Raw genomic sequence first — 62,789 nt, forward strand, 5'->3', positions numbered from 1 at the left:
GATTAGAGGAGGAGAGATTGGTTTATTCAGTTGGGTATGGAGTAACCATTATTTCTTTTGAATTGGCAAGTGTAGATTGGATGAGACTAGAGGAGGAGAGATTGAGTTTTTGGCTAGGTATATTGAAAACATTGGTTTTTTTTGGGATTACCAAGTGTAGATTGTAGAGATTAGAGGAGGAGAGATTGGTTAATTGAGGTGGCTATACAAGAAACATGGTTTTTTGAATGAGTGAGTCTAGATTATAAAGGATTAGAGGAGAAAAGATTGTTTTTTTTTTGTGAGGTGGGTGTAGAGATGGGAAACTCCCTAAGATGTTGCATTGCATGTATGCTTCCTTGTGGTGCTCTTGATGTTGTTAGAGTTGTTCATGTGAATGGGCATGTGGAGGAATTTAGCAAGACTACAAGTTTCAATATGTGCATTTATCTCTCCAACTAATAATGAAGATTGCTTTTGGTTTCAATGGTTTCATTATATATATTTACAGGTTTAAAGCTAACTAATTTTTAATTAAAGTGAGTTTTTGTTTTGCAATTACCTTCGTAGATGTAGGCAGTATAGCTCTTAATCTTGAATACAACAAGTTCAAATTCCTCTCTCATCTTCCTTTCAGGATAATCTGGCTGAGAATCCTTTTGTATAGTGAGAGTTTTATTTTTTTGTTTGGTGAGCATTGAATTTTGGATTAAGTTAACACTCTATGCGTATTGCTTGTCCATCTTCCTATATAACAGCATTCACAATTGGATAATTACATATAATATTTTACTTGAATAGTCATTCATTCTAATCAGCCTCTATCCCATAAGGCACGAAGATTTTGTATTGCTGTGTTAAATGTTCTTAGAACATATCACAGTTTATGTACTCATTTAGAATCTTAGATGATTGTTCTCACTAATATTTAGCTCAAAAATAAATGGTTTTTTTGTTTGACTATCTTGGTTTCTTCTTCTATGCACTCCAAGTTGAATGTGTTATAATTCAGCATTCATAAGGACTCCCCCAATGGTTTCCTCTGCTTCTCAAATGCTTTACTTGGATCACCAATAATTATTGGATAAATAGCCTAAATTTGGAGTGGGGTTATGCAGATTATACAGAGCAATTGTATATAAACTAATATATCCTTCTAATTGAATGTTTCATTTTATTTGTATTTGTTCATATTTTATACAAGCTTGATGGATTTAAATTTGCTAGTGTGTGAGTGTGGCGCTGGCATAATAGTGAAGACCTCACACACTAAGGATAATTCAAAATGTAAATTTTATTCTTGTCCAAATGCAAGAAAGGTTATTACTAATTTTTGTTGTATGAACTTGCATTTTTGTACCAACTAATTGTTCTGGAAACTACTAATTTAGAATTCGTATTGCAGGGGGATGGTGGTTGTAATTTCTTCCCGTGGGTCGATTAGGTCCCCCCAACATTTGTCGTAGCTAAATCCGTAGCACATGAAAGTACTTAGTGCAAGTTGTACAGGATCTGAGAGAGTGAAAACATGTTTCTTCAAGGCATGTTTGGACGCATGTTGGGAATTATAATTGTTTCAATTGTCCTAGTCTTTTGGGACCATATCCGTAAATGCAGTTAAAAGCCAAAGCAACTATTGTAATTTATTTTATAATTTTGAATAGAAATGGTGGACATATTTAATAACAATTTGACTATTTTATTGTTTGGAACTTGTTTCTAATCATATCGTGGTGACTAATTCTATTAAAATGATGAATAAATTATACTAATTTCATTACTATTTCAATTGTTTGACTAATTTAAAAAAATCCATATTTTAACTTGTTTTTTCATGTTTCCTTATTTTGGAGACTTTAGTTTTGATTAAGAATTTGTTACATTGGAAATAATGATTTTTAATTTAAAAGAATTTAATGGAGTATTTTATTTTTCATATGGAAGAAATAGGTTTCACGTTGAATTTAATGGAAAAATGGTGTTTTTAAAAATATTTTATTAATAGAAGAATTTGGCTAAGGATTTTATTGTTTTAATATAATTACTTACTATAATGTGTTAATGAAGTTTGAATCTTACTTACAAAAATTATGATGACTAATGATCTTTCAAAAAATCATTTCAACAATTTATTTATTAGCTTAATAATATTTATTATATTATAGGTTGTGCACAAATGATAGGCAACATCTATGCAGCCAACCAAATCTACCATTTGTTATTATTTAAAATTACAATAGAAGTTTTCTAGTAATTTTTAAATAATTTAAAAATGACATTAACCAACCATTCCATTGGCTAGATAGTCATTTCGCAAATGATAAGGCCATAAGTTTTTCATGTTGGAAAGTATATGTGATCTAAATTGAAAAACATTTTTTAAAAAAAAATCTTAAAAGTAATCTAACTCATTCAAATGTATAATGAAAAAAATATTAAATAACAATAAAAAATAACCTTATTCCAATTCCACTTTTGCACAACCAAACATAGCTTATATATATTTCCTATCAAATTTTGGGTGAACCAAACAGAGAATAGGAATACATATTCTATTTTTGTATTCCCAGAATAACAAACCCAGAATAGGTATTCCTATTCTGCTTGCCAAACGGGCCCTTAAGGTTCTCAATTTTTACTGTTGTAAGAGATGCTTACTGGATTTAAACCTATTCCCATGTTGGTATAATTTCTTTTCTATCGAATATTGTTGTTAATTTTGACCCTGACTTAAATTTTGAATCAAATATTGCTCCTATTTCCATATCGGTATATTGGTTGTTAATAATTTCTTTTCTATCAAATATTGTTGTTAATTTTGACCTTGACTTAAATTTTGATAAGCTTATTATTTTCTATTTGAAATTAGGATATGGAGATCTTATATATTAAAGATATATATGTTTTGTTGTATTTTGTGAGTTTGTCGATAAATTGATATTTTTTGAGACACAAATCGTCTCTTTTAAATGAACATATTTGGTGTTGTTTTGGATGTTAAGGTCAAAATATAAATGAGATATTATATATACAATGGGAGTTTAAGATGGGCATGGTTCTAATGTTTGGATTTTTTTATACAAAATATAAGATTTTTAGATTTTGTTGTTATTTAGGATTAGTTTGTGTGTATACAAGGAATTGAAGTTAATATCACAATCTTTTTGTCATAATTCTTTTTTTTATAAATTATAGTTCAACCTAAATAAAAAATTAAATTTTATATATATCTATGGTATTTGCACTTCCTTAAGAACCCAAACAAGTCATGTCACTAAGGCCACAACTATCTAAGTAGGCCTAAGTGTGGATAAAGATAGGGGGTTCACTAAGGTTTGGGTAGGGCGTGACTCTCTAAAAATTTTATTAGTTCTAAATTAATGATTAACTTCACCTAGTTGGGTGATTAAACACTTAATCAATGACTCCAAAGTCATTCTTTCCACCTTTGTGAATTGTTGTGTTTCTCATGAGTACCATGATGGTAATTGTGTTGTGGATTTCCATGTAAATGTAGGTGTGATGACTCATCATAGTTTATGTTGGGATTATTAGAATCAAATCCAAATGGATCTTAGTTGACACTTAAGAAATGATGTCTAGGAGTGGTCATAACAAAATTCTTTCCTTCTCATTGCTCTTACTTTTTTATGAAAATGGCCCCTTTATGGAGGTATGGTTAACTAATATGTGGGTTTTTATCATTGCTTGGGTGGTTTACTCTGATTTATGCCTGCATATTGCTTTGTGTTCAAAAATGGGTGGGGAAAGAAATAGGTTTAGACCTAGTGTAAATATCATAAATAGTCAAATATGGACATAGTTTGAGAGCATTTGTCTTCTAGTGGTCTTGCTCCATGTATGAAAGCCTTGCATTGTGTGAATGCCCTAGTTACTAGGCATTTGAGGATGGGTAGGATAAATCCATTCTCAAGGTGTATGGTATGGAGTTGTCATTCATGAAGAGTTAGTCATGAAGGTTTCTAGGATGGATGGAAACAATAATAAGTTCTATAGGGATAAGAAAGATGTTTTAGTTGGTTTGGATTACTTCTTTCTACCTTGGGAACATGAGGTGGTCACCAAAACTATTAATGGTGGCTATGAGCGCATGAATTTACAGAAGCTTTGGTTGGAGGTTGTTGAAATTATTATGCAGTATGTTATTGGTGATGATAAATTTGGAATCTTTTTCAATAATCAGTTTATGATTCTCAACCATTTTTACCATGATAAATCTATTTCTATCCCTTCCTTTCTAGTTGGCCTTTTCCCTTAGTCATATTATGGAAGCCCATGATAGGCGACCTTGGGCCTCTATTCTTCATGGAGTTTGATTATGCTTATTATTGAAAGTGCCAAATCTATCAATATTGGTTAAAAAATCCTCTTTGAAGACCAATGTGGAGTTTAAGAAGAGTGCTTGTATGCATTATGAAAATGAAGGGGCAGATCATGAATCAATCTATATTTATGGGGATGAAATATATCACATGTAAAAGAAGAGAAAATATCCTCCATTCATTTCTCCCTCATCATCTTACAAGAAGAAGGTGGTTTCTTTTGAAAAGGAGGACTTGGATTATGATTAATGTAAGGACTATGTCCCTAACTTGCTAGATCAAGAGAAGGGATGGACAAAAGAAAAAGGTCTCACCCAAGGGAAGTCTAAATCTAGGCACTATGCAAGAGGGATGTTAATGGGCTCCTCTAAACCCATAGCTAGAAATAGTAATTGGCCCCCATCTCTTTTTTATTTAAAATCAAATTAGGAGAAGAATAAACAAGGAAAAATTATTCATATTGATATTCTAGTGGATATAGGTAAGGATACTCCTCTTGTCAAGGGATTTAGTTATAGAGATGAGGCTTCAGTGAGCTGAATATTGAGTAGTTTTCTTATTAGCCAAGAAAAGCAATTTAACTTTAGTTTAGATGAGTTAAAGGCTACATCAACAAGATGTGCGAGTCCTCAAGTTCTCAGAAACTTGGTGATATTCTAGCTAGTACCAAGAATTTGACTTCTAGTGTTCATAAGCTAAAGGAGGATCATGAATCCAAAATGGAGAAGTTGGAAACTAGTTGGTAGTTTCAAGTTGCACTCAACAAGGTGGTCAATGTTAGAAAGTCTTCTCTGCTAGACACCAGTTAATCACCTTTCCAAAGGTTTTTCTCCTATTTCTAGTTCTAAATCTTTTACTACAAATACAAGTTTTAATCAGGGTAAAAAGAAGAAAAATGTTGCCAATATGAGTGGAGAGGATCCTAATACTAATGTTTTGACCCTAAATTTGGTTTGAATCCTACTACGTGATTAAGGAATAAGGACAAGGTCCTACTCCTCTTGATAATAGTATTATGAAAGTTGAGAATATAAACATCATTTCCATTAAGAAACTAAAATCTTTGGCTAAATGTCTTTAGTTATGTTAGGAGATTTTTTCTCTATTTTTTTGTCCATATTAGTGGCATGTGATTCGTATTTGGGTTTTTGTTTTGTCTGTTTTCATAATATATTTTTTTTTAACAATTTGGGTTTCTAGTCCTTGTAAAATTAGTTTTCCCATAGTCGAAAACAAGATCAAGTATCTATCAAACACTCAAGTTAACAAAATTCATATCATAGTTCTTGCATATTATTATTTAAGAATTTATCTACTTTTTAAATTTTAGTTTATTGTGAATATTGATATGACCTTATTTTTCTTCCAAAGTCCTTTGAACCATTTTAATAAAAATGACCTTTCATATTTGTAATTGTAAGACTTGGAATGGGTTAATGGAGCCAAGTTTGTGTAGAATTCCAACATGAAGACTAAATCTAGCCAAGGGAGGAGAGATTTAATACTCTCAACAGCCTTCAAGTACACTATGACAAGGGATGCTTGATAAATTGGAGAGAGGAATTATAGGAATCTAAATTTTTGCAAGAGGAAAGATCTTTTGGTTTCTTTTAGTCTAAGCACATAATGTCCTTTCACTTATCACTATTGGTGGGAATTGCATAATCATTTTGAAAGGATTTCAATATAAGTTATGTTGGAGAGAAAAGTGATAATAGACCTTTGAACTAAATGAATCCAAAACAATAAGAATTCATGAGCTAAATATTTTCTTAGAAAATATATGAAGTACATGCATAAAATAATTAAAGGTATCCTTTACTTGTGAATATTTATTTGCCATTAGAATAGGTATTTATTTTTTAAGATGAAAATCTCAACCTCTTTTATCATATTTTGTTCACCCATTATTTATTAAATGCTTGGTTTAACTTGTATTATTTTTGAAGATGAAAATCTCAACCTCTTTTATCATATTTTTTTCCACCCATTATTTATTAAATGCTTGGATTAATTTGTATTATGTACTCTAGTGCAAAATAAACTATTGTTTACTGAAGATTGAGTCATCAATTGATATATTGCATATGAATACAAGAAAGAGACACTATTGAATTGATAGAAAAGAGCTCAACAAAGAGGACTTTGATAGACTAGTACATGAAATGAGTCGCTAGACTTCTATCACTCAAGCTTGATTTTTTAAAAAGAAGTAAATGTAAATATTGGCTAAAAATTGGAATTCAATTGGAAATTTATAAAAACCCTCGATTCTCATAAATAGATCATGGATGAGAACCTTTCTTCTCAGTCAAGATTGGGATGCCATGTCATACCTAGACATAACAAGTCGAACAGTACAAATTTGAAAAGTAACTTCAAATGAATCCTAAAGTTTAATAAAAACGATGTGTATGGGATGTTGGTCCTACGAATAACCTCCGACCGAGTGTCCAAAACATGAATCTACATCTCCATAAAGGTCATTCAGACGCATGAAATGCTAAGTAGGTATCACATTCAAAGATGCTAAAGTCATTGTAATAATATAGTTTAAGCATTGATGGTGTTCTTTAAATCACATCAGTGTGACTACATCGATTTGAAAACAGGGAAGCTGTAATGTCAGGCAAACACGATATTGGAGCAGGCCGTGTTGGAGGCGAGCAACGATGAGCTGAAATAGAGCTTAAACTCAATCAAGTCGAACTGCAGCAGGTTGTCTACCAACTGATGACTTCCCACCACAATCGACTCAGCCGAGTATTTCCATGCCTCTACAAAAGCCAGACACAACACTCCCTCTTTCACTTTAACCACAGAATTGGCCCCGTGAATCCTCCAAAACACGTACTCGTTATCCAGAACCAGATCGATGAGTGGCACGGTTGGTCCAGTTTTAGTGGAACCCGCTGTTGTGGCGTCAAAGCAGGCTTCAAATGGCTTTACCGACTCCACGCGTGAGATGCCCATGGCTTCCGCTTCCTTAATGAACGCGTCACGAATGGCGGTGTAGATGGGCTTAGCAGCCTGCGTGTACGGCACCACGGTGCTCAGCTTTGTTCCGCCGCTGCCCTGCAAGCTTAACCTCAGCAGCTCCGGATCGATGGCCAATTTCTTTCCGTTTACCTGAATGCTATGAACATTCAGGTAATATTCCGTGGGGTATCTGACAGTGCGGAGGAAGGTGTAGTTGAGCTTGATGTAAGGGAATTCCTTGTCGGGGCCTTTCAGGTAATTCGGGGTACCGAAAAAGACGCCTCCGGGAGCGTCGCCGGCGGGGAGGCAAAACCCGAATTTTCGATCTAATTCGAGTGCCACGGTGGTCTGAAAGGGCAGAGCCAGCCGCGCCCAATTCAAGCCCGCCATTCCCACCGCCCCCTCTGCCAGTCCCTGCAACAAACTCGACGGAGCGCAGACGAAGGCGAATTGGGGAACGATTATTTTGGAAGCCAGGGAGACCCTCCTTCCATCGCTCGGATACACCGCAACATTGTCTTGAGAGAGCTCTGCGTTGAATATCTCTTTTCCCGTCACTCCAATCGTCAACGCTTCCCGGCACGTGTCGTTTTCGCAGGATTTTGTTCCCAGCGGCACGTTCGAGCAGTCCCCGCAGCCGTGGAGGGCAGATCCAGAGGCGGTGCAGAGAGGAGTGTGACACGGGATGGTAAAGTACGTGGAGGAGTTGTATGCCGAGGTTTTGCAGTTGAGCCACAGGAAGTCTCCCGCCAGATCTACGACCACTCTTACTTTCTTCAGGGGAGTCTGGTGTTCGAATTCCATCACGTATTGGAGTGTTGTGGGATCCTTCCAGAGGGGAGCAGCCACAGTGATTACGCGGCTTCTGCAGCTTGGTATTGAAGAGACCCAGTACACAGAGAAAAGAAAGAACGCCCAAAGACAAGTCATGGTGCAGGACTGGTACATTATGTGAATGATCATTTTTAGCAATTGGTTGTAATATAGGCACTGAAAGTGGAGAGCAACCCATTAATGATGACGATCACAAAAGCAGACAGTACATCATTATATCTTATCAAAAACTAGTGAGGAGCTCTTAGTGGCACACTGAATTCATAACTAATTTTATAACAGATTTTATAATTTGGTTTCCTTTGTGATCATCCCACTCAGGTGGAATTATGAAGAGTTGGAAACACGTCACACCTTATCTCCTTGATGCATTCGGTGCGAGGGAAAACGTGGCAGGAAAATAGACCTGTAAATTGCCACGCTGAAGAAAAAGAGGGCGCTGCACTGTCTTATTTTAATATAATATATAGCATTATTAATTTAGTTAATATCTTAAATATATCTACGAGTATATATAGGAGCTCCACGGATATGCGGATATAGTATTAAAGATTAAAAATTGAATATACATGTATTTTAATATTGATTAATTATTTATACAAAAATTTATATTTATATATAGTTTAATTTATTGTTTAAGTATGATTGCTATGCAACTTTTAGAGTTATTGGTCTGAGGTCTGCTTTTTACTTGAGATGTATGGACTTTTGAAAAAATGAATCATTGAGATTGTCTTTTAAGTGTGCAAGATGATTAAACTAATCTTATTTGTTCATTTTTTTATACTAAAATTTCTTTTATCGCACATAGTTATTTTTAGAGTACAAACTACTATTACCATGAACATTTTCTTACTTGATGCTTTCAAATAACTTTGTGTGCTTTCAATTGATCCCTTTTTTTTTTCTAGTGCTTTTAATTATCATTACACAAAGAGGCACAACCCTACAATTGTAGTAGACCTTATAGGAACCCAACAAAAGTAACAGTGTAAGAAAAAAGAAATGCTTTGCATTCTCATAATAGCTAGATTGACATGATTTGTGCGATGAGTTAGAACTACAAATAATACCATTTCACCTTTGTAATGCTTTTTTAAAAGAGAATTTGTCTCCACATATAGAAAGTGGCAGAGGTGAAATACCAAATATTGTGGAGATTCTTTCATTGAAAAAATGAAGCGTGGCATTTCCAATTCAAATGAATTTAAGGCAAAGATCTAGTCTTTCTTCATCTTCTCGATTCACATCGGGTTCCCTCATAGATACCGCTAGAGAATCAAAGTTAATTTATGATATTGCTATCAAGTTGTAATTGTGTAGTTTTTGAGTCAAACTCATTGACTCATATTTCATGAGTACTAATTCACATGAATCCATCCCTCATGAGAATAAATGGAACACTTGGCACTCATTAGATCTAGGTGATGCTCAAAAAGGTAAAGTATCAAGACCTCCTGGGAGGTTAGCCATCCCAGTACTACTCCAATTGAAAACCTTCACCAAGTGTTGTGCCTTATGAACCGTTCATTAGAAAACCCCTTAAGCTCATCAATTGATACGTGTATGAGATATTTTCCACAACAAGTTAAATTATGATATTGTTATCAAGATCTAATTGTGTATTCTTTTATGTTATTTTATCTTAAAATAAAGGGATATTATCATCACTATATGGTAGAGTTCGAGACAGGTGGTGACATGAAAGAGGTTGCAGAAAGCACATTGCTTGCCTAAAAATCTACTCAAGTATTGAAGTTTGTTTATGTTTTTAGGTGTAGAAAACAACATTAATTTAATATAGATTTCAAGATTGCCTCTATCACTATAAATAATGATAGCCTATTAATACTTGTATATCCTAATTTTTGCTTCATTTTGCAAGATATCACAATGGTAGAATTGGCTTCAATGCATCCTATCAAGTGAGGGTTAGCTCTCAATTTCTATGTATTTTATTATGAAATTATGAATCTACCAAATCAAGCATGTGCCAATTCTAAATTCACTTGATTAAGCATATGCTCTTGCCAGCCAGGTGTTTTTTTATTCACAACAAACTTTATGATAATAATCATACTAATAATAATTTTTTTCCACTTTGATAAACTATACATACATACATATATATAATTCATTTTGACACACACACACACACACACACACACACACACACACACACGTGTGTGTGTGTGTGTGTACACATACATACATACATACATACATACATACATACATATATAGATATAGATATATGTATAAATTTTAATGTTTAGATTTATTTTTGTTTCCTTATCTTTTAGTTTTTTCAACTTTCGTTATATATATATATATATATATATATATATACTTTTTCATTTTTCTTGTATTTCCTTCTATTAGTAGTCATGTTATGTGTTTTTATCTTTATTATTGTTTTCATTATTGTATTCCTTATTATTAGTTTTGATTTTACTTTCTAGCCTATTTTTTCTATAAATAAACTTATTGTTCTAAAAATTTGACCCACCGGTTGTCTTGAATGTTGTGCCCCCTTCTTCCTTATTTATCCTTTGTTGGGCTTGCAACAACTCATTTTATCTCCTCTACTCTTCTCATTTTGATGATGGATCACTGAGTGTGATTCGAAACATTGATACAAAAAATTTACACATAATCTAATCCAGCAATAAAGCTCTCAAATAAAATTATATTTGTTTGGTGAATTTTTTTTGAAAGGTTAATGCTTTGTTTCATCTTTCATGATGATGAATACCTATTACATATAGATGAAATTTGCATTGATAATATTATAGTATTTGATTATTATTTCTTAAAGTTTTTCATACATAGTTTTGACTATCAGTTTCTTTTGTACACTTTCTTTCTCATAGGTTTCTATTTGACCATCAAGTTTGTTCCAAAATGAATTCATACTCTCCAATCCATAGATTGTTTGAGTAGATGTTGTCTTGAGGTAGAAATCTTTATTAAAAAAAAATTACTTTCAATGGTGTTGAGATTATATTATTTAAGGTTAGTACCTCATGAGATATTGTAATTAAATAATATCCAACTTTTCAAAATGAAGAAAAATAGAAGATCCCATTCTATATTTTAGTAAATATTTTTAGGAAATCATTTTCAATGGTATGGTTGGTCTGTAAGTCTTTGACTATATAGAAATTGTTTAGATCAAAATTTGAAATATTTTTTTTTTTTAAATATCACAAAAAGTACAAAATAAAGCTAATATATAATTGAAAACAAAGTTTATTTTACTATTTATTTTTCTTAGTGATTTATAGCATGAACATAGTGCTTATTGATGTGCAAGTTGACATTTCCAAATTTACATATAGGTTTTATAATATGTAGGGCTTCATGCTTTTTACCGATCAAAAAAAAAGTTTTACATATAGGTTTTCAATTTTAATTTAGTATTTTAATTTTTAAAATTTACCATGTTTTTTAGAAATACTAAATAGATTTCTTCAAGTAATTTATTTTGTATCAGAACAATATAGGTGGAGCTTCTTTGTTAGCGATTTTGGATGCCTATATTGAATAGAACTTCATCATTTTTTCCGCTTATAATGTTCTTAAGTAGACTATTTAATGAATTATTTTTTAAAATAAAAATTAATTGTTTCTATTATGAAATGTTGAAAAGTAAATCTCACTTGTTGTCTACTCTTTTAAAATTTTCCAATTATAAGGATAGAAATAACATGCACATGTAAAAAAATATAATAGAAATATTTCTTGTATATCTTTAAAAAATATAGGATTTCAATTTGTTTAAATTAGAAAATAGAGCTTATTAGGTTAGTTTTAAACTTTGAAATAATTTGCATGAACAACAAGTGAAATAGAAATTTTGTTTTCTACTTTTCTTCAATTTTCTAAATATAAGAATAGAAATGGCATGTATGCAAAACAAAAAGTTAGAATAGGAATAACATGCATACAAAATAAAAAGTTAGAATAGAATTTTTTATAAATACCGAAAAAATAGATAGAAAGTGTTGGTTCTAAGTGGTTAGATTGCTCAAAGGGGGGTGAATCAATAATCATCAAAATAAACAATTTTTTTTACCTCTTTAACCTCTAACTAATAATCAACTTAAATGCATCAAATAAAAGCATCCATCACATGAGATCATTCCCATATTTGAAAAATATATTTTAGTTATGTGGAAACTCAACTTGATTCAAAACCATGGTGGGGATTAATACCCACAAATAATTTGTACTCTTTTAAAGTATGCCTTGTTAGGAGCTTAACCTCATTAGTAGTTTCAAAGACACTATTAGGTGTCACTATAATAGGGAATTTACCTTTAGCCCTTTTAGGGGTTTTACCCTATTATAAGTGGCCTTGTTAAAGAACTTTGAACACTAGCAAAAGTGTCACGTTGTTACAATATTTACAATAACGATTTGTTAGGATCCATCTAGTTAACAGATTTCATCTATTGCAACTATTGGGGAACAACAAAAATATTGATTTATAAAACAACACTACCTATTCCTGGTCAAATCTACTTAGGCTCTTTGTCTTTTCTAAACTCGCATCTCTTCTTCCTAGCTGGACCACAACTTCCATTTCTTCACTCATACAAAGTAGACCACAATCAATAACATAAAACTGCTCCTTCTTTTTGTTAGTGTAAATAATTATTATCTGCGCTTTACTTAAGTTTACTTAGATAAATACATTATTTTATTATTTCTTAGGTTAGAAACCTAGGAGTTTGTGCACTCATTTGAGTTGTCATGTTGACAACACTAGAGTAAGCCACTCTATTTAGCACACGGTGCCTACAACACTAGAGTTTGCATAAAAAATTAAGTCATCATGTTGACAACACAGTCGTTCACACTATTATTTTTGCACGTGGCATCTACAACATAATTGTGTGTGCTACACCTTTGTAGGTTTATCCTCTCATCGTCACACTAACTCCTATGCTTAATGGAGGATAATCCACACCTAGTGGACATGTGTCTAGTTGTAAGACTTATCATGTTGCTAACTCCTAGGCATTCTAGATGCATCATAGAGGCCTTTATATAGAGGCACCTCTAGTGTACTATACAATTGAATTGAATACTATATTGTTATTTTGATCATACTTTGTTGGTATTTTGTGCTAGTTATTGTGCTTCTTGGTATTGGGTGAATTTTTCCCTAAGGCAAATTCTTACATGGTATCAGAGCCATAGAGGCATCATTTCATAGCCATTGGAAACTGATCTTGCTTCACTTATCCAAGGACACCTCGACTCAAATCCAAAGTATATACAAAAATTGGGAGCATCTAGAACCAAAGCAAACCCCACCATTGTGTTCAGAGCATTGATTTGGTGAAAATCAAATATAAATTTTCCTATGCTAGGTCAAAGTCGATTTTGAGGCAAATTTTTTTTGCAAATCAGCACCCGAAGGCCTCAATCTAAAAATTTGGTATGATCTATTAGATTTGCAATTTATTTTATTTTTAGATCTGTAATTAATTTTTCTCTGCAATTATTTTCAAATTTCTGTATTTTCAGAATTTTTTTGGCCAATAGGGCCTATAGAGAAAATTCTTTTGTAGGAATTGGGTGGTGAAATCTCAACCCCTATAGGTGGAATATTTCGTGAGAACTCAGCATATTCCTTTTACCATTAAATTTGGTGAACTTCATCACATATTTTCCATCAAATCTCATTTAAACCGGCAGTCTGGCCAACACTTCACGGGAATTCGACAATAATACCTCACACTGGAACTTCTTCCAACTCTCCTAGCAATATTTGTTTTGAGTTATGTGGCCTTTTTCTTTTTATTCACCACACAAGGCACACCCCGAATGCATGTCGGATCATTGCCAATTAACATTTTAAAACTTGGCCCTCGGCAACACCTTTGCTAGTGACTGCAGACTACTCGCAACTCCAGCGATCACGTGCAATAGTAAACGCTCTTGGAAATGACTGCAAATTACATCCTTCAGCCTGCATTGACCTACCACAAATGAAGAATATTCTGGCAATGGCACATGTAGATCGCTCCATGCAGCAAGTGCTGAGAATGCCACACGACCCCTTGTTGATCCACCACATGGACAACCACGTAGAGACATGTGGAAACCCACATTAGGCCCACAACATGTCATCAAGACATGTGGCCTAAACCTCACCCACCTTGTTAGCATGTACGACATTGCCACATCATTCACCGTACCTTTCCATACACTGCTAACATCATCCAAGGGCCAATTTTTTACTGACATCACCATTTTGCTATGTTAAAATTGACAGTCATACGACTGTCATCTACTTGCAAATTATAACTGCTATGATGGTTGTTTGACCATCAAATTTAACCTTGTGATTTTTTGATCAGACCCCTCTTCAGATTCATTTTTGATTTGATAGTCTAACTTTGGGAAGCTACATCTCACTCATCCAAGCTTCAAATCAGGTGCAATTTTTCTTTTTTTTGGTAGAAACTCCTAAACTTTTTAGTGGTGTAGTTATTCTGGCTTTAGTGCATGGATTTGTCAAAAATTGTAGTTTTTGGTGACTATACCTATCCAATCCTACATTTTGCAACTTCAAATTCTTTGTACGGGCTCATCTAGACTCGAAATTAGGTTCCATGTTTTTTAGAGTGTTTTTTTTTGTCTACTTTCTAGATCTGCAATCAGATTATAGGCTTGTGTGGACAAAACTATCACTTTTAGAATTAGGTCCTTTTTTGCATTGTAATTCTTTGATATAAATTCAAAATTGTTGTATATCTAAGATACATTATAATGTTCCAATTTTGAACTCCAAAAGGAGGTTGTAAATAGAAAATTAGAAGACCACTAAGGCCAAAATTGGCAAGTGGCTATTGTAATCATACTAGGTATAAAGTGCCAAAATCTTTCATTTTGTGGTGGTTTCTTCATTAAGCAAGGGAGTGTCTTGGTGTTGTGTTCCTCTTTTTCTACTGATATCTTTCATTTATTGCATAATGGGAAATATTGAGTTTCAAAAATTAACACCACATAACTATTCTACATGGTCTATCAAAATGTGGTGTCAATAAATGCATAATGAAGTTTTTCAATATGTAGATGGTACCCTTCCTAAACTAACAGGTGATCAAGTATCTAAAAGTGAAATCTCTACTTGGGAAATGATAGATAGGAAAGCCCTAAGTGATATTATGTTTGGGGTTGAAGACAAAATCTTCTATCAGATTGAGAAGTATAAGACATCCAAGGATGCTTGGGATGCCCTCAAAAACCTATATGGTAAAGTGAGTGAAGAGGATGTTTACAAAATAGAAGATGAGCTTGTCTCCCTAGATCCTAACACATTTGATTCTATACAGGATTTCATCATTAAGGTGAATGAATTGAGAACAAAGCTTGATGATTTTGGTAGTCCTATTAAAGATGACAAGTTAATCTATCTCATTCATAATAAGTTGCCATCTGAGTACTCCACATTTGTTTATTCTTACAACACCACAAAGACTACATTAGGGGCTATCTATCAGAAAGTCACTTTTGATAATTATGCTCAACTATTGGAGGATGAAGAAAAGAAGTTACAATCAATGGGAGTTCTCAAGTTGTCTAAGTCTAAGGCATTGGTGGCTAATAATGCGGGTTCTCAAAATTTAGCTACTCAAACTTCAAATAAAGGAAAGGACAAAAAAGAAGTGGAAGAATAACAAACAAGAGGATACAGAAAAGACAACACCACCATCAAATCAACAAGGCAAGTCTTCCTCGAATACAAACAAGAAGGGGGACTCTAATAAGGAGAAAAAAAGTGTGCTTATTGTAAAAAGATGGGTCATAATGAACATGAGTGCTATCATAAATAGACTGATGAGTTGACGAACATCATGAAGAAGCACAATGTTCCACTACATAATGCTTATAAGAACAAAGGAAATTCATCTTCAAATTCTAAGGGCAAAGAGCATGCTTTATTCACAAACACTGTTAGTTAGGGAGATTGGATCATTGATTCAAGTGCCACACATCATATGGGTGCATCAAAGCGAGATTTTTCTTCCATGCCACATTCTGAGGTACCACACATCTTTGTTAGTGATGATACTAAGGTAGAAGTTGAAGGTAAAGGTGAAGTTGAAATGAACAATGGGGCGTTCAAGGATGTTCTATATGTTCCCAATCTTACATCTAATCTTCTTTTTGTCTACCAAATGACTCACTATGGAGATGGAAATAAAGCTGAATTTCTTCCCGACTCAGTGGTAGTGAAAAGCATTAAGGATGACTCTATGATTGCAAAAGGAAAAGCCAATCATGATTCAAGGCTTTACACTTTCTCCTCCTTTGTGCCAACATAAAATGCACAAGCCTTGTTATTACATTCAAATGCAGAAAGTAAACTATGGTATGAGAGATTTGGACATCTCAACTACAGATATCTTTAGCAGCTTAGCAGCAAGAATATGGTCAATGGTCTACCTCAAATTTAGTTTTTAGAAGGTGTTTGTCTAGGTTGCTCACTTGGAAAACATCCAAAAAAATTGTATGAAAAGGGAAAGTCTTGGAGAGCACAATGTGTTCTTGAATTGGTTCATAATAATGTGGAAGGACCATTTCTAGTGCCATCATTTTGCAAGTCACAATACACACTCACCTTCATAGATGCCTACTCTCACTTTACTTGGGTTTTCTTCATGGCTCACAAGAGTGAAGTATATGAAAAATTTCTCAACTTCAAGGCTCAAGTGGAAAAACAATCAGGGAAAGTTATCAAAATTCTTTGAACAGATAATGGCAGGGAGTATGTGAACTCAAGACTAATAGAATTTTGCACTCAAGAGGGTATTGATCTTTAGCATTCACTACCATATACACCATAGAAAAATGGTTTTGTTGAGAGGAAAAATAGAAATCTCAAAGAGATGACCACTTGCATGCTAGAAAACAAGTCTCTTGATCAAGTCTTTTAGGCAAAAGCAATGAATTGTGCTGACTATATCCAGAATAGAAGTCCTCACGAAGATTTGGATGGTGTAACTCCTTTTGAAGCATGGACCGGTAGGAAACCTATAGTTAAGAACTTCAAAGTCTTTGGTTGTCCCACATGGGAAAGAATACCTCCACAGAAACACAAGGAATTAGAAGCTCAAAGAAAACCTTGCATTTTTGTCTGATATGTAAACTCACATAAGGCCTACAAGTTAATGGATCCAAAGACACATGATATATTCTATGAGAGGAGTGTAAATTTTAAAGAAAGTTGTCCAAGCTTCTCTTCTTCAACTCCTCCTAATTCCTCCTTCATTGAAGAGAGTGATAGTGAAAATAGTGACTTGGAAGATGTGCATCCCCAACCAAAACAAGGGCATCAAACAATTGAAATTGAGGATACTCCTACTACATCTTCTTCCAATAGACCTAGATGGGCTAAGTAGACATTTGATGTGGTAGGACCATTGGCAGGGAATCCTTCTAATACAAGGAGGACAAGATCACAACACAATTCACTCCCACATGCTTATATTGCAGTTTCTTTAGATCCACAATCATTTAAAGAAGCATCGAGTTTTCCTAAATGGGATAGAGCAATGGAGGAAGAGTATAACTCTCTAATGAGAAATGAAACATGGGACTTAGTCTCTCTTCCTAAGGGAAGAAAATTGGTTTGATGCAAGTGGATCTATCAAACCAAATTTGTAGCAGATGGAAGTCTTGATTAACATAAGGCTTTCCTTGTTGCAAAAGGTTTCTCTAAAGTACCTAAAATTTGTACCCACATCGATCCCCATCCATGCAAGCATCTTTTATACCTACCTTGGGGAACATAGGTTGGACTCCTACATATGCTTTTTGGGAGTTTCTTTGGGCCACAAAATGTTAAAGTGGAGATGTTAGTCTCCTCATTGTGGGGGTTCTCCTTAGCTCCCTATGTGGTATCAATGGTTTTTTGTGTTTTCCTTCCACAAGGTGAGTGGGAAGATCCAGTTGTAGGCTCTGGACTAGCACCACAAGCCCTATCATGTGATCCCTGCCATGTTCTGTTGAAGCCTATGATCATGAGAATGTGACTTAGTGCCCTATTGCCTGTATGGGGTCTAATATGGTGTGGTATGATATTATTGTTCTTGTCCATGTGTTTAGTCAAGACTTGCTCCATTGTAAATGTGACATAGCAGATTTGGCTATGTTTCTCACCATGTTTCTCATGCCTTTTTTTGGCACATGCAAATGGATTAACACCTTGTTTTCTTTGGGTGAAGTGTAACTTTTTTCACTAACCCATCTCACATCATGTGAGTGCCACCTCATCTCCCTCTTATAGTCCCTCCTTATTGGTTTGGCACTGAAGGCATTTTGGAATGATCAATGGATTTTTGGAGCTGGTGTCCTATTGCCACGTGGAAATAGCTTGTTTGTTTGAAGTGCGTGGGCCCATTTTGTAGATGTTATTTTATTGGATCATGGGAAAATTTATTGGGCTCATCCTTTCTTCCCTTCATGCTTGGTGTTTTTAATTTTTTGGCAGATTCTGGTGGCTTCTTGCAGTTCTAAGTTCCTATTGGACATCGTGAGTTCATCAAAGGAGGCAGAGAGATCTCTGGCATTTTGGTTTTTGATATTTTTGCTAGTTGATGGGCCTTTCAACCATAAATTCCCTTGCTTTGTTGGTTGGCAGTTTTTTGACTCATGAGAATTTGTGGCATAACTTTGGGCTGACCTTTATTGATCCTATTCTTCTAGCCACTATGCGTCTCCTTGGTTCCACATGACATTGACTCACCGTTCTTTGCACCAATCCATGTGGTTAGTTGAAGTAGAAGGCAAGGTTCCAGATCTGTTTGGGTGCATTAACTCCTATGCTATGCATTAAAGGGTATTAACACCACCTTAGCGTATTCCTTCCGCCATGTCTATGTATGGAAGAGGCTTCATGCCACCTTACATTATGTGATTTGATTTCCACACTCAAGTTTTGTGGTGTTATTTGAAGTTGTTTTGGCCTCTACCACATGCAAGGCTTGTGATTGGCTCCTCCAAATAGTCCTCTTCCAATCAACGAATTGTGATTTGTACAACCTAGGTTTCTTTTTTACTTAAGCAAATTTTCTCCCTATTTCAAGGCAGATTTCTATGAGGACACAAGATTTTCTTCAAACTCAATGACAGGGTCAACTCATTCATGACGTACTCTCCAATAATAGTGCCTTGGGGCCACAAGCATATTCTTTCTAGTGTTCTTTGGATTTTTTTATGGTTTTTGTTATTCCATAGGGGTTTTATGGTGTTTCTACATGTTTTGTAATTTTGGTTCTTGGTTTTGACTGATTTTATTTGCCACATGATGCTCTCCATTGACCACTAGATATTTTTCTTGCATTGGCCCTTTCCTCAACTCTATGTTTCTTGTGATCAAATATTTTTTCTTATAGGGGTCATTTTCTTGCTTTTTTTGCCTCGATGGTCATTTGACCATCAAATTTGGGCTTGTCACTTATTGACATCGATGCCACATCAGCATTGCATCAACATTTCCTATTACCTCCTTGGCCTCTTTTGAGACCTACCTTCACATTTTTTCTCGTGTCTCGAGCATACAGACTCCATTTTTTGCAAACCAGATATCATCAAAACGCTGGTTCTGAGCCCATCATAGTGGTATAGTTAGCTTTTAGGTTTAATGCTTTTTAATGGCTTTTTCTATTGTCAAATTCAAGAGTTCACTTTTGCACTCTTGGAGACATATCTTAAGTATCCAATCTCTAATTTGGTAATTATTTGTATCATTTCAAAGGTCTTTTTGAGCTTTTTCCAATGATGTTGGTTATTTTTCTAGATTCTACTCCAGGCACATTTTATTTAGTCTTCTACATTTTTGTATTTTGGTGAATATCTTGGTTATTTCGTTGCTTCAGATGATTTTTCATGACTTGTACTATCTATCGTACTAGTCTTATGTCTCTTCTGGTCTATTTAGACATCATTTGTATGCATTCCTACAAATGCACTAAGATAAAGTGTCATATTGCATCTATATTTTTGTTTTAGTTGTTTGCCTTGTTTTTCCTTTTGATTCGAGCAGTGTCATCTGAGGACACTCATGCAAATTATTGTATTATTAGAATTCATTGTTTCTTTTTCCTTATTGTACATGCGCTACTCATGATTAAAGTGCCATGGGGGGTTGATGTTTTTTCTTTGTTTGTCATCTTCCTTTGTCTAGTGAGTGTCCCTTCCATGACATTAGCCTCATGATATGTCTAAGATTGATCACCTCAATACACATATATGTACTCTTTTATGCATCTTGATCGTGGTTCCTTGGCATGTAGTTCATTTGGCCCACTTCTTCTTGTTTCTTTTCACGTACTCTTGTCTACATTAGGGGGGTTCTTCTATTGTTTCTCATCCTTCCTTGGTTTGATTGATCAGCTCTTCAAGCTTTGGTGTTTCATGCCATATGTATTTTTGAGTTTAGTTGTTTGCCTTTGTGTGCCTCCTACTTTGATGCAAATTACAGTCTTCCCTACCTGGTCAAGTTCTATTTCTGTGGCAGACTTTTTGTATCAGGGATTCCTTTTGGCAAAGCTTTGTAACTTCTACATACTTCAGTGGTGTTCTTCATGATCATCTTCTGTTCCTATTTTATGGAACATTCCCTAGTTTGGAGGCTTCTTTAGTGCTTCACTAGTTTCTTTCAACATTATTTCCATCTCTTTTCAGAGTAGGTTTTTTCCCATGTAGTTTTCTATATTTTTCCCTTTTGAAAAATTTGGTTGTGCTTACGTACCTCATCAAGCTTTGTTTGTTGGGACCCAAATCTACTTTGAGTAGTAGTTTCTAAGTTTTTAGCTACTCCCTTAGTTTATCTAATGTAAGTTAATATGTTAAAGAGACATGCGTCTTTATTTCACACATATATTCATTCATATAGTAACTTGGAAAACACATAAAATATCCACAAGTCCTATTACAAGTTACAATCCCATTTCACCAACAATTTGGAAACATGTTTTCCCATAGTCAAAAACAAGATCAAGTATCTATCAAATACTCAAATTAACAAAAATCATATCATAGTTCTCACATATTATTATTTAAGAATTTTCTACTTTTTAAATTTTAGTTTATTGTGAATATTGATATGATTTTATTTTTCTTCCATTGTCCTTTAAACCATTTTAAGGAAAATGGCCTTTCATATTTGTAATTATAACCTTGCAATGGGTTAATGGAGCCAAGTTCATGTATTCCCAACATGAAGACTAAATCTAGCCAAGGGATGAGAGATATAATACTCTCGACACCCTTCAAGTACACTATGAAAAAGGATGTTTGACAATCAGACAGAGGAACTATAGGAATCTAAATGTTTGTAAGAGGAAGGAGCTTTTGGTTACTTTTGGTCTAGGCACATAATATTCCTTTCACTAATCAATATTGGTGGGAATTGCATAATCATTTTGAGTAGATTGAAAGGATTTCAATATGATTTATGCTAGAGAGAAAAGTGATGATAGATTTATGAACTAAATGAATCCAAAGCAATACAAAATTCACGAGCTAAATATTTTATTAGGGAATCTATGAAGTCTGTGCATCTAATCATTAAAGGTATCATTTACTTGTGAATTTTGCATTGTCATTCAATTAGGTGCTTATTTTTCAAGATAAAAATCATAGCCTTTTTTATCATAAATTCTCCACCCATTATTCATTAAATGCTTAGTTAAATTTGTATTATGTACTCTAGTACAAATGAGCTATTATTTACTAAATATTGAGCCATCAATCGATATATTGCATAGGGATACAAGACAAAGACACTATTGGATTGATAGAAAAGAGCTTAACAAAGAGGGTTCTGATAGACTAGTACATGAAAGTTGAGTCACTAGACTTCTACCATCCAAGCTTGGTTTTGTTGTTTCAATTGTCAGTGGCTTCCATAATGAGTGTCAAATTATAGAGCCGTGAGTGATAGATAATCAAAATTTTGAAGTGATGTTAGTCAATGTACTGTGAAGTATATAAAATAAGAGGATGTAAATGTAACTACTGAATAAAAATTGAAATTCAAATGTTAATTTATAAAGACCATGGATTCTTATATATAGATTATGGATCAAGAATGGGATGTCATGTCATGCCTAGACATAACAAGTCGAAGAGTAAAAATTTGAAAAGTAACTTCAAATGTATCCTTGCAGTACTAAAAAAAAAAAAAACAGCAATTTTCTTGCAGTTAGTGCAATTTTGTAATTCAAATTTTTTTAATATAAAAAGAAAAACTTCAAATGTATCCTCCATCATTGGAGTATCAGTTAAAGATTAATAAAAATGATTTGTATGGTATGTGTGCCCTATGAATAACCTTCGACCGAGGGTCGCATGCACACGCATGAAATACTAAGTAGGTATCCCATTTAAAGAGGCTAAAGTCATTGTAATAATATAGTTTAAGCATTGATGGGGTAATGTCAAAATGGAAAAGTTGTAATGTCCCTGAAAGACGATGTTGGAGCAGGCCGTGTTGGAGGCGAGCAAAGATGAGCTGAAATAGAGTTTAAACTCTACAAAGTCGAACTGCAGCAGGTTGTCCACCAGCAGATGACTTCCCACCACAATCGAGTCAGCCGAGTATTTCCATGCCTCTACAAAAGCCAGACAACAAACTCCCTCTCACTTTAACCACAGAATTGGCCCCATGAATCCTTCAAAACACGTACTCGTTATCCAGAACCAGATCGATGAGAGGCACAACGGGTCCAGTTTTAGTGGAACCCGCTGTTGTGGCGTCAAAGCAGGCTTCAAAAGGCTTTACCGACTCCACGCGTGAGATTCCCATGTCTTCTGCTTCTTTAATGAACGCGTCACGAATGGCGGTGTAGATGGGCATCGAAGCCTGCATATACGGCACCACCGTCTTCAACGTTGTGCCGCCGCTGCCCTGTAAGCTCAACCTCAGCACCTCCGGATCGATAGCCAATTTCTTTCCGTTTACCTAAATGCTATTAACATTTAGGTAATATTCCCTTGGGTACCTGAGAGTGCGGAGGAAGGTGTAGTTGAGCTTGATGTAAGGGAATTCCTTGTCGGGGCCTTTCAGGTAGTTCGAGGTACCAAAAAAGATGCCTCCGGGAGTGTCGCCAGCGGGGAGACAAAACCTGAATCTCCGATCTAATTCGAGTGCCACGGTGGTCTGAAAAGGCAGAGCCAGTGGAGTCCAATTCAAGCCCACCATTCCCACCGCCCCCTCTGCCAGTCCCTGAAACAAACTCGACGGAGCGCAGGCGAAGGCGAATTGGGGAACGATCATTTTGGAAGCCAGGGAGACCCTCCTTCCATCGCTCGGATACATCGCAACTTTGTCTTGAGAAAGCTCTACGTTGAATATCTCTTTTCCCATCACTCCAATCGTCATCACTTCCAGGCAAGTGTCATTTTTGCAGGATTCTGTTCCCAGCGGCACGTTAGAGCAGTCCCTACAGCCGTGGAGGGCAGATCCAGAGGTGGTGCAGAGAGGAGTGTGACACGAGATGGTAAAGTACGTGGAGGATTTGTAGGCCGAGGTTTTGCAGTTGAGCCAAAGAAAGTCTCCCACCAGATCTACAACCACTCTGACTTTCTTCAGGGGAGTCTGGTGTTTGAATTCCATTAGGTATTGGAGTGTTGTCAGATCCTTCTAGAGGGGAGAAGCCACAGTGGTTATGCGGCTTCTACAGCTTGGTATTGAAGAGGCCCAGTACACAGAGAAAAGAAAGAACGCCCAAAGACTGAAAGGATTTAAACAGAGAAATAAAATAGACGCAATAAGAAAAATAAGCAACACTAGATTTATCTTGGTTCATCATAATAGTGGCTACTCTAGACTGCAGAGTATTGGATTAATGTAACGCCCTAACAAGGGATACAAAAGAAATAACCTAAAGTTTGACTAAGTTTGATAGCATTTTTAAAAAAAAATAAGAAAGTATAACACACACATCAAAGAGAAAGTAGTGGAAGCAATAACATACATAACAGGTTGCATTCCTTAAAGATCCCATGATGTTGAATCACATTTAAATCTAATCTAAAACTAAGTCCGCAAATTACTACATCCATATGAAAGAATAATGAAAAGTCCAATGTCCATATAATATACAATTGTTCCGAATGCCTCTTGGCAAATTAATTCGGAATGCTCATTCATCCACTGTACATGTCACAGGGTATGAAAGGCTTAAAAGAATATACATAAGCAAGATAAATAGACATCATCCTCTTCGGATCCATGATACATGTGCAATAAAATAAATGAAACCATCCATCATACATAATAAATCCATACATCAAGAGATATACATCCATCATAAAATGATACAACATCCAACATATAATATAACCATCTATCATAATGATCCATGAATAGAATGAAGGTATATGCCAACAAGAATACTACAGCCACGGTGTCTCGGACAGATCTCAATGGTAAGAGTACATTCATATAAATTAGCCCCTTTTTTAGGGTTAAGAAGTGAGGATGGTACTATAAAAATTTATAGTTAGTCTTCACAACATATTTAGGTTTAGGGATAAATTTTGGATTAAAATGATATAACTTTAGGTTTAAAAGTTTATGTTTCTATGGTACAACTTAGATTTTATTATTGTTGTTAGAATCAACCTGCCAATTCTAGAGTAAATATATAATGTTTAGAGTTAAGATTAGGATTAAATTTACATGAGGGTAGCATTGTGTTACATGACATTTCTAGGGTTAGGATTGCATGATTATATTTATCTAAATTAGATTAGGTTAAATAGTCAAGGTTTAATTAGACTTTCAAGGTTAGGGTGAGGAGGTCACTAGGTGAAGTTTATATTAGGGTTCATATATGTGACCAGAATCCGTTGGAACTAATGTTAAAGGGTTAGTTCATTGAAATTAAATTATTAGAGGTAAGGTGAAGATTTTAACACACAAACACACGCATGTACACATGTATATATGAACTAAAATTCTAATATATTACAAGTTCGCCGAGTAGGATTTATAGCCGGTATTGCAAGCTTATCGGTCTAACCTGGTTATTAGCCAAGAACAAAACAACCTACATTCCCATTGTTTCATATGTTTTTAGGGCCTTATTCTACAATGGTTTTCACTACTCCAAAGATAGCTTTAACTTTGCTATTTGGCATTTTCCATGTGAATTAAATAGAGCTAATATAATTTCTATATGCCAGTAACCAAATGCCATTGTCTTTAGAAGTCACAACCATATCTCCAATGGTAAGGTAGTCTTGCCGAGCACTTGAATCTGAAAATATTATCAAATAGAAAAAAGTCATAACGGGAATAGGAATAGCTATTCCAATAACAGATATTTTTAAGAATAGAAATAAATTCATTTTAAGATCAAAATGAGAATATATATTCCTATTCTCGATTCTACTGCACCAAATAAATTCTAATTATCTATGCTTATTCCTGTTAGTATTCCAGCGACCAAACGGGCCCTAAATGAATTACAACCTTTATTATCTATTTCGAATTGACTGGGAATCATACGAGAAGCGGCAGAAGACAACGCGTTTCAACAAAAGATGAACAGCAATTATAAAAAATGTCGGCGACAGTTTATAGAAATAAGCTCGTGCGCATTCCAAAGGGCGCTCAAACTGGTCCACGCAATTAGAATTCCTTCCACGCGTGATTAATGTGGACACTCATAAAATTGGAAACACAGACATATATTACATTATATGGGACGAACCCATTTGTGTAAACAAATAAATGCAAAATCCATGAGGAAAAAATTAATTAAGCTTATTCGATTTGCTAAAACATGACGAGAAAGAAAATTTATTAAAATATTGCGATGTCTCGGGCGGAGATCATGCAAAGCTCACGTGAAAGACAGGGAACTACACTTTAATCTTTAGTAAACAGTGAAATTTCCAAATGTTCCAATGATGGCTCAGCGTTGCGAACGTGGCTGTGCTTATCGGAAACAGGAGACATGAAATAAACAAATGAAAGCTCGACGATGGTGCCTGAAATAGATTACGTCCCTGCTAAATTTAATCCTATTTAACTATGTTTCTTCACACTCGTACCCATTTCCTCTTCTTATCACACATAGATTTGAAAGCCAGCAACAAGAATATGTCGATGCGACTAGCTTCCATCCTTGTGTTCCTCTTGCCTTTTATAATCTGTGCATCATTCTCAGACGGAGCAACGCCATCTAAACGGCAAAAGTGGTATTGTGCTGAAAGTCACTCGGGACTCTGAAACTCTGCAATATACGACTGAAATCGAACAAGGGACGCCACTGAAGAAGAAACGTGTGGTGGTAGATCTGGGCGGAGATCGGGCTCGTACAACTCGTCCACATACCGACCCGCTCACTGTAACTAAGCGGTTTGCTCATTAATAAAAATACATGGGTGTGGCGATTGCTTAGCGCCTCGTGAACCCGGATGCCGTAATAACTGGCATAGGCAGTGAGTTGGGGCAAGACGTGTTGGTATCCCATTCAAAGAGGCTAAAGTCGTTGTATTAATATAGTTTAAGCATTGATGGTGTTCTTTAAATCACATCAGTACATCAATTCGGAAACAGGGAAGCTGTAATGTCAGGCAAAGACGATGTTGGAGCAGGCCGTGTTGGAGGCGAGCAACGATGAGTTGAAATAGAGCTTAAACTCTATCAAGTCGAACTGCAGCAGGTTGTCCACCAACTGATGACTTCCCACCACAATCGACTCAGCCAAGTATTTCTCTGTCTCTACAAAAGCCAGACAGATCACCCCCTCCTTCACTTCAACCACAGAATTGGCCCCATGAATCCTCCAAAACACGTACTCGTTATCCAGAACCAGATCGATGAGTGGCACGGCTGCTCCAGTTTTAGCGGAACGTACTTGAGTGACTTGGCACATGAGTGATTCACTCATTGCAACTCGGTATGATCTTGTATTTAAATATTATACTTGACATGTATTACTAGTTCGGCATGAACTTAGTAAATGACTTAAGTGGACAAATTGAGTGTCAACAAGTTTAAGATGGACAAGTTCTAATGTTTGGATTTTTTTACACGAAATATAAGATTTTTAGATTTTGTTATTTTTAGGATTAGTTTGTGTGTATACAAGGAATTGAAGTTAATATCACAATCTTTTTCTCATAAATAAATATTATATTATAGTTCAATCTAAATAAAAACATAAAAATTTATATATCTATGGTATTGGCACTTCCTTAAGGGCCCAAACAAGTCATGTCACTAAGACCGGAGCTATCTAATTGGACTTAAGTATGGATAAAGATAGGGGGTTAAATAAGGTGTGTGTAGAGAGAGACTCTAAACATTGTTAACTACATTAACAATTAACTTCACCTAGTTGGATGATTAAACATTTAATCAATGACTGCAAAGTCATTCTTTCCACCTATTTGAAGTGTTGTTTTTCTCACAAGTACCATGAACACACTTGTGTTGTGGATTTCCTTCCAAATCTAGGTGTGATGACTCATGATAGTTAATGTTGGGATGATCATAATCAAATCCCAATGGAGCTTAGTTGACACTTAAGAAACAATCTCTATGAGTGGCCATAGCAGGATTATTTCCTTCTCATTGCTCTTACCCTTTTATGAAAATGACCTCATTGTGGTGGTTTGGTTAACTACTATATGGTTTTTTACCATTGCTTGGGTGGTTTAGTATAGTTTATGCTTGCATAGTGTTCTGTGTGTGAAAATGGGTGATGATAGAAATAGGTTAGGACCTAGTGTTTATGATAAATGGTCAAATATGCACATAGTTAGAGAGCATTTATACTCAGGTAGTCTTACTCCATATATGAAAACCTTGCATGGTGTGGATGCCCTAGTTATTGAGACTTTTGAGGATGGGTGGGATAAATGCATTCTCGAAGTGTATGGTATGGAGTTGTCATTAATGAAGAGTTAGTCACGAAGGTTTCTAGGATGGATGGAAACAATAATAAGTTCTATAGGGACAAGAAATATGTTGTAGTTGCAGTGGACCACTTCCTTCTTGCTTGGGAACATGAGGTGGTCACTAAAACTATTAATAGTGGCTATGAGCACACTACTTTATAGAAACCTTGGTCAAAGATTGCTAAAATTATTATACAAGTATGTTACCCGTGATGGTAATTTTTGAATCCTTTTCAATTATTATTTTATGATTCTCAACCTTTTTTACCATGATAAATGTATTTCTCTTCCTTCCTTTCTATTTGGCCTCTTCCCTCAATCATATTATGGAAGCCCATGAGAAATGACCTTGGGCCCCTATTCTTCATGGAGTTTGATTTTGTTTATTATGGAAAAGGGAAAAATCTATCAATATTGTTAAAAAATCCTCTCTAAAGAAATAGAACTAGAAATTTGTATTAGTCAAAGAGAACAAATTTGAACTTTAGAACTAATATTTGTATATTGTATTTGTCAAAGAGTAAAAATTTAGCCGAGCTTTGAATGGGATACCTACTTAGTATTTCATGCATGTGCATGCAAGACTCGGTCAAGGTTATTCATAAGACCCACATACCATACAAATCATTTTTATTAATCTTTAACTAATACTCTAACGATGGAGGATACATTTGAAGTTACTTTTCAAATTTGTACTCTTTGACAAATACAACCTTTGTTAGAGAGAATGATAATTAGAGCAGCACGTACAGTGAGGAAGAATTGGGACAACAGATACATAATCAACGTGACAGAAAACTTGAGCAAAAAAGTTATTAGGAAAGATCCTTTTGATCCATACATCAAGATAACTCTCCTAGTGTACATATTTGTTCGTTGGATTATAAATCTTATTATTGCACATGACACAACAGTTACATAATTAATGAGATAGAAAAATTAAGCAATAATTTATTAAAGGCTATGATGATTAAATGGAATGTTAAGAACCAAAAATAAAACAAAAAACAAAAAAATTGAAAATCATATGCCTGTGACCCATTTACTATGTCTTCAAGAGTACACTCATGATCGAGAAAAGTTGGTCCAAATTGATCTTCTTTATATTTTGTTCACTTTTATGGTTGGTACAATTCTATCTCCCATGTAGAGGAATAGGAAGTTATTGAATCTATAGGCCTATGCCAATGAAAGGGGCTGCCTAGCCTTGGCAAACAATAGGGATGCCATAGACCCAGTTCTTGCTGGTGCTCATATGATCGTTGTTGATTAAGTGGTTCTTGATAAGGATTATGAAGTCTGAGAATGAGATAGGCAAAGACAAGTGATCATAGAGGATTATAAACTTGTGGTATGTTCTGGCCATCTATTACCAACTATGTTAGAGATGAAGTCTATCATATATGATGAGATGCAAAATATGTTCAATAATATAAGAGTGGGAATCTAACATTATAAGGGGGAATGATAACCAATGTTCTATTCCCATTTGAACCATCCTTATATGGGAATAGAAAAGATGTACTCAAATTGTTTGACAAATTCTTACATGGAGGCATTTCCTGATTTGATGCATGTGGACCTTCATTGGAGAAACTTGTTGATGTGCAAATAAGCATTTATTATCCTTGAGTATTGCATGCATTTTCTCTTTGTAGTATCTCTCTTATTTTGTATTTCTATAATTACTATAAAGAGCTATTTGCCTTGATCTTTTCCTTTGTCTCTGAGGATGTTCTTGCAAGAAAAGAAGATTGGCACATTAGGTATTCTACTGAATATTGTGTAGGACTCAATCTTATGACAATAGCTCTAAAGAAGTTTTTGATCGAGAATTCATTAGTCACTTGATGATCATGCTAGATAAAGTAAGGCTTCTTGAAGTGAATATATTTGATTATTGAGATTATGAGTAACCTTCTATATGAAGAGGGAGTTTTGGCAGTTCATTGGAGACAATCTTGGACAAAGAAAGGGAGCAGATAGGTCAAAAGACCTTATGCTATTAGGATACCCATTGAACTGGTGAAGCATGACATGACTTGATTCCAAGAGGTTAGAAGGATGATAGCAAATTCAAAGGAAGTCTGACACTTGATTGGAGATAACCTTGTGCTAAGAGGTCAAAAAAGTTGATATCAAACTAAGAGGGATAAACTGTATTCTCTGATATATTTTATGGTGAATGTTGTGACAACACCACATGACAGTATTCATGGAGATGTCATACAAATTTTTGATGTCATACATGTATGAGCCTATCCCCTGTGTACATCATGAAGAAATGATGACTTTTAAATTATTATCACTTGTATTAGGAGAAGTTATTGAAAGGAGATGACCTTACAATAACTTGTATCATGAAATAGATCATGAAAGACTTTATCTTATAAATCAACAACTAGGCATTAGATGTTATTAATTTAACTATCTACATGTTGTTTGTATAGATATATTTTAGGTACTTGGAGAATATCTTGCCTTGATATTCTGATAGGCCATTACCACATTGAGTACTTGGTGGATATCATTTAGTTGATGTTCTGATAGGCCATTACTCAGAGTATTTGGTGAATATCATTTGATTGATTTTCTAATAGGCCAATGCTCATGTTACCAAATATGATATCAAATAGTAATTGGCAAATATCATATGTTGATATTCTGATATGCCAATACTTACATGATATCATATACTAGAAATCTTCTGATCAAAGATCTCCTATATGTATTATTTTCGAAATATTACCTATGGTGTAATATCTATGTGTTTTATTCTTCTTCATTAAGAGGGAATGTTAATGTTATAATTCTGTCAGATAAATTATATTATATATATGAGATATATAATATATATATGGGATAATTAACTTTTATACACACACACACAAACACACACATCTTATTATATAACCATAACCATTATAATATGTTAAAGATATATTACTTGTGTTATAACTTTAACTAATGTAAGTTAATATGTTAAAGAGACATGCCTCTTTATTTCACACATATATTCATTCATATAGTAACTTAGAAAACACATAAAATATCCACAAGTCCTATTACAAGTTACAATCCCATTTCACCAACAATTTGGAAACATGTTTTCCCATAGTCAAAAACAAGATCAAGTATCTATCAAATACTCAAATTAACAAAAATCATATCATAGTTCTCACATATTATTATTTAAGAATTTTCTACTTTTTAAATTTTAGTTTATTGTGAATATTGATATGATTTTATTTGTCTTCCATTGTCCTTTAAACCATTTTAAGGAAAATGGCCTTTCATATTTGTAATTATAACCTTGCAATGGGTTAATGGAGCCAAGTTCATGTATTCCCCACATGAAGACTAAATCTAGCCAAGGGATGAGAGATATAATACTCTTGACACCCTTCAAGTACACTATGAAAAAGGATGTTTGACAATCAGACAGAGGAACTATAGGAATCTAAATGTTTGTAAGAGGAAGGAGCTTTTGGTTACTTTTGGTCTAGGCACATAATATTCCTTTCACTAATCAATATTGGTGGGAATTGCATAATCATTTTGAGTAGATTGAAAGGATTTCAATATGATTTATGCTAGAGAGAAAAGTGATGATAGATTTATGAACTAAATGAATCCAAAGCAATACAAAATTCACGAGCTAAATGTTTTATTAGAGAATCTATGAAGTCTGTGCATCTAATCATTAAAGGTATCATTTACTTGTGAATTTTGCATTGTCATTCAATTAGGTGCTTATTTTTCAAGATAAAAATCATAGCCTTTTTTATCATAAATTCTCCACCCATTATTCATTAAATGCTTAGTTAAATTTGTATTATGTACTCTAGTACAAATGAGCTATTATTTACTAAATATTGAGCCGTCAATCGATATATTGCATAGGGATACAAGACAAAGACACTATTGGATTGATAGAAAAGAGCTTAACAAAGAGGGTTCTGATAGACTAGTACATGAAAGTTGAGTCACTAGACTTCTACCATCCAAGCTTGGTTTTGTTGTTTCAATTGTCAGTGGCTTCCATAATGAGTGTCAAATTATAGAGCCGTGAGTGATAGATAATCAAAATTTTGAAGTGATGTTAGTCAATGTACTGTGAAGTATATAAAATAAGAGGATGTAAATGTAACTACTAAATAAAAATTGAAATTTAAATGTTAATTTATAAAGACCATGGATTCTTATATATAGATAATGGATCAAGAATGGGATGTCATGTCATGCCTAGACATAACAAGTCGAAGAGTACAAATTTGAAAAGTAACTTCAAATATATCCTTGCAGTACTAAAAAAAAAAAAAAACTGCAATTTTCTTGCAGTCAGTGCAATTTTGTAATTCGAATTTTTTAATATAAAAAGAAAAACTTCAAATGTATCCTCCATCATTGGAGTATCAGTTAAAGATTAATAAAAATGATTTGTATGGTATGTGGGCCCTATGAATAACCTCTGACCGAGGGTCGCATGCACACGCATGAAATACTAAGTAGGTATCCCATTTAAAGAGGCTAAAGTCATTGTAATAATATAGGTTAAGCATTGATGGGGTAATGTCAAAATGGAAAAGTTGTAATGTCCCTGAAAGACGATGTTGGAGCAGGCCGTGTTGGAGGCGAGCAAAGATGAGCTGAAATAGAGTTTAAACTCTACAAAGTCGAACTGCAGCAGGTTCTCCACCGGCAGATGACTTCCCACCACAATCGAGTCAGCTGAGTATTTCCATGCCTCTACAAAAGCCAGACAACACACTCCCTCTCACTTTAACCATAGAATTGGCCCCGTGAATCCTTCAAAACACGTACTCGTTATCCAAAACCAGATCAATGAGAGGCACAACGGGTCCAGTTTTAGTGGAACTCACTGTTGTGGCGTCAAAGCAGGCTTCAAAAGGCTTTACCGACTCCACGCGTGAGATTCCCATGTCTTCCGCTTCTTTAATGAATGCGTCACGAATGGCGGTGTAGATGGGCGTCGAAGCCTGCGTATACGGCACCACCGTGTTCAACGTTGTGCCGCCGCTGCCCTGGAAGCTCAACCTCAGCATCTCCAGATCGATAGCCAATTTCTTTCCGTTTACCTAAATGCTATTAAAATTTAGGTAATATTCCCTGGGGTACCTGAGAGTGCGGAGGAAGGTGTGGTTGAGCTGGATGTAAGGGAATTCCTTGTCGGGGCCTTTCAGGTAGTTCGGGGTACCGAAAAAGATGCCTCCGGGAGCATCGCCAGTGGGGAGACAAAACCCGAATCTCCGATCTAATTCGAGTGCCACGGTGGTCAGAAAAGGCAGAGCCGGCGGAGTTCAATTCAAGCCTGCCATTCCCACCGCCCCCTCTGCCAGTCCTTGAAACAAACTCGACGGAGCGCAGGCGAAGGCGAATTGGGGAACGATCATTTTGGAAGCCAGGGAGACCCTCCTTCCATCGCTCGGATACACCGCAACTTTGTCTTGAGAAAGCACTACGTTGAATATCTCTTTTCCCGTCACTCCAATCGTCATCACTTCCAGGCAAGTGTCATTTTTGCAGGATTCTGTTCCCAGCGGCACGTTAGAGAAGTCCTCGCAGCCGTGGAGGGCAGATCCAGAGGTGGTGCAGAGAGGAGTGTGACACGAGATGGTAAAGTACGTGGAGGATTTGTAGGCCGAGGTTTTGCAATTGAGCCAAAGAAAGTCTCCCACCAGATCTACAACCACTCTGACTTTCTTCAGGGGAGTCTGGTGTTTGAATTCCATTTGGTATTGGAGTGTTGTTGGATCCTTCTAGAGGGGAGAAGCCACAGTGATTACGTGGCTTCTACAGCTTGGTATTGAAGAGGCCCAGTACACAGAGAAAAGAAAGAACACCCAAAGACTGAAAGGATTTAAACAGAGAAATAAAATAGACGCAATAAGAAAAATAAGCAACACTAGATTTATCTTGGTTCATCATAATAGTGGCTACTCCAAACTGCAGAGTATTGGATTGATGTAACGCCGTAACAAGGGATCCAAAAGAAATAACCTAAAGTTTGACTAAGTTTGATAGCATTTTTTTTTAAAAATAAGAAAGTATAACACACACATCAAAGAGAAAGTAGTGGAAGCAATAACATACATAACAGGTTGCATTCCTTAAAGATCCCATGATGTTGAATCACATTTAAATCTAATCTAAAACTAAGTCCGCAAATTACTACATCCATATGAAAGAATAATGAAAAGTCCAATGTCCATATAATATACAATTGTTTCGAATGCCTCTTGGCAAATTAATTCGGAATGCTCATTCATCCACTGTACATGTCACAGGGTGTGAAAGGCTTAAAAGAATATACATAAGCAAGATAAATAGACATCATCCTCTTCGGATCCATGATACATGTGCAATAAAATAAATGAAACCATCCATCATACATAATAAATCCATACATCAAGAGATATACATCCATCATAAAATAATACAACATCCAACATATAATATAACCATCTATCATAATGATCCATGAATAGAATGAAGGTATATGCCAACAAGAATACTCCAGCCACGGTGTCTCGGACAGATCTCAATGGTAAGAGTAAATTCATATAAATTAGCCCCTTTTTTAGGGTTAAGAAGTGAGGATGGTACTATAAAAATTTATAGTTAGTCTTCACAACATATTTAGGTTTAGGGATAAATTTTTGATTAAAATGATATAACTTTAGGTTTAAAAGTTTATGTTTCTATGGTACAACATTGATTTTATGATTGTGGTTAGAATCAACCTGTCAATTCTAGAGTAAATATATAATGTTTAGAGTTAAGATTAGGATTAAATTTACATGAGGGTAGCATTGTGTTACATGACATTTCTAGGGTTAGGATTGCATGATTATATTTATCTAAATTAGATTAGGTTAAATAGTCAAGGTTTAATTAGACTTTCAAGGTTAGGGTGAGGAGGTCACTAGGTGAAGTTTATATTAGGGTTCATATATGTGACCAGAATCCGTTGGAACTAATGTTAAAGGGTTAGTTCATTGAAATTAAATTATTAGAGGTAAGGTGAAGATTTTAAAACACAAACACACGCATGTACACATGTATATATGAACTAAAATTCTAATATATTACAAGTTCGCTGAGTAGGATTTATAGCCGGTATTGCAAGCTTATGGGTCTAACCTGGCTATTAGCCAAGAACAAAACAACCTACATTCCCATTGTTTCATATGTTTTCAAGGCCTTATTCTACAATGGTTTTCACTACTCAAAAGATAGCTTTAACTTTGCTATTTGGAATTTTCCATGTGAATTAAATAGAGCTAATATAATTTCTATATGCCAGTAACCAAATGCCATTGTCTTTAGAAGTCACAACCATATCTCCAATGGTAAGGTAGTCTTGCCGAGCACTTGAATCTGAAAATATTATCAAATAGAAAAAAGTCATAATGGGAATAGGAATAGCTATTCCAATAACAGATATTTTTAAGAATAGAAATAAATTCATTTTAAGATCAAAATGAGAATATATATTCCTATTCTCAATTCTACTGCACCAAATAAATTCTAATTATCTATGCTTATTCCTGTTAGTATTCCAGCGACCAAACGGGCCCTAAATGAATTACAACCTTTATTATCTATTTCGAATTGACTGGGAATCATACGAGAAGCGGCAGAAGACAACGCGTTTCAACAAAAGATGAACAGCAATTATAAAAAATGTCGGCGACAGTTTATAGAAATAAGCTCGTGCGCATTCCAAAGGGCGCTCAAACTGGTCCACGCAATTAGAATTCCTTCCACGCGTGATTAATGTGGACACTCATAAAATTGGAAACACAGACATATATTACATTATATGGGATGAACCCATTTGTGTAACCAAATAAAAGCAAAATCCATGAGGAAAAAATTAAATAAGCTTATTCGATTTGCTAAAACATGACGAGAAAGAGAATTTATTAAAATATTGCGATGTCTCGAGCGGAGATCATGCAAAGCTCACGTGAAAGACAGGGAACTACACTTTAATCTTTAGTAAACAGTGAAATTTCCAAATGTTCCAATGATGGCTCAGCGTTGCAAACGTGGCTGTGCTTATCGAAAATAGGAGACATGAAATAAACAAATGAAAGCTCGACGATGGTGCCTGAAATAGATTACGTCCCTGCTAAATTTAATCCTATTTAACTATGTTTCTTCTCACTCGTACCCATTTCCTCTTCTTATCACACATAGATTTGAAAGCCAGCAACAAGAATATGTCGATGCGACTAGCTTCCATCCTTGTGTTCCTCTTGCCTTTTATAATCTGTGCATCATCCTTAGACGGAGCAACGCCATCTAAACGGCAAAAGTGGTATTGTGCTGAAAGTCACTCGGGACTCTAAAACTCTGCAATATACGACTGAAATCGAACAAGGGACGCCACTGAAGAAGAAACGTGTGGTGGTAGATCTGGGCGGAGATCGGGCTTGTACAACTCGTCCACATACCGACCCTCTCACTGTAACTAAGTGGTTTGCTCATTAATAAAAATACATGGGTATGGCGATTGCTTAGTGCCTCGTGAACCCGGATGCCATAATAACTGGCATAGGCAGTGAGTTGGGGCAAGACGTGTTGGTATCCCATTCAAAGAGGCTAAAGTCGTTGTATTAATATAGTTTAAGCATTGATGGTGTTCTTTAAATCACATCAGTACATCAATTCGGAAACAGGGAAGCTGTAATGTCAGGCAAAGACGATGTGTGAGCAGGCCGTGTTAGAGGCGAGCAACGATGAGCTGAAATAGAGCTTAAACTCTATCAAGTCGAACTGCAGCAGGTTGTCCACCAACTGATGACTTCCCACCACAATCGACTCAGCCAAGTATTTCGCTATCTCTACAAAAGCCAGACAGATCACCCCCTCCTTCACTTCAACCACAGAATTGGTCCCATGAATCCTCCAAAACACGTACTCGTTATCCAGAACCAGATCGATGAGTGGCACGGCTGCTCCAGTTTTAGTGGAATGTACTTGAGTGACTTGGCACATGAGTGATTCACTCATTGCAACTCGGTATGATCTTGTATTTAAATATTATACTTGATATGTATTACTAGTTCGGCATGAACTTAGTAAATGACTTAAGTGGACAAATTGAGTGTCAACAAGTTTAAGATGGACAAGTTCTAATGTTTGGATTTTTTTACACAAAATATAAGATTTTTAGATTTTGTTATTTTTAGGATTAGTTTGTGTGTATACAAGGAATTGAAGTTAATATCACAATCTTTTTCTCATAAATAAATATTATATTATAGTTCAATCTAAATAAAAACATAAAAATTTATATATCTATGGTATTGGCACTTCCTTAAGGGCCCAAACAAGTCATGTCACTAAGACCGGAGCTATCTAATTGGACTTAAGTATGGATAAAGATAGGGGGTTAAATAAGGTGTGTGTAGAGAGTGACTCTAAACATTGTTAACTACATTAACAATTAACTTCACCTAGTTGGATGATTAAACATTTAATCAATGACTGCAAAGTCATTCTTTCCACCTATTTGAAGTGTTGTTTTTCTCACAAGTACCATGAACACACTTGTGTTGTGGATTTCCTTGCAAATCTAGGTGTGATGACTCATGATAGTTAATGTTGGGATGATCATAATCAAATCCCAATGGAGCTTAGTTGACACTTAAGAAACAATCTCTATGAGTGGCCATAGCAGAATTATTTCCTTCTCATTGCTCTTACCCTTTTATGAAAATGACCTCATTGTGGTGGTTTGGTTAACTACTATGTGGTTTTTTACCATTGCTTGGGTGGTTTAGTATAGTTTATACTTGCATAGTGTTTTGTGTGAAAATGGGTGATGATAGAAATAATATAGGACCTAGTGTTTATGATAAATGGTCAAATATGCACATAGTTAGAGAGCATTTATACTCAGGTAGTCTTACTCCATATATGAAAACCTTGCATGGTGTGGATGCCCTAGTTATTGAGGCTTTTGGGGATGGGTGGGATAAATGCATTCTCGAAGTGTATGGTATGGAGTTGTCATTAATGAAGAGTTAGTCACGAAGGTTTCTAGGATGGATGGAAACAATAATAAGTTCTATAGGGACAAGAAATATGTTGTAGTTGCAGTGGACCACTTCATTCTTGCTTGGGAACATGAGGTGGTCACTAAAACTATTAATAGTGGCTATGAGCACACTACTTTATAGAAACCTTGGTCAAAGATTGCTAAAATTATTATACAAGTATGTTACCCGTGATGGTAATTTTTGAATCCTTTTCAATTATTATTTTATGATTTTCAACCTTTTTTACCATGATAAATGTATTTCTCTCCCTTCCTTTCTATTTGGCCTCTTCCCTCAATCATATTATGGAAGCCCATGAGAAATGACCTTGGGCCCCTATTCTTCATGGAGTTTGATTTTGTTTATTATGGAAAAGGGAAAAATCTATCAATATTGTTAAAAAATCCTCTCTAAAGAAATAGAACTAGAAATTTGTATTAGTCAAAGAGAACAAATTTGAACTTTAGAACTAATATTTGTATATTGTATTTGTCAAAGAGTACAAATTTAGCCGAGCTTTGAATGGGATACCTACTTAGTATTTCATGCATGTGCATGCAAGACTCGGTCAAGGTTATTCATAAGACCCACATACCATACAAATCATTTTTATTAATCTTTAACTAATACTCTAACGATGGAGGATACATTTGAAGTTACTTTTCAAATTTGTACTCTTTGACAAATACAACCTTTGTTAGAGAGAATGATAATTAGAGCAGCACGTACAGTGAGGAAGAATTGGGACAATAGATACATAATCAACGTGACAGAAAACTTGAGCAAAAAAGTTATTAGGAAAGATCCTTTTGATCCATACATCAAGATAACTCTCCTAGTGTACATATTTGTTCGTTGGATTATAAATCTTATTATTGCACATGGCACAACAGTTACATAATTAATGAGATAGAAAAATTAAGCAATAATTTATTAAAGGCTATGATTATTAAATGGAATGTTAAGAACCAAAAATAAAACAAAAAACAAAAAAATTGAAAATCATATGGTTGTGACCCATTTACTATGTCTTCAAGAGTACACTCATGATCGAGAAAAGTTGGTCCAAATTGATCTTCTTTATATTTTGTTCACTTTTATGGTTGGTACAATTCTATCTCCCATGTAGAGGAATAGGAAGTTATTGAATCTATAGGCCTATGCCAATGAAAGGGGCTGCCTAGCCTTGGCAAACAATAGGGATGCCATATACCCAGTTCTTGCTGGTGCTCATATGATCGTTGTTGATTAAGTGGTTCTTGATAAGGATTATGAAGTCTGAGAATGAGATAGGCAAAGACAAGTGATCATAGAGGATTATAAACTTGTGGTATGTTCTGGCCATCTATTACCAACTATGTTAGAGACGAAGTCTATCATATATGATGAGATGCAAAATATGTTCAATAATATAAGAGTGGGAATCTAACATTATAAGGGGGAATGATAACCAATGTTCTATTCCCATTTGAACCATCCTTATATGGGAATAGAAAAGATGTACTCAAATTGTTTGACAAATTCTTACATGGAGGCATTTCCTGATTTGATGCATGTGGACCTTCATTGGAGAAACTTGTTGATGTGCAAATAAGCATTTATTATCCTCGAGTATTGCATGTATTTTCTCTTTGTAGTATCTCTCTTATTTTGTATTTCTATAATTACTATAAAGAGCTATTTGCCTTGATCTTTTCCTTTGTCTCTGAGGATGTTCTTGCAAGAAAAGAAGATTGGCACATTAGGTATTCTACTGAATATTTTGTAGGACTCAATCTTATGACAATAGCTCTAAAGAGGTTTCTGATCTAGAATTCATTAGTCACTTGATGATCATGCTAGATAAAGTAAGGCTTCTTGAAGTGAATATATTTGATTATTGAGATTATGAGTAACCTTCTATATGAAGAGGGAGTTTTGGCAGTTCATTGGAGACAATCTTGGACAAAGAAAGGGAGTAGATAGGTCAAAAGACCTTATGCTATTAGGATACCCATTGAACTGGTGAAGCATGACATGACTTGATTCCAAGAGGTTAGAAGGATGATAGCAAATTCAAAGGAAGTATGACACTTGATTGGAGATAACCTTGTGCTAAGAGGTCAAAAAAGTTGATATCAAACTAAGAGGGAGAAACTGTATTCTGTAATATATTTTATGGTGAATGTTGTGACAACACCACATGACAGTATTCATGGAGATGTCATGCAAATTTTTGATGTCATACATGTATGAGCCTATCCCCTGTCTACATCATGAAGAAATGATGACTTCTAAATTATTATCACTTGTATTAGGAGAAGTTATTGAAAGGTGATGACCTTACAATAACTTGTATCATGATATAGATCATGAAAGACTTTATCTTATAAATCAACAACTAGGCATTAGATGTTATTAATTTAACTATCTACATGTTGTTTGTATAGATATATTTTAGGTACTTGGCGAATATCTTGCCTTGATATTCTGCTAGGCCATTACCACATTGAGTACTTGGTGGATATCATTTAGTTGATGTTCTGATAGGCCATTACTCAGAGTATTTGGTGAATATCATTTGATTGATTTTCTAATAGGCCAATGCTCATGTTACCAAATATGATATCAAATAGTAATTGGCAAATATCATATGTTGATATTCTGATATGCCAATACTTACATGATATCATATACTAGAAATCTTTTGATCAAGGATCTCCTATATGTATTATTTTCGAAATATTACCTATGGTGTAATATCTATGTGTTTTATTCTTCTTCATTAAGAGGGAATGTTAATGTTATAATTCTGTCAGATAAATTATATTATATATATGAGATATATAATATATATATGGGATAATTAACTTTTACACACACACACACACACACACACACACACATCTTATTATATAACCATAACCATTTTAATATGTTAAAGATATATTACTTGTGTTATAACTTTAACTAATGTAAGTTAATATGTTAAAGAGACATGCCTCTTTATTTCACACATATATTCATTCATATAGTAAGTTGGAAAACACATAAAATATCCACAAGTCCTATTACAAGTTACAATCCCATTTCACCAACAATTTGGAAACATGTTTTCCCATAGTCAAAAACAAGATCAAGTATCTATCAAATACTCAAATTAACAAAAATCATATCATAGTTCTCACATATTATTATTTAAGAATTTTCTACTTTTTAAATTTTAGTTTATTGTGAATATTGATATGATTTTATTTTTCTTCCATTGTCCTTTAAACCATTTTAAGGAAAATGGCCTTTCATATTTGTAATTATAACCTTGCAATGGGTTAATGGAGCCAAGTTCATGTATTCCCAGCATGAAGACTAAATCTAGCCAAGGGATGAGAGATATAATACTCTTGACACCCTTCAAGCACACTATGAAAAAGGATGTTTGACAATCAGACAGAGGAACTATAGGAATCTAAATGTTTGTAAGAGGAAGGAGCTTTTGGTTACTTTTGGTCTAGGCACATAATATTCCTTTCACTAATCAATATTGGTGGGAATTGCATAATCATTTTGAGTAGATTGAAAGGATTTCAATATGATTTATGCTAGAGAGAAAAGTGATGATAGATTTATGAACTAAATGAATCCAAAGCAATACAAAATTCACGAGCTAAATGTTTTATTAGAGAATCTATGAAGTCTGTGCATCTAATCATTAAAGGTATCATTTACTTGTGAATTTTGCATTGTCATTCAATTAGGCGCTTATTTTTCAAGATAAAAATCATAGCCTTTTTTATCATAAATTCTCCACCCATTATTCATTAAATGCTTAGTTAAATTTGTATTATGTACTCTAGTACAAATGAGCTATTATTTACTAAAGATTGAGCCATCAATCGATATATTGCATAGGGATACAAGACAAAGACACTATTGGATTGATAGAAAAGAGCTTAACAAAGAGGGTTCTGATAGACTAGTACATGAAAGTTGAGTCACTAGACTTCTACCATCCAAGCTTGGTTTTGTTGTTTCAATTGTCAGTGGCTTCCATAATGAGTGTCAAATTATAGAGCCGTGAGTGATAGATAATCAAAATTTTGAAGTGATGTTAGTCAATGTACTGTGAAGTATATAAAATAAGAGGATGTAAATGTAACTACTGAATAAAATTTGAAATTCAAATGTTAATTTATAAAGACCATGGATTCTTATATATAGATAATGGATCAAGAATGGGATGTCATGTCATGCCTAGACATAACAAGTCGAAGAGTACAAATTTGAAAAGTAACTTCAAATGTATCCTTGCAGTACTAAAAAAAAAAAAAAACTGCAATTTTCTTGCAGTTAGTGCAATTTTGTAATTCGAATTTTTTTAATATAAAAAGAAAAACTTCAAATGTATCCTCCATCATTGGAGTATCAGTTAAAGATTAATAAAAATGATTTGTATGGTATGTGGGCCCTATGAATAACCTCTGACCGAGGGTCGCATGCACACGCATGAAATACTAAGTAGGTATCCCATTTAAAGAGGCTAAAGTCATTGTAATAATATAGTTTAAGCATTGATGGGGTAATGTCAAAATGGAAAAGTTGTAATGTCCCTGAAAGACGATGTTGGAGCAGGCCGTGTTGGAGGCGAGAAAAGATGAGCTGAAATAGAGTTTAAACTCTACAAAGTTGAACTGCAGCAGGTTGTCCACCAGCAGATGACTTCCCACCACAATCGAGTCAGCCGAGTATTTCCATGCCTCTACAAAAGCCAGACAACACACTCCCTCTCACTTTAACCATAGAATTGGCCCCGTGAATCCTTCAAAACACGTACTCATTATCCAGAACCAGATCGATGAGAGGCACAACGGGTCCAGTTTTAGTGGAACCCGCTGCTGTGGCGTCAAAGCAGGCTTCAAAAGGCTTTACCGACTCCACGCATGAGATTCCCATGTCTTCCGCTTCTTTAATGAATGCATCACGAATGGCGGTGTAGATGGGCGTCAAAGCCTGCGTATACGGCACCACCGTGTTCAACGTTGTGCCGCCGCTGCCCTGCAAGCTTAACCTCAGCATCTCCGGATCGATAGCCAATTTCTTTCCGTTTACCTAAATGCTATTAACATTTAGGTAATATTCCCTGGGGTACCTGAGAGTGCCGAGGAAGGTGTAGTTGAGCTTGATGTAAGGGAATTCCTTGTCGGGGCCTTTTAGGTAGTTTGGGGTACCGAAAAAGATGCCTCCGGGAGCGTCGCCAGCGGGGAGACAAAACCCGAATCTCCGATCTAATTCGAGTGCCACGGTGGTCTGAAAAGCCAGAGCCAGTAGAGTCCAATTCAAGCCCGCCATTCCCACCGCCCCCTCTGCCAGTCCCTGAAACAAACTCGACGGAGCGTAGGCGAATGCGAATTGGGGAACGATCATTTTGGAAGCCAGGGAGACCCTCCTTCCATCACTCGGATACACCGCAACTTTGTCTTGAGAAAGCTCTACGTTGAATATCTCTTTTCCCGTCACTCCAATCGTCATCACTTCCAGGCAAGTGTCATTTTTGCAGGATTCTGTTCCCAGCGGCACGTTAGAGAAGTCCCCACAGCCGTGGAGGGCAGATCCAGAGGTGGTGCAGAGAGGAGTGTGACACGAGATGGTAAAGTACGTGGAGGATTTGTAGGCCAAGGTTTTGCAGTTGAGCCAAGGAAAGTCTCCCACCAGATCTACAACCACTCTGACTTTCTTCAGGGGAGTCTGGTGTTTGAATTTCATTAGGTATTGGAGTGTTGTCGGATCCTTCTAGAGGGGAGAAGCCACAGTGATTACGCGGCTTCTACAGCTTGGTATTGAAGAGGCCCAGTACACAGAGAAAAGAAAGAACGCCCAAAGACTGAAAGGATTTAAACAGAGAAATAAAATAGACGCAATAAGAAAAATAAGCAACACTAGATTTATCTTGGTTCATCATAATAGTGGCTACTCCAGACTGCAGAGTATTGGATTAATGTAACGCCCTAACAAGGGATCCAAAAGAAATAACCTAAAGTTTGACTAAGTTTGATAGCATTTTTTAAAAAAAATAAGAAAGTATAACACACACATCAAACACAAAGTAGTGGAAGAAATAACATACATAACAGGTTGCATTCCTTAAAGATCCCATGATGTTGAATCACATTTAAATCTAATCTAAAACTAAGTCCGCAAATTACTACATCCATATGAAAGAATAATGAAAAGTCCAATGTCCATATAATATACAATTGTTCCGAATGCCTCTTGGCAAATTAATTCAGAATGCTCATTCATCCACTGTACATGTCACAGGGTATGAAAGGCTTAAAAGAATATACATAAGAAAGATAAATAGACATCATCATCTTCGGATCCATGATACACGTGCAATAAAATAAATGAAACCATCCATCATACATAATAAATCCATACATCAAGAGATATACATCCATCATAAAATGATACAACATCCAACATATAATTTAACCATCTATCATAATGATCCATGAATAGAATGAAGGTATATGCCAACAAGAATACTCCAGCCACGGTGTCTCGGACAGATCTCAATGGTAAGAGTAAATTCATATAAATTAGCCCCTTTTTTAGGGTTAAGAAGTGAGGATCGTACTATAAAAATTTATAGTTAGTCTTCACAACATATTTAGGTTTAGGGATAAATTTTGGATTAAAATGATATAACTTTAGGTTTAAAAGTTTATGTTTCTATGGTACAACTTAGATTTTATGATTGTGGTTAGAATCAACCTGTCAATTCTAGAGTAAATATATAATGTTTAGAGTTAAGATTAGGATTAAATTTACATGAGGGTAGCATTGTGTTACATGACATTTCTAGGGTTAGGATTGCATGATTATATTTATCTAAATTAGATTAGGTTAAATAGTCAAGGTTTAATTAGACTTTCAAGGTTAGGGTGAGGAGGTCACTAGGTGAAGTTTATATTAGGGTTCATATATGTGACCAGAATCCGTTGGAACTAATGTTAAAGGGTTAGTTCATTGAAATTAAATTATTAGAGGTAAGGTGAAGATTTTAACACACAAACACACGCATGTACACATGTATATATGAACTAAAATTCTAATATATTACAAGTTCGCTGAGTAGGATTTATAGCCGGTATTGCAAGCTTATGGGTCTAACCTGGTTATTAGCCAAGAACAAAACAACCTACATTCCCATTGTTTCATATGTTTTCAGGGCCTTATTCTACAATGGTTTTCACTACTCCAAAGATAGCTTTAACTTTGCTATTTGGAATTTTCCATGTGAATTAAATAGAGCTAATATAATTTCTATATGCCAGTAACCAAATGCCATTGTCTTTAGAAGTCACAACCATATCTCCAATGGTAAGGTAGTCTTGCCGAGCACTTGAATCTGAAAATATTATCAAATAGAAAAAAGTCATAATGGGAATAGGAATAGCTATTCCAATAACAGATATTTTTAAGAATAGAAATAAATTCATTTTAAGATCAAAATGAAAATATATATTCCTATTCTCAATTCTACTGCACCAAATAAATTCTAATTATCTATGCTTTTTCCTGTTAGTATTCCAGCGACCAAACGGGCCCTAAATGAATTACAACCTTTATTATCTATTTCGAATTGACTGGGAATCATACGAGAAGCGGCAGAAGACAACGCGTTTCAACAAAAGATGAACAACAATTATAAAAAATGTCGGCGACAGTTTATAGAAATAAGCTCGTGCGCATTCCAAAGGGCGCTCAAACTGGTCCACGCAATTAGAATTCCTTCCACGCGTGATTAATGTGGACACTCATAAAATTGGAAACACAGACATATATTACATTATATGGGACGAACCCATTTGTGTAACCAAATAAATTCAAAATCCATGAGGAAAAAATTAAATAAGCTTATTCGATTTGGTAAAACATGACGAGAAAGAGAATTTATTAAAATATTGCGATGTCTCGAGCGGAGATCATGCAACGCTCACGTGAAAGACAGGGAACTACACTTTAATCTTTAGTAAACAGTGAAATTTCCAAATGTTCCAATGATGGCTCAGCGTTGCGAACGTGGCTGTGCTTATCGGAAATAGGAGACATGAAATAAACAAATGAAAGCTCGACGATGGTGCCTGAAATAGATTACGTCCCTGCTAAATTTAATCCTATTTAACTATGTTTCTTCACACTCGTACCCATTTCCTCTTCTCATCACACATAGATTTGAAAGCCAGCAACAAGAATATGTCGATGCGACTAGCTTCCATCCTTGTGTTCCTCTTGCCTTTTATAATCTGTGCATCATTCTCAGACGGAGCAACGCCATCTAAACGGCAAAAGTGGTATTGTGCTGAAAGTCACTCGGGACTCTGAAACTCTGCAATATACGACTGAAATCGAACAAGGGACGCCACTGAAGAAGAAACGTGTGGTGGTAGATCTGGGCGGAGATTGAGCTCGTACAACTCGTCCACATACCGACCCGCTCACTGTAACTAAGCGGTTTGCTCATTAATAAAAATACATGGGTGTGGCGATTGCTTAGCGCCTCGTGAACCCGGATGCCGTAATAACTGGCATAGGCAGTGAGTTGGGGCAAGACGTGTTGGTATCCCATTCAAAGAGGCTAAAGTCGTTGTATTAATATAGTTTAAGCATTGATGGTGTTCTTTAAATCACATCAGTACATCAATTCGGAAACAGGGAAGCTGTAATGTCAGGCAAAGACGATGTTGGAGCAGGCCGTGTTGGAGGCGAGCAACGATGAGCTGAAATAGAGCTTAAACTCTATCAAGTCGAACTGCAGCAGGTTGTCCACCAACTGATGACTTCCCACCACAATTGACTCAGCCAAGTATTTCGCTGTCTCTACAAAAGCCAGACAGATCACCCCCTGCTTCACTTCAACCACAGAATTGGCCCCATGAATCCTCCAAAACACGTACTCGTTATCCAGAACCAGATCGATGAGTGGCACGGCTGCTCCAGTTTTAGTGGAACGTACTTGAGTGACTTGGCACATGAGTGATTCACTCATTGCAACTCGGTATGATCTTGTATTTAAATATTATACTTCACATGTATTACTAGTTCGGCATGAACTTAGTAAATGACTTAAGTGGACAAATTGAATGTCAACAATTTTAAGATGGACAAGTTCTAATGTTTGGATTTTTTACACGAAATATAAGATTTTTAGATTTTGTTATTTTTAGGATTAGTTTGTGTGTATACAAGGAATTGAAGTTAATATCACAATCTTTTTCTCATAAAAAAATATTATATTATAGTTCAATCTAAATAAAAACATAAAAATTTATATATCTATGGTATTGGCACTTCCTTAAGGGCCCAAACAAGTCATGTCGCTAAGACCGGAGCTATCTAATTGGACTTAAGTATGGATAAAGATAGGGGGTTAAATAAGGTGTGTGTAGAGAGTGACTCTAAACATTGTTAACTACATTAACAATTAACTTCACATAGTTGGATGATTAAACATTTAATCAATGAGTGCAAAGTCATTCTTTCCACCTATTTGAAGTGTTGTTTTTCTCACAAGTACCATGAACACACTTGTGTTGTGGATTTCCTTGCAAATCTAGGTGTGATGACTCATGATAGTTAATGTTGGGATGATCATAATCAAATCCCAATAGAGCTTAGTTGACACTTAAGAAACAATCTCTATGAGTGGCCATAGCAGGATTATTTCCTTCTCATTGCTCTTACCCTTTTATGAAAATGACCTCATTGTGGTGGTTTGGTTAACTACTATGTGGTTTTTTACCATTGCTTGGGTGGTTTAGTATAGTTTATGCTTGCATAGTGTTCTGTGTGTGAAAATGGGTGATGATAGAAATAGGTTAGGACCTAGTGTTTATGATAAATGGTCAAATATGCACATAGTTAGAGAGCATTTATACTCAGGTAGTCTTACTCCATATATGAAAACCTTGCATGGTGTGGATGCCCTAGTTATTGAGGCTTTTGAGGATGGGTGGGATAAATGCATTCTCGAAGTGTATGGTATGGAGTTGTCATTAATGAAGAGTTAGTCACGAAGGTTTCTAGGATGGATGGAAACAATAATAAGTTCTATAGGGACAAGAAATATGTTGTAGTTGCAGTGGACCACTTCCTTCTTGCTTGGGAACTTGAGGTGGTCACTAAAACTATTAATAGTGGCTATGAGCACACTACTTTATAGAAACCTTGGTCAAAGATTGCTAAAATTATTATACAAGTATGTTACCCGTGATGGTAATTTTTGAATCCTTTTCAATTATTATTTTATGATTCTCAACCTTTTTTACCATGATAAATGTATTTCTCTCCCTTCCTTTCTATTTGGCCTCTTCCCTCAATCATATTATGGAAGCCCATGAGAAATGACCTTGGGCCCCTATTCTTCATGGAGTTTGATTTTGTTTATTATGGAAAAGGGAAAAATCTATCAATATTGTTAAAAAATCCTCTCTAAAGAAATAGAACTAGAAATTTGTATTAGTCAAAGAGAACAAATTTGAACTTTAGAACTAATATTTGTATATTGTATTTGTCAAAGAGTACAAATTTAGCCGAGCTTTGAATGGGATACCTACTTAGTATTTCATGCATGTGCATGCAAGACTCGGTCAAGGTTATTCATAAGACCCACATACCATACAAATCATTTTTATTTATCTTTAACTAATACTCTAACGATGGAGGATACATTTGAAGTTACTTTTCAAATTTGTACTCTTTGACAAATACAACCTTTGTTAGAGAGAATGATAATTAGAGCAGCACGTACAGTGAGGAAGAATTGGGACAACAAATACATAATCAACGTGACAGAAAACTTGAGCAAAAAAGTTATTAGGAAAGATCCTTTTGATCCATACATCAAGATAACTCTCCTAGTGTACATATTTGTTCGTTGGATTATAAATCTTATTATTGCACATGGCACAACAGTTACATAATTAATGAGACAGAAAAATTAAGCAATAATTTATTAGAGGCTATGATTATTAAATGGAATGTTAAGAACCAAAAATAAAACAAAAAACAAAAAAATTGAAAATCATATGGCTGTGACCCATTTACTATGTCTTCAAGAGTACACTCATGATCGAGAAAAGATGGTCCAAATTGATCTTCTTTATATTTTGTTCACTTTTATGGTTGGTACAATTCTATCTGCCATGTAGAGGAATAGGAAGTTATTGAATCTATAGGCCTATGCCAATGAAAGGGGCTGCCTAGCCTTGGCAAACAATAGGGATGCCATAGACCCAGTTCTTGCTGGTGCTCATATGATCGTTGTTGATTAAGTGGTTCTTGATAAGGATTATGAAGTCTAAGAATGAGATAGGCAAAGACAAGTGATCATAGAGGATTATAAACTTGTGGTATGTTCTGGCCATCTATTACCAACTATGTTAGAGATGAAGTCTATCATATATGATGAGATGCAAAATATGTTCAATAATATAAGAGTGGGAATCTAACATTATAAGGGGGAATGATAACCAATGTTCTATTCCCATTTGAACCATCCTTATATGGGAATAGAAAAGATGTACTCAAATTGTTTGACAAATTCTTACATGGAGGCATTTCCTGATTTGATGCATGTGGACCTTCATTGGAGAAACTTGTTGATGTGCAAATAAGAATTTATTATCCACGAGTATTGCATGTATTTTCTCTTTGTAGTATCTCTCTTATTTTGTATTTCTATAATTACTATAAAGAGCTATTTGCCTTGATCTTTTCCTTTGTCTCTGAGGATGTTCTTGCAAGAAAAGAAGATTGGCACATTAGTTATTCTACTGAATATTGTGTAGGACTCAATCTTATGACAATAGCTCTAAAGAAGTTTCTGATCTAGAATTCATTAGTCACTTGATGATCATGCTAGATAAAGTAAGGCTTCTTGAAGTGAATATATTTGATTATTGAGATTATGAGTAACCTTCTATATGAAGAGGGAGTTTTGGCAGTTCATTGGAGACAATCTTGGACAAAGAAAGGGAGGAGATAGGTCAAAAGACCTTATGCTATTAGGATACCCATTGAACTGGTGAAGCATGACATGACTTGATTCCAAGAGGTTAGAAGGATGATAGAAAATTCAAAGGAAGTCTGACACTTGATTGGAGATAACCTTGTGCTAAGAGGTCAAAAAAGTTGATATCAAACTAAGAGGGAGAAACTGTATTCTCTGATATATTTTATGGTGAATGTTGTGACAACACCACATGACAGTATTCATGGAGATGTCATGCAAATTTTTGATGTCATACATGTATGAGCCTATCCCCTATGTACATCATGAAGAAATGATGACTTCTAAATTATTATCACTTGTATTAGGAGAAGTTATTGAAAGGTGATGACCTTACAATAACTTGTATCACGATATAGATCATGAAAGACTTTATCTTATAAATCAACAACTAGGCATTAGATGTTATTAATTTAACTATCTACATGTTGTTTGTATAGATATATTTTAGGTACTTGGCGAATATCTTGCCTTGATATTCTGATAGGCCATTACCACATTGAGTACTTGGTGGATATCATTTAGTTGATGTTCTGATAGGCCATTACTCAGAGTATTTGGTGAATATCATTTGATTGATTTTCTAATAGGCCAATGCTCATGTTACCAAATATGATATCAAATAGTAATTGGCAAATATCATATGTTGATATTCTGATATGCCAATACTTACATGATATCATATACTAGAAATCTTTTGATCAAGGATCTCCTATATGTATTATTTTCGAAATATTACCTATGGTGTAATATCTATGTGTTTTATTCTTCTTCATTAAGAGGGAATGTTAATGTTATAATTCTGTCAGATAAATTATATTATATATATGAGATATATAATATATATATGGGATAATTAACTTTTACACACACACACACACACACACACACACACACACACACACACACACACACACACACATCTTATTATATAACCATAACCATTATAATATGTTAAATATATATTACTTGTGTTATAACTTTAACTAATGTAAGTTAATATGTTAAAGAGACATGCCTCTTTATTTCACACATATATTCATTCATATAGTAACTTGGAAAACACATAAAATATCCACAAGTCCTATTACAAGTTACAATACCATTTCACCAACAATTTGGAAACATGTTTTCCCATAGTCAAAAACAAGATTAAGTATCTATCAAATACTCAAATTAACAAAAATCATATCATAGTTCTCACATATTATTATTTAAGAATTTTCTACTTTTTAAATTTTAGTTTATTGTGAATATTGATATGATTTTATTTTTCTTCCATTGTCCTTTAACCTATTTTAAGGAAAATGGCCTTTCATATTTGTAATTATAACCTTGCAATGGGTTAATGGAGCCAAGTTCATGTATTCCCAACATGAAGACTAAATCTAGCCAAGGGATGAGAGATATAATACTCTTGACACCCTTCAAGTACACTATGAAAAAGGATGTTTGACAATCAGACAGAGGAACTATAGGAATCTAAATGTTTGTAAGAGGAAGGAGCTTTTGGTTACTTTTGGTCTAGGCACATAATATTCCTTTCACTAATCAATATTGGTGGGAATTGCATAATCATTTTGAGTAGATTGAAAGGATTTCAATATGATTTATGCTAGAGAGAAAAGTGATGATAGATTTATGAACTAAATGAATCCAAAGCAATACAAAATTCACGAGCTAAATGTTTTATTAGAGAATCTATGAAGTCTGTGCATCTAATCATTAAAGGTATCATTTGCTTGTGAATTTTGCATTGTCATTCAATTAGGTGCTTATTTTTCAAGATAAAAATCATAGCCTTTTTTATCATAAATTCTCCACCCATTATTCATTAAATGCTTAGTTAAATTTGTATTATGTACTCTAGTACAAATGAGCTATTATTTACTAAATATTGAGCCATCAATCGATATATTGCATAGGGATACAAGACAAAGACACTATTGGATTGATAGAAAAGAGCTTAACAAAGAGGGTTCTGATAGACTAGTACATGAAAGTTGAGTCACTAGACTTCTACCATCCAAGCTTAGTTTTGTTGTTTCAATTGTCAGTGGCTTCCATAATGAGTGTCAAATTATAGAGCCGTGAGTGATAGATAATCAAAATTTTGAAGTGATGTTAGTCAATGTACTGTGAAGTATATAAAATAAGAGGATGTAAATGTAACTACTGAATAAAAATTGAAATTCAAATGTTAATTTATAAATACCATGGATTCGTATATATAGATAATGGATCAAGAATGGGATGTCACGTCATGCCTAGACATAACAAGTCGAAGAGTACAAATTTGAAAAGTAACTTCAAATGTATCCTTGCAGTATTAAAAAAGAAAAAAAACTGCAATTTTCTTGCAGTTAGTGCAATTTTGTAATTCGAATTTTTTTAATATAAAAAGAAAAACTTCAAATGTATCCTCCATCATTGGAGTATCAGTTAAAGATTAATAAAAATGATTTGTATGGTATGTGGGCCCTATGAATAACCTCCGACCGAGGGTCGCATGCACACGCATGAAATACTAAGTAGGTATCCCATTTAAAGAGGCTAAAGTCATTGTAATAATATAGTTTAAGCATTGATGGGGTAATGTCAAAATGGAAAAGTTGTAATGTCCCTAAAAGACGATGTTGGAGCAGGCCGTGTTGGAGGCGAGCAAAGATGAGCTGAAATAGAGTTTAAACTCTACAAAGTCGAACTGCAGCAGGTTGTCCACCAGCAGATGACTTCCCACCACAATCGAGTCAGCCGAGTATTTCCATGCCTCTACAAAAGCCAGACAACACACTCCCTCTCACTTTAACCACAGAATTGGCCCCGTGAATCCTTCAAAACACGTACTCGTTATTCAGAACCAGATCGATGAGACGCACAACAGGTCCAGTTTTAGTGGAACCCGCTGTTGTGGCGTCAAAGCAGGCTTCAAAAGGCTTTACCGACTCCACGCGTGAGATTCCCATGTCTTCCGCTTCTTTAATGAATGCGTCACGAATGGCGGTGTAGATGGGCGTCAAAGCCTGCGTATACGGCACCACCGTGTTCAACGTTGTGCCGCCGCTGCCCTGCAAGCTCAACCTCAGCACCTCTGGATCGATAGCCAATTTCTTTTCGTTTACCTAAATGCTATTAACATTTAGGTAATATTCCTTGGGGTACTTGAGAGTGCGGAGGAAGGTGTAGTTGAGCTTGATGTAAGGGAATTCCTTGTCGGGGCCTTTCAGGTAGTTCGGGGTACTAAAAAAGATGCCTCTTGGAGCGTCGCCAGCGGTGAGACAAAACCCGAATCTCCGATCTAATTCGAGTGCCACGGTGGTCTGAAAAGGCAGATCTAGCGGAGTCCAATTCAAGCCTGCCATTCCCACCGCCCCCTCTGCCAGTCCCTAAAACAAACTCGACGGAGCGCAGGCGAAGGCGAATTGGGGAACGATCATTTTGGAAGCCAGGGAGACCCCCCTTCCATCGCTCGGATAATTCGCAACTTTGTCTTGAGAAAGCTCTACGTTGAATATCTCTTTTCCCGTCACTCCAATCATCATCACTTCCAGGCAAGTGTCATTTTTGCAGGATTCTGTTCCCAGCGGCACGTTAGAGCAGTCCCTGCAGCCCTGGAGGGCAGATCCAGAGGTGGTGCAGAGAGGAGTGTGACACGAGATGGTAAAGTACGTGGAGGATTTGTAGGCCGAGGTTTTGTAGTTGAGCCAAAGAAAGTCTCCCACCAGATCTACAACCACTCTAACTTTCTTCAGGGGAGTCTGGTGTTTGAATTCCATTAGGTATTCGAGTGTTGTTGGATCCTTCTAGAGGGGAGAAGCCACAGTGATTACGCGGCTTCTACAGCTTGGTATTGAAGAGGCCCAGAACATAGAGAAAAGAAAGAACGCCCAAAGACTGAAAGGATTTAAATAGAGAAATAAAATAGACGCAATAAGAAAAATAAGCAACACTAGATTTATCTTGGTTCATCATAATAGTGGCTACTCCAGACTGCAGAGTATTGGATTAATGTAACGCCCTAACAAGGGATCCAAAAGAAATAACCTAAAGTTTGACTAAGTTTGATAGCATTTTTTTTTAAAAATAAGAAAGTATAACACACACATCAAACACAAAGTAGTGGAAGCAATAACATACATAACAGGTTGCATTCCTTAAAGATCCCATGATGTTGAATCACATTTAAATCTAATCTAGAACTAAGTCCGCAAATTACTACATCCATATGAAAGAATAATGAAAAGTCCAATGTCCATATAATATACAATTGTTCCGAATGCCTCTTGGAAAATTAATTCAGAATGCTCATTCATCCACTGTACATGTCACAGGGTATGAAAGGCTTAAAAGAATATACATAAGCAAGATAAATAGACATCATCCTCTTCAGATCCATGATACACGTGCAATAAAATAAATGAAACCATCCATCATACATAATAAATCCATACATCAAGAGATATACATCCATCATAAAATGATACAACATCCAACATATAATATAACCATCTATCATAATGATCCATGAATAGAATGAAGGTATATGCCAACAAGAATACTCCAGCCACGATGTCTCGGACAGATCTCAATGGTAAGAGTAAAAAGCACTACCACCCGACCACGTTGAACCTAAATGGTCCACTCCCACCGCGCTGAGGAGATAGTCTCAAGTCCCAAATAGGATATCAAATCACCTGACACAAGAACTCTCTAAGTCTAGAAAATCTTATAAGTATGCTAACTCAAAGGTTCCTAAAATAGATCGACATCTAAACCTAGGAGGCACCACAAAGACATGTAAGTATCTACTATGTAAGCGGGAAGGTGTCATCGCACAAATCACATTCGGAGTTACCCAAGTAGTCCCTTAGGACTCCTGAGTCTCTAATGATCCCTGCGGCCACTAGTATTCTCTCGCATTGACAAGGCATACTACGGAATGCAAGGTCGAAACCAAGCATTCTCTCTACTCCCATCCTAGTCTATAATAGCACTCATGGCATGGGCGAGAACATACAATTATCTCTTATTAGCTTCATTTAAGTTAGTATTAAGTGTAAAGTTATCACTTATTAAACAACTTACAATGGGTTACCCCGAGGACCACTTAGGGTCCCCTGCCCCCATTGCAAGCCACTTCCTGACACTGCATAAAGATAACCTACCCTAAGCTCATAAAATCACAAATCATATAATCATAGAAAAATCACCTCAGTCCTATACAAGTGACTGGAAAGCATCATAAAGATAATCATAGTAATCACATCAGTTCTCTACGAGCAATAGGAAAGCAACAAGATAAATCAAAATATCCATCGATTCTCAACAAGCAACCGAAAGTAATCCAAAAAAACAAACATACTCATCATAAACATACCATCACATACATGGTTGAGCAATAATGATCAAGATCGAGTCAACATGATACCACACTCACAAAACCCCCAAGCCTCTGGTAGACGTCCTATAACTAATCAACACTCTAGTCAACCCAAAAATCCCAAACATAAATAACATAAGGAAAACAAAGTACAAACACATGTTTTCAGTTTTAAGTTAAATGTGGGGTTTCAATTTGCATTTTCGAGTTTTCTAACAAGTGATGGAATATTTTCATCATTTTTTCTTATAGTAAATTCCATTATTAACTTAAGTATAAACAAATATTTACCCCATGATCAATTTTCCAAATTTAGTAAGGTAAATATTATTATATTGACTTTTAAGTTGCTGATGATAAGATTCCCATTGATTCTCATTGATCTCGACTTAAATTAATGTTCATCTATTTTAAAACAATTAATTAATATCATTGATTAATAATATAGTTCACAATATAAATCTTATAAACAAAATATTATTAAATAATATTTTATTTAATATTTAGAATATATTAATAATATTAATCTTGTTAATAATTATTATTAATAAAAAATATATATTAAAAATTAATATATATTAAAAAAACTATTAACAAATTTTAATAAATTAACAATGATAATTAAATAAATTTTTTTTTAAAAATGCATTTAAATACCATGCGTTTATAGCCCGCGTGGCTAAAATACTGTTGGCCACAAGACAGCTGCAGCCGCAGCAACAGTATTATGTATTGTTGTTGCTGCCGCAGTCTGTACTGCGGTCAGCGTAGCAGTATATGTTGTGAAAGGTAAGTGGGGACGAGAATTATCTAAATAATCATTTAGCAAACATGAAGAAGACAGGAATTAAAAGAACGTATTTAAATTATGCAAATCTTCACAAGCGTCTACCTGGACATTGATGCTAATTTTCTACGCTCCAAAAATCTATAGAAAACAATTCCCCTTTCAGAACTTTCTCCTTCTCTTAAAATTTCCTTCTTCTCCTCCAAAATTCTCAGCCCCTTGAAAAATGAACCCCCAATTTGTGAAAAAGTAGTTCTCTCCCTAAAATCGGGACACTAATTGTGCATTCCCCAAAGAACTCTTTGTTCACACATTTTTAACTCTTTATTAACTTTTATTTATCTTTCTTTTATCTTTTCCATGCATATACAATAATCCATTAAATTAATTTATTTAATTTTTTTACTTGACCTCTTTTAAATTGATTTATTTAATTTAGTCTCATGCACGTATTATGCAATCATAAAACTTTTAATAATTTAATCTTTTTTTCCCACTTCTAAATTTATCTTTGAACAATAATTTTGATAACTATCCGTTAATTTAAATAATATTATTATTTAGCATTTATTTAAAAATGCACTCCAAATATATATATTATTATTAAATCAATTAAATATTGTCTCATTCAAATTTAAACTTATAGATTTATTCTCAAATTTAATTCTTTTATTTGACTCTTTTATATAATTAATTTCTCAATTAATTAAATAAAATATTAACATAACATATAATTTTCCATTTAATTAAGTTATTAATTAAATCTTTTTAATTAGACTTAATTAACAGAAAATTCACCAAAACTCATAAAGTAAAAATACGAAAACCCATCATAGTAAAACACATACAAAATTCAACTAAGGGTTTAAAATCATGAATTAACATCATCCGATGCATTCAAAAGGTACATGACTTAGATACTTGTCCTAATTGTCAATTAGGATGAATAGATCAAAGGTTTAGGATTTGGACTTAAGAATTTATCTCCCCTCTTTTACCATTGAGATAATGCAATAGGGTATGCTCATCCTAGCAATTTAGGGAAGTCGATACCCAGTACCTGCAACCTGCATAAAATCCACGCATGTACATACACAATATATACTAAGCTAAACAGGCAATGGCAGGAAGTGGTGCATCGTGTAGATCCCAACTAGTAGGTGACTACAACTCCCTTCCTTAACCACATCATAAACATCATACATAAAGAAAACAAACACGCACACCATACACATGCAGTATGGGGTAAGTATCCATTAGAAAAGACATTGGATAATGCATCTAACTAAACATCATCAATAATCTAACAACATTGTAATAATCATCATGCACACATGAAGTATAGAGTACCAAGTAATCTCATCATATATCAACTAAGCCTAAAACACTATCTAATAATCTCAAGATAATGCTACTAATTATCAAACATAAAACTTGGCTTAAAAGAGTTTGTCAATGATAGCAAAAATGTAACTAGAAAAATGTAGACTAGGGGCAGGCACTACAATTAATATGTAAAAGATGATTACAAATGAGCAAGAGCAGCATATAAAAAGGCTCCAATGATATTACATATGAAAAGTCTCTGGAAACCAAGAGACTAGCTTATTGGAGGGAAGAAAGGTGTGACTATTGGCCTTCACAATATCAACAAACTCCCACCTAAAGGACAACCAATGCTGCAACTGATCACCCAATACCTTGCTCAAAGAATGATCTATCTTGTCTTCACAAGCCCAAGAGAAGTTCTAGCACATTCGAACTTCTCTTTGGCAACAACCTTCGTGAATATATCAGCTAGATTGATTTTGGTGTCAATCTTGACAACTTTCAGCTTGCCCTCTTCGATTGCGTGATGAACAAAGTGAGCATGAGTGTTAACGTGCTTGGAGTGATGTTGTGATGAGTGATTATGTGCCATGAAGATCGCACTATGGCTGTCACAAAACAAATTATATTCACTTTGATGAACTTTCAAGTCACCAAGTAATCGTTGAAGCCAAATCATTTCCCTTGCACCTTTGGAAAGAGCTAAGTATTCAGCCTCAGCTGAAGAAAGAGCAATGCAATGTTGCAATCATGAAGCCCAACTGATCGTTGCTCCAGCAAATGTGAAGGTGTAACCTATGGTAGACCTTTGTTTATCCAAGTCTCTGGCAAGATCAGAATTAGTGTAACCTTGTAGTTGAACTTTGTTTCTGCCAAAACAGAAGACATAATTTGAAGTACCTTTTAGATACCTTAGTATCCATTTGACGGCTTCCCAATGAACTTTTCTGAGATTGCTCATGAACCTACTCACAACTCCCACCGCATGAACAACGTCGGGGTGAGTAGAAACCATAGCATACATAATACTACAAATGGCTGATTTGTAGGGAATTTTCTCCATAAATTCTTTTTCTTCTTGTGTTTTAGGACATTATTTAGAACTTAATAAAAAATGACCAACAAGAGGAATAGGAGTTACTTTTGCATCAGTCATGCCAAATCTTTCAAAAACTTTTTCAATATTTTTTTTTTGACAAAGTGATTTCCCTCTTTTTCCTATCCCTTGTGATTGTCATGCCAAGAATCTTTTTGGCCGCCCCTAAGTCTTTCATTGCAAATTTGCTTGCCAATTTTTGCTTCAACTCATTAACTATTCTTTTGTTTGTGCTAGCTACTAACATGGCATCGACATAAAGAAGAAGGATGACAAACTCATCACTCAAAAGTTTCTTGAAGTAGACACATGGGTCTGATTCACATTTGTGAAATTATGCTCAGCCATGAAGTGATCAAATTTTACATACCACTGTCTTGGGGCTTTTTTGAGGCCATACAAGCTCTGATTTAATCTACAATAAAGATGTCCATGTCCCTTCTTTATGAACCCTTGAGGCTGGTCCATGTAAATTTCCTCTTCTACATCACCATTTAGGAATGCGGTTTTCACATCAAGTTGTTCTAACTCAAGATCCCACATTGCTACTTATCCTAGAACAATTTAGATAGTTGTCATCTTGACAACTGGTGAGAAGATTTCATTGATATCTATCCCTTTTTCTTGATCAAATCCCTTTACCACCAATCTAGCTTTGAAGTGTTTGTTTCCTTCTGCTTCTTCTTTCACACAATATACCCACTTGTTCCTGAGTGGTTTTCGATTTGGTGAAAGAGAGACCAAATCTTAAGTTCGATTCTTGTGTAAAGAATCTAGTTCTTCATGCATCGCAGCTTACCATTTGTCACTATTTACATCTTTAAGTGCAGCTTTATAAGTGGTGGGTTCGAAGAATTCAAAAATTAAAGCTGAATACTCTGCCTCTTCAACAAATAACAACTCATAGTCTGAAAATTTAACTGGAATTCTCCTTTCTCTATTGGATCTTCTTAAATGAGTTTCAACATTCTCTATTGGAGCTTGAATTAATTTGAATGGAGAACCAGAGACAAAGGTTTTCCCATTCAAATGTTTAACTCCCTCTTTACTGATGTGACTAGATTTTATAGTTCCCTGCCTCTCTGTGTCAGCACACTCATGATCGTATATGAGTTCTATGGCATCCATGTCAATCTCAAACCTGCTATGATAGGGATAAGTGGAATCATTGAGGGGAGTTTTGACCACCTATGGATTAGTTGGACCATGTGAAATGACTCTAACAACCTGCGGATGGAATTCTCTACCCTGCAAATTGATTTCTATTACCTATGTATGCCAAATACCATTCTTATCCTACGGATTAGTTTGGTGTGTTGTTTTCATACTTTCATGCATATTGTCTTCAGTAAATACCTATGAATTACATGACATATTACCTTCACGGTTGAAGAGACTTTGACTACCATAAAACTATTGTGAAACTGTTCTCTTTGCATGAGTCTACTCTCATGGATTACCAAAATGATGGTCTGTGTTTGCACCATGGTCTGTGCTCCCACCATGTTCAAAGAGAAGGGGTGACACATGTTCACTGTAAGTATGATGTACATTAATATGGTTTCCCTGTGGGTCAATATGTATACCCTGCGCATTCCTTGCACCCTGCAGATTGACATGTTCAATCTGCAGTCTGTGTTCTTGTAGATTATCTAGTCATGAGTTTGCCTTGGTATTTTCTTTTATGGCTCTGCTTGTCCATTGGTTCTGCGGTAGCATAGGGCCCACCCATGTAATTGGGAACATTTTGTTCAAAAAAAGTTGAACTTACTGTTGGTTTTGAACATAGTGGGAATGAGCAGAGTCTTCAAGGTTGTGATGGATGAAGTACTCGGTCCCATGTCTATACTCCAACAATTTTTCTTTGTCTATGTCATCGTGCCTTATTCCTAGACAACTACCTTGGCAATGAATGTGCTTTGTTTCACGGACCTAAGGTTGTGAAGATATAGGCTGAGCATTTGATTGATTTATGGTAGTGAACTATTTTGAGTTTGCACTTTCATTGTGATAACTTCCTGAATTGAAGAGGGGATTTTTTGCCTAAGTATGCCATGTATCCTCTAAGGAAGAGATAGAGGCAAGAGTAAGAACTGATGTAGGAGAGAGATTATTTGTGGGATACAAAAATTGTGTATTACCATGTTGAGAGTGGATGCCATTACTCATCATATCAAATAAAGGAATGAATTCTCTATTAGGAGTCTCGTCTTTAGAATGAGGGAATACCTTCTCATTAAAGATGACATCTTTGCTCCTAATGATCTTCTTTTCAGTTAAACTCCAAAGCCTGAAGCCAAACTGATCCTCTCTGTATCCAAAAAATATGCAAGGCTCAGATTTAGGATCCAACTTGCTTCTCTTTTCTTTGGGCACATGTGCAAAAGCCTGACAACCAAAAAATTTAACATGAGAGTAAGAAATTCTTGTACCTTGCCATTCCTCTTCGGGAATTCCAAAGTTCAACCTTGAAGAAGGACTTTGATTAATGAGATATACAACTGTATTACATGCCTTAGCCCATAATTCCTTTCCCAATCCTACATTTTGAAGCATACACTGAGCTTTCTCCATTATTGTCCTATTGAGTCTTTTCGCTGCCCCATTTTCTTGAGGGGTGTAGGGTACAACTTTCACCCTACAAATACAATTATCTGCACAATAATTATCGAACTCCAGTGAACAAAACTCACCTCCATTATCCATTTTTAAACATTTGATCTTATGGCCCCTTTGGTTTTCAACAAGAGCTTTGAAAACTTTAAACTTAGAAAAAAGTTCAGATTTATTTGCCATCATATATATCCATACTTTCCTAGTACAATCATCAATGAAAGTAACAAAAAAATTTGCACCTCCTAAAGAGCTTACCTCAACCAGACCAAAGACATCTGAGTGTACAAGTTCCAATGGTTTTTCTTTGAGATTATATCCATCTTTCAAGAAGTTGATCCGCTTTTGCTTTCCGTAAAGGCAATTTTCACAAAATTCTAAATTTGCTGATTGGAGACGCGGTAGTTGATCCCTTTTGAGCATTAGCTCAAGGCCCTTTTTGCTCATGTGGCCTAATCTTTGATGCCAAAGTGTTGCATCGCTGCCCATGACTGTCATAGTAGCCCCTATTTTAGTAGGCTTCTCAAGAAGGTAAAGATTACCAAATTTTTTTCCCTTGGCAATGATTCTTGATCCCTTGGTAACTTTCCAAGCATCCGAATATAAGAATGGATAATATCCTTGTGCAAAGAGCTGACTGACAGAAATCAGATTTCACTTTAATTTGGGAATATGGTAAACATCTTTTAACAACCATTTCCCTCCATCTTCTAGCTATAAAAAAATGTCACCTTTGCCAACTATTTCACAAGATTTGTTGTCGCCAAGAAATACCTCTCCAAATTGACCTTCATGGTAATTTGTGAAACAATCTGTACATGAAGTGGCATGGAAGGAAGCTCCAAAATCTATCACACAAGAATCTGATTTTGAGTCACTTGTAGAAAGAACTAGAGCACTTTCATCTTTCTCATAGGTTTTATTTGCTTCAATGTTTCTCACATTTTCTTGTGCTTTCTTGTAAGCCTGACAATTTCTCTTTGAGTGGCCAGGCTTACCACAAAACCAACATTCTCCATTCCTACCTCTTGACCTTGAACGATTGGGTGATTTGGATTTCCTTTGATTGTTATGGTTATTACCTCTATGATGGTTCCTTCCCCTTCGCTCAGTGCTGACCATGGTGAGAGCATCACCAAATGAGGAGTCTTTGTTACTCCTTCTCATGTCTTCACTTAATAAAGTGGCAACAACTTCGTAGAGTTTGAAGTACTTATAGCTGTAACTATGGGATCCCAACTATCAGGTAATGAACATAACAAGATGATGGCTTGGGCTTCATCATCTTGAGTCATACCAACTAAGCTTGCTTGACATAATAGGGCATTCAAATCATTTATATGATTTGACATCATAGTCCCTTCCTTCATTTTTAGTTTGTAG

The 62,789-nt window shown here is 35.2% G+C and overlaps 5 pseudogenes across 1 annotated transcript; all 5 read right to left on the reverse strand.

Annotated features, from left to right (window-relative positions):
• Positions 1–6,860: 6,860 nt before the first annotated feature.
• LOC149571344 (putative aspartic proteinase GIP2 pseudogene) lies at positions 6,861–8,252 on the reverse strand (annotated as a pseudogene). Its single transcript, XR_016358498.1, has one exon. The product of XR_016358498.1 is annotated as a putative aspartic proteinase GIP2 pseudogene (transcript).
• A 14,277-nt stretch (positions 8,253–22,529) lies between these two features.
• Positions 22,530–26,356, reverse strand: LOC149571345 (putative aspartic proteinase GIP2; annotated as a pseudogene).
• A 390-nt stretch (positions 26,357–26,746) lies between these two features.
• On the reverse strand, positions 26,747–36,701 carry LOC149571346 (putative aspartic proteinase GIP2; annotated as a pseudogene).
• A 99-nt stretch (positions 36,702–36,800) lies between these two features.
• LOC149571347 (putative aspartic proteinase GIP2) lies at positions 36,801–46,469 on the reverse strand (annotated as a pseudogene).
• Positions 46,470–46,859: 390 nt separating this feature from the next.
• Positions 46,860–59,921, reverse strand: LOC149571348 (putative aspartic proteinase GIP2; annotated as a pseudogene).
• Between the last annotated feature and the right edge of the window lie 2,868 nt (positions 59,922–62,789).

This window comes from Cupressus sempervirens, chromosome 2 (assembly GCF_028749045.1).
Source record: "Cupressus sempervirens isolate cs-2001-9-10 chromosome 2, ASM2874904v1, whole genome shotgun sequence".
Lineage (NCBI taxonomy): Eukaryota > Viridiplantae > Streptophyta > Pinopsida > Cupressales > Cupressaceae > Cupressus > Cupressus sempervirens.